This window comes from Aplidium turbinatum, chromosome 17, assembly GCF_918807975.1.
Source record: "Aplidium turbinatum chromosome 17, kaAplTurb1.1, whole genome shotgun sequence".
NCBI classification, from domain to species: Eukaryota; Metazoa; Chordata; class Ascidiacea; order Aplousobranchia; family Polyclinidae; genus Aplidium; species Aplidium turbinatum.
Window position 1 is genome coordinate 8714402 of NC_137488.1, and position 70772 is coordinate 8785173.

The 70772-nt window shown below is 37.1% G+C and overlaps 5 protein-coding genes across 6 annotated transcripts; 3 read left to right on the top strand and 2 right to left on the bottom strand.

Moving 5' to 3' along the window:
* Window positions 1-2815: 2815 nt before the first annotated feature.
* LOC145786932 (uncharacterized) lies at window positions 2816-33335 on the top strand. Of its 2 annotated transcripts, none has more exons than XM_082598675.1 (23): window positions 2816-2932; window positions 3708-3838; window positions 4629-4935; window positions 5321-5550; window positions 5950-6081; window positions 6434-6587; window positions 7780-7817; window positions 8439-8493; window positions 8777-8832; window positions 8987-9115; window positions 9448-9540; window positions 9787-9882; window positions 10552-10653; window positions 16826-16966; window positions 18097-18268; window positions 18687-18882; window positions 19299-19479; window positions 27750-27842; window positions 28411-28525; window positions 29095-29255; window positions 30041-30154; window positions 30587-30675; window positions 31402-33335. In XM_082598675.1, exons 1-23 carry the CDS (start codon window positions 2887-2889, stop codon window positions 31520-31522), a joined length of 2952 nt encoding a protein of 983 aa, XP_082454801.1. In that variant the 5' UTR covers window positions 2816-2886; the 3' UTR covers window positions 31523-33335. The 2 variants fall into 2 exon arrangements, with proteins under 2 accessions (XP_082454801.1, XP_082454802.1); XM_082598676.1 differs by having other exon boundaries at window positions 8777-8826.
* On the top strand, window positions 20631-25150 carry LOC145786490 (uncharacterized). The gene is made up of 5 exons (XM_082598156.1): window positions 20631-20667; window positions 21094-21273; window positions 21963-22304; window positions 22717-23580; window positions 23874-25150. The coding sequence occupies exons 2-5, from the start codon at window positions 21108-21110 to the stop codon at window positions 24023-24025; spliced, it is 1524 nt and encodes a 507-aa protein (XP_082454282.1). The 5' UTR covers window positions 20631-20667; window positions 21094-21107; the 3' UTR covers window positions 24026-25150.
* On the bottom strand, window positions 32936-39608 carry LOC145786933 (uncharacterized). Its single transcript, XM_082598677.1, has 8 exons — window positions 39428-39608; window positions 39118-39243; window positions 36698-36831; window positions 35575-35763; window positions 35118-35193; window positions 34616-34678; window positions 34413-34482; window positions 32936-33080 (listed from the first exon to the last, which is right to left on the bottom strand). Exons 1-8 carry the CDS (start codon window positions 39539-39541, stop codon window positions 32998-33000), a joined length of 855 nt encoding a protein of 284 aa, XP_082454803.1. The 5' UTR covers window positions 39542-39608; the 3' UTR covers window positions 32936-32997.
* Window positions 39609-47198: 7590 nt separating this feature from the next.
* LOC145786642 (uncharacterized) lies at window positions 47199-53597 on the top strand. Its single transcript, XM_082598336.1, has 4 exons — window positions 47199-47794; window positions 48297-48435; window positions 49858-49967; window positions 52859-53597. The coding sequence occupies exons 1-4, from the start codon at window positions 47543-47545 to the stop codon at window positions 53165-53167; spliced, it is 810 nt and encodes a 269-aa protein (XP_082454462.1). The 5' UTR covers window positions 47199-47542; the 3' UTR covers window positions 53168-53597.
* Window positions 53598-54063: 466 nt separating this feature from the next.
* On the bottom strand, window positions 54064-62899 carry LOC145786641 (uncharacterized protein C4orf17 homolog). Its single transcript, XM_082598335.1, has 11 exons — window positions 62778-62899; window positions 61060-61253; window positions 60509-60616; window positions 60162-60246; window positions 59699-59835; window positions 59398-59535; window positions 58690-58787; window positions 58023-58137; window positions 57322-57492; window positions 56961-57056; window positions 54064-56334 (listed from the first exon to the last, which is right to left on the bottom strand). Exons 1-11 carry the CDS (start codon window positions 62807-62809, stop codon window positions 56186-56188), a joined length of 1323 nt encoding a protein of 440 aa, XP_082454461.1. The 5' UTR covers window positions 62810-62899; the 3' UTR covers window positions 54064-56185.
* Window positions 62900-70772: the final 7873 nt, after the last annotated feature.

The following is a 70772-nucleotide window of genomic DNA, read 5'->3' on the forward strand; positions in this document are numbered from 1 at the left end:
TGCTATCCATCAAACATCAAGCCACTACTTACAAAATTTCTGAGACTATTTCAAGCTTTTCTTCAAGTGTAGAATAAGGTTTTGTATGTTTCCAGCTGTTTTGTATCCACTTAAGTGGCTGAACTACCCATTAAGTGTTCAGTAGCCTACTACACAATAGGTTCATATGAAGCAATGAAGAAAATTTCAGTAGTGTCACAGTGCATACATTGCAACAGCATGAGTTAATTCTTGTCACATTAAACAACCTAATTTTGTACCAGCTTATTTCTGGTTTAAGTAAGCTGGTTTTAGTCTTTTATAATTGCCTACGATGAATGAAATTGTATTCTTAAGTAATTAGTGGTTGAAAACTGGGAGTGTGTTTAGGCATTTGAGGACTTGTAGTTTAGTTTTAACCAGAAGCACAACTTTAGAATTTGAAAGTTATTATGCCTGTGGCATCATACAAATAGCATTCCATGAAAAACTTTTTATGTTTACATTGTTATTGTCATGCTTGTACAATGTACATAGTCATATACAGAATGGTAGTGACAAACAATTGGACAATTGTACATTGTTTTACATTGACGTGTGTGTTACGGACAATTTTCACCAAATCAAACATCATATAAAACCGTTATGGTCTACTTAACCTAGCTGGCATCTTACGTCATGGAAATTGCTAGAAAATGTCCAAATATTGCACCATCGTTCGTAAGACCTGATGAAACATTGCATCATCGCCTTTGAACACCTGTTTGAATTGCGTGACAATGTCTTTCATTATTGTGTCACAGCTACTGTTTACGTGAGTTTGAGATATCGCAAATTATTCTAGTCATTCGTAAAATGGTTGCTTGAAAGTTGGAGGCATATTTAACTGTTTGCTTAGTGCTTGCCAGCTGGATAAAATTTCCGTCTTTTATCTAAGTAGTTTGTTGTAGTGACAAGTTTTAGTGGTGTACGGTATTGCATCCCAATTTCGACAGCCAGGTGGCTAATTTTACAGAAATACAATTTTGAATAGACGGTTTCAAAAGAGTGTTTCTTCGGTCATTACATACAGACGAACGGATCCGGGAATCTTATGTTACAATTTTCCCACGAAGAGATTATGGTTTACCACTGTGACCAGTGTGCATCAGAAAAAGAAAATTAAATGTGTTTGTTTTGTGCATGTTTGCGAGTATTGGTAAAGCTAGAGTAGCTTAATATATTAAATCTATTTTACACTAATTGATAGATGACTGTTGACTAGTGGTTTACACTATATAGTGTAACAATAGCCTCAATAGTGTTGCCAGATAAGGAATTCTACTCTAATAAAAATTAGTCCTGGGCAAAGATCAAAACCCTAATCTTATTCCTAACTTTAACCCTTACCTTAACCCTTTCTAACTTTAATCCTAACTCTGGCAACCCCTGATTGTAACCATGGCATAAGTGTGGAAAAATAGCCACTTCCTTGTGCGGATGCCAGTATTTGATGAATGCAAAATAGCAGTACCATAGTGGTATTTGAAATGAATTTTCTGTATAATAGATATCATACGTTTTTTTTAGTTTTTCCATTCCCTTGTCACCTATTTCTGCCGCATTGAATGCTTAACCTTTTGCGTATGCTAGTTTTGCATGATGATGTAATAGAAGCGTTTGTTCTAGCTTTCACCGACAAAGCATTTCTGTTATCCTCCTGATTAGTAAATTTTATTTGAATTTTCAACTGTTTGCCTTTACTTAATCAAGCTAGGTCAAATTATAGTATTTGAAAGTTGCGTTTTTGCTAAAAAAATGAAGAAAAGGAAAAGAAAAAAAGAAAAGAACATGGAAGACATGAACATTTTATCTAATTAATACCGTATGTAAATTTTCGTTCGTTTTGGTACAGTTATGCTGACAGTGACATCTATTAATTTTGTAGGCTAATTTTTGTTTCAAGTAATTTTGTTTCGATCCAGTTGTGCTGATGAGTTCTAATGAACGAAAACCGGTTCCACGACATAAATTAAATTTTAAATTTTATTGAAATACTATTGTGAGTGTTTGCCTGGACAAATGAATTAAGGTTCAGACTTTAGGGAAAAAAAGCTATTGATTTGTTTTCTTCTGTATAAACTTTAATAATTTTGAAAAAAAATTGTGATAAACAGCTTCAAGCCTTTGATTTTCACTTTTAGGCTTTAAAACTGTGTGGATGAACTATATGGCTGTGTTACAATAGGTAACATACAGGTTACAGAAGATTAAAAATGGGGAAAAGGTTGTTTTGAATTATGGTCTTCTGAACTTCAGTGTTGTGTTCTTGCTTCATACAATTAGAGTCATACAACTTCGGACAATTTTAGTATCCTGAGTAGAGTTCAGCGGCGTTTTCAACAACAACCAGTTTAAGTTGTATGTTGATTTAAGTTTGCATTATTTGAAAGTGAGCGCATTGATTGTCAGCTGTATACATGCTGTATATTATATATGACACTGAAAAAAGTGACATAAAGCATATCCAAGCGTCAGAAAAGGTCTTCACAATCTAAGAATAAGTATTCTCACCATCAACTGACTACAAATAATAGGAAAAATGACAATAGTATGCAAAATTCTCTCACTCGGACAAACAAGTTTGGGTTAATATGCAGAGAGCTACAGAAACCAAAACACAAAATAAAACCATCAAATTTAAATTCGTTTTGTGCAAAAACTTTCTGTAATGTGTGAAAGTTATGGCAGTATTAGCTCCTGTAAATTAGTATATGGTTGATATGGTGTGCATTACCAAGTTGTTTTCTTCGATGACATTGGAGAAAATTCTGATTAACTTCATTTAGATTTACTAGTATATCTGAGTTTGTAGAAAAATATTGGCTTTCAAACATGATTTAGTGGTGCTATATTTTGCAAAACGAAATGGAATTGGTGCAATTACCAAAGCAACTTATCTCTGTGGATAGAGGTAACTAGTGCACGAATTTAATTTTTTAATTCTTTAATTTTTGTAGTATTGTTCTTATTAACTTATCTGTCAACAATTTATAATGAACAATTTTTTATGTTTTCTATGTAACATTTTTACAGTGAACTCATAAAATTGCTGCATTATTAAAAGTTCTGAAATGTTCTTTCATCCAAAATTTATTGCATATCATATAATATATGCTGGTGTAAAAATTTCAAAAAACTTTTTAGTCACTGAGTATTTTGTCTTTTTTTTGTTATATAATTCTATGTTTAATATACACAGTGTTTTGTTTCACTTCCATTTTTAACAGTCAACCATTATCACTTTGATAAGAAAGTATTTTCAAAATGTTATTTTCACAAAGTAGCAATGTTAAAATATGATTATTATGCGATAGATTGAGTTTCTCTTTTAGCAGCAGGATTGTGGTTTGCTTCACTAATGTAGATACAAATGATCTGTTTTAGCTTGATGCTGCCAGTTTGCAATGGTAGTGGCGGTTTGCACTAGCTTGCAGAACACACTTCCCTGGTCATGTGTTATGATCATTATCTCTCAAACCAAAGATACTGAAAGATTCATTGTCTTTATAATACCGAATCTGGAAAGTAGTGTAAATTGTAAACATGTGTTTGTGTATTCTAAACAAGAAACTATTTTATCAAGTTTTTCTACTTTGATATGGACACTGGAGTTACTGTGACTGGTCTTGAGGGTATCTTGAGAGTACACAAGATGAACCTATTTTTGAAACAATGGTTTGATGCAGGTAGTGAAGATGGAAATGATGAGTCCGTCCTCATTGCAAACTCACGAACTGTTAGTGAAGTGGCTTCAGTGTTCGGCAGCCAATCTTTGGAACAGATAGATGCTGTACCTGGAAATACTGTATCAATGCAAGTAAGTTTCTTGCAACCTGTAGATCTTACTTTTTTAGTTTTAGTTATTACATTTTGTCTTCTAAAGCATTGCTCAGTGCTACAATGTCGGAATGGCCCGTTTCGGTGAGTCCGATTCGGTGAGTCCGATTCGGTGAGTCCGATTCGGTGAGTCCGATCCCTTAACGGGGGATTTTTTTAATTTTTTTTTTTTAATTATTGGGTACCGTAGCCTAATTATCATTGCCGTTTTAGGGTTAGGGGTTAGGATTAGGGGTTAGAGGTTAAGAACTCACCGAATCAGACTCACCGAATCGGACTCACCGAATAGTAGCAGACCCCTACAATGTATATGTACGAATGGGGTTAGTTTATTCTTAGAGTTTATCACTGACTACTGAGTTTTATAGAACATTTCTGTATGAGTATGTCTTTAGCAATTAGCATGCCTTCAAGTATGTTGTTTTTTTTTTACGTTTTTTGTCTTGCAGTATGTCTTCAAGTACGCTGTAATTGTAAGTTTGTATTATGGGGTCTGCTACTATTCGGTGAGTCCGATTCGGTGAGTCCGATTCGGTGAGTCTGATTCGGTGAGTTCCTAACCTCTAACCCCTAACCCTAACCTCTAACCCCTAACCCTAAAACGGCAATGATAATTAGGCTATGGTACCCAATAATTTAAAAAAAAAAATTGAAAAAATCCCCCGTTAAGGGATCAGACTCACCGAATCGGACTCACCGAAACGGGCCATTCCGTGTATTATGGATACTTGTTGTATGTTCTTTTACAACGTTTTGTTTCCTAACTTCAGAGTGGGCTCGACTCTTCATTTGTGAAGAAAACTACCATCGTGGATGATGGAGATGACCGCTCGATGACGTCACTTGTTCAAAGTTTGAAGAATTTCAATAAAAGCAATGAAGATCTGCGCAAACGCAAGCAGCGCTTCAACAAAAACAAAGTGGCTCCGTCAAATGACCCTGATAGTGAGATGGAAAGACCTACATCTGCTCCTCTTCACCGTGATCGTAAATGGCTGGAGGAGATGAACATGAATCGGCCAATGACTGCAGCTGCTAAGTTCACTCTTTCCATCACTCCTCCTCTTCAGAAAAAAGGTAATTTTGTTATTCCATAACATAGCCCTTTCTCTCTAAAGCACCCATAAAGAAAGCAGTATGTCAAGCCTGTTGTGTTTAATCTATACCTGAATTCACAGATTGAATAACTTTTGTTTCTTTTTGTAAGTGCTGTATCTTTTGTTACATTAAATTTATGAAATCTTTCACTTTAACATTGGATACTTCAAAGACAGAATACATTCAAATTTTATGTGGGCATGATATAACTTCAAGGTCACCAATAAAATACAGGTTTCAAAAATTTCAGTTTTGAAAAGCTGCAGTAATGATATAATGGTGATATAAACATAATTTATTCTGAAGCCTTCACAATATCCTTATCCATATCTGAGCACCTTTGTCACTATTTTTTTTATTTAAGTTGCTGCTGAAACAACAAGTTTAGAAGAAGAAATCGTCGAAGCAAAGGAAGTCCCTAAAGAGTTAGACCCAATACAGCCAATTGTCAAAGAAACCGCCTATATTCCATACGAGTATGCCCAAGCTATGATATCAAGAATAGTTGAGGACATGAACAAAATGAAGATGCACCATCTGAACATCATTACCAGAATGGAGCAACAATACCAACAGATGGAAGTGCAAACTCAGGCATGTATAAAGAATCGTAAAACATAAGTCAGTTGGTTTTACAGTGTAGCGTTTTTCCGCTTTTTTAACTTTCTTAAGTCTTGTTATATTTCAATTACATATTATAATCTCCTAATACTCTATTACTTGTTTTCGGACAAAGTGTTATGTATGACTAATGCAATACATTCGTACACTTGTGTAGGTAATTTGTACCTTTTCTATGTATTTTTCAACGTTTCAAAGCATTAACTTCGCTTGCCATTAAATTCAACCCATTAAACGACAGAACCAAGGTTTTGTTTGACAAAGACTGTCATTGTGGTTACCAGGGTGGTTCTCTCAAGTTCCTATTGCAAAGTAAAACGATTAGTATAAAGTGTCCATACTGTCCAATCTCTAACAAGGAACTCTCTGCAGGAGCAATTTGATGAATGCATATCACAAATACAAGAGAAGCACAGCAAACGTTTGGACCACTTTCGTCAAGTCATCGACGTCTTGACGGCCGAGCTACAGTCTAAGGGTTCGATTCGCGCTGAAGCAATTCAGGTAAACGGTTGAATATATGCGTTTCTTCAATTTTTCTATGATGATTGCTGGTCTTGAGTTCAACTACGCTCTGTAGCAGTAACTACGATCTAGTTTGTTAGCAGTTCATGTTTTGCATGCCGGTCATTCAATGTTGGTTTGAAGCAAAACTCAATCCCATCTTTAACATGATCCATTCTAGGTCATTTTCTTTAGTCATCAACACTCAGTGCTGACCAGGCTTCAATCGTGACTTCAGCGCATCAGGATTATTTTTGTTTCGCAGCGATTTTCTTATGTTTTGTGAAATTTTAGCTGCACGTCATGTTTCAATATTCGAATGCAAAGCTACTCACGTTGTACTTCATTGCAGACTTTGAGGGAGAAAAACAAAGAATTGGCTTTGGAAAGAAAGAAAATGCAGCAGCAATTGAGCAGTTCAAAAATCCTGATTGTACCTCAAGAAATCGAAAACAGAGACCAAAAGCAGGCTCGTGCTGCGCCTGAGGCCATGGCCGAAGCTGAGGGTAAGCGAGGCGCTAAATTATAAAGTCTATTCGCTAACTTAAAGTCCAAAATGCGAGTATTTAGCCTCCCGCACAACAAAATCTGCCATTTGTACATGCTGTCTGGGCTACTTATTTGCAAGTACAGTACCGTGATAATTTCTTTAGTATTCTTCCACTGTTACGGTTGTAAAGTTCCCGAAATTTTACCAGCAGTAACGTTGCCAACCCAGACGATCAGCCATGCCATTCTTAACATAACTTTAATCAAAGTGATTCATTTTGCTTCACTAATTTTTTTTTGTGGCGTCGTGTTGGTATGGCGGTCATTATAAACGTAATGCAGTAGGTGTTCTTTCAAAGCTCTACCCAGACAGCAAATCAATTGTTTTTTTGATATTGAATCAACGTCTGCGGACGTTTGATTCTGCAGACGTTAATTCAATGTAAAAAAAAACAACTGCTTTGCTGTCTGGGTATGTACAATGCACTGACGTTGAACACAGCTACGTACATGCAGAATATGCTGTAAAGATGTAATTCGCTGTCAGGTGGTTATTGCGGTTAGCCACACTAGCCTAATAATTGTCGTATTGCAAAATTTGTAGTTTAGAAATCCCACACTGTTTCTCCTTTGTTTAACCAGTCTCAGTTATGACGTTCGTCTTCTTCAAACAATGAACCCGATTTTATTATTTGTTTAATATAAATGTTTGATCGTCAAGGTTACTAAGAAGCCATCGTGACGCACTGGCTGTTAGCAGCGCCTGGTAATTCACGGATGTTATGAGAACAATAAATTGTATTGCCATTGCGTTAAGTTAACGTGGTGGAATTTCACAGCAAAGAGGCTTTACGTCTTTTATCTAGTTTTGTGTCACGTTATGCTGTATACAATACAATATCCATCTGCGAAAAATTACCAACAACTTACAAATCATGTCGGATTAACCATTACAAACCAAAGAGACCAGTCCTAACCCATATTGGGTGTATATTGGCCTTACTTTTCTAGTGAAATCATAGACTGAGTGAAATATATAATCTGTCTTGGTCTGGTTACTTTTGTAAAGACTAAAAAGAATGTGAGGTCATGTTTTTGAAAAGAATATTATTAGACTCTAGTTCTTCTTGAAGTAATTTTAACAGTTATGGTAACACATTATGTGAATGAAGTATAGTATTGAGTTTTCATTATTTGTCATTTATTTAGATGAAGAAGTTGATGACCGGCACTCTGTTGAAGGAAAGGTACGAAAATCTAACTAAGCCTCGTCACGTTATTTCTACTGTATCAACGTTCTGTTTGTTGCTTTTGTACATATCTAGTATATCACTATGATCTTTTGATGGCTAGCCTAAGTGACAAAACCTTTGTCTGATACCAGCTTCTCATAGCAGTTTTGATGGCTGAATGATGCTGGATCGGTTATCGCTTGACATTAGAGTGGTTTAAAACCCGAGGTTATTATTTTCTCCACATCCAGGTATTTTCAGTGGTTAGAATGAGATATTAAATCGGTACAAACTTGTAGAACAGTCAATTTTTTTTAAATATAACCGAGCAGATGTATTCCCACTTTAAGTTATTCCTGAAAATGTCATATAACATCTACGTTTTATTTAACTTTCTCTTTAGATTGTTGCGGCATTATAACGTTGGTAAGATATAACATTGATTTACAACATCACTTATTTCCTGTTTGAGCAACACGTTTACAATCAACTTAGTTTGATAACTGTGCAGTGTGCACGCTACATGATTCCTTCTGGGGGCCGGTGGATTTGGTTTTTAGCCTAGGTATATTGATGTTCAATGCAGGACTCCATTAAAGTTTTAGAAATTTAAAACTCTTTTTTCGTTGTTCATAGATTTTAGAAGATTCTCAAGAAACGGAAAAGGAAATTGTTCCCGCACCTGTTGCAGGTGGGTTAATAAAAATGTGATTAAACAATTTTTTTACTTGTATTTTTTTACTCATTTTGTCTGGCTGTATTTACCCAGTTACCACACGTTGTTCAAACGATGTAATAAAGAGCAAGCTTTGCTAGTTTGATATAAACATTTTTGTCGGAGTAGTATTAAGTGCTCTTTGTAAGAAACCATGTACAGAAAGTTTCTTTAATCTGACAGAACCCATGTGAATTTGATTTAAGTGTTAAGATTTCATCCTTATCCTATTCAAATACAGCTTTCGTTTGAGTTGCAGACGCCAGCGCTGATGAGGAAGATGAAGAGGGAAGAAAAGAGATTGATGAGGTCAAGGTTTGTTTGTTTATGTAATATTTAAAAAACTGCTGCAGTGTGGTGATAATAAAGTACAAGTAGTATTTCTATAGGTGGTAATAATAAAAATAAATTGCACATTTCGTGCCTCAAATCTGTTTGGTGTAATCTTTCCTCTCTTGTTCTTAAGCAGCAGGAAGAAGAGACTGAAGATGTTGAAAAAGAAGTTGAACCTTTCACTGAATTGGATGGAAAAGAGATAGAGATCCGTTCTGAAATAGATGAGGAGGAAATCCAAGAAGATGTGTTTTCAGAAGATGAAGTAATTGGACATTTAAGAATTAATTTTAAGCACAAAACTTGAATTTATGCACAACTATGGTGCTGTTATTGTGTCTGTATTTTGTACTCCAATCATAATATAAAAAAACGATTGTACAAAAAGATGTATGCAGACTAGTTATAGGTGCCATATACTATAGGTCTTAGGTATCACCTGCAATTTTTTACACAACTCATATCAATTGCGCAATGTTTTCAATTTATTCACCATTTCTTTTTCAAACAAATTATTTTATTGATTCAATAATCTTCTTCTCATAACATTATACAGCATCAGGTCACTTTTTATTTTCCATCACAATGTGTAAACAGATGGAAGAGCAACTGGAGAAAGATGAGGAAGAAACAGAAGGCGTGACTGTTGTTCCTCTTCTTGTATTAGAAGAAGGAAGCGAATTGAAAGGAGTGAGCTCTTTATTTTGCCAACATTGCGTTCAATCTGTAATGTGGTTTTACGTGATTTTCTACCCAGATTCTAAAATGTAATTCCATGGTAAATTGTTTCCTTACTTTTTCGGAGAATACACAATAATCTATCTCTGCACAATGACACAGGCTTCTGCTCTGCCGCATCAGGTTCAATTCCATTGAAATGTGCGATATTTACAAGTTTCAACGTTATCACAACATCTAAGAAAACTCCTTTTGCAGAAACAAACCAAAGAACCTGCCAAGTTGGAAAAGAATAAAAAAACGACTAAAACCCCGACGTCACCAGCGAAGAAGGAAAGCTCACCAAGAAGAAAGGTATGTACTGGCTTGAAGAAGCACCGCTCAGCGCCCATCCTAAGCATTGCTCTTGTAGAGGTTCATTGATGAGGGAAACGTATATGTTAGCTTCGTTGCTTCTTGATGGTAATTCACATTTTTCTCACAAGTGCTTGTAGGTGGAGTTGATCAACTAACAGTTTTTTTTTTCGTGTAACAATCGCAGAAAAAGATTTTTCTTTCTAGAATATTTTCACTGATAAAAAATTGATTGTTAAGTTTATTTGTTTATGCTAAACTGTGATGTTTTAGTTAATCCAGTAATATCTCTCTGGGGACCGAGAAAACATATTTTGTGACCTAATGATTTCAATACTTCAAAGTTAAATTTGCCTCTAAAGCTATCAAAACCTGCAAGCTTTGCCGCAAACCATGTAGACATGTTTTTTTAATATCCGTTAATGATTATTTACTGTGTATCTACAACATAAAGCTTGTTACTGCCTTCCTATTTCCATTCGGCAACAACAGAGCTTTCAGTTAGGAGTCAACATCACCACTGACTTAAGTAGTAACTCTTTCATTGAATTAGTAGTATTCAATGTGGAATGGTGCATTACCCAACAGCTACGCCCTTAAACAGGAAGTACCACTTTGCTACGAAAATTTAACTCATTGCAATTCTCGAACGTTTTACGTCTTTTGCAGGTTTCAATCCAAAAACAAGCTGAGCCCGTGTCGTCAGCCGATCAAGCCATGCAGAATAAACAGCAGATAATTCAGGCTAAGAAACACGAGAAACGTATCAAGGTAGGCCGGAACGTGTTTGTTTGTTACTTTATCTCACATGGTTAACCTAAACATTAAATGGGCTTTACCCTCTTGCAGACGGGATGAGTAGATGGGGATATGAGACCCTGAATTTGCTTTATAGGTTAACAGTATTTGCATTTAAACAGTATTAAATTATCTAAATGTTCTTGCATTTGTGCAAGTCCGTAGTTTGTGTAACCAGTGTAAATTTTCCCACTTTTCTGTGGTTGTCGATACTGGATAGACGCGTGGTTTTCAAGATGCAGCCATTTCTGAAACTCAAACTTTCTCATCTCTCCCTGCTTGGTGACTCTAGAATAGTTCATGTCTCCTGGGGAAGCAATAAAAGGTGGGAAAACGTAGCTTGAAGAAAATTCAATCAAAAATGTTCTAAAAATCAAATTTTGTCGATTTTTCAACGCCTGGAGGTGTTGCAACTCGTTGTGTCACTTGGGAGAGGCAATAAAACATGAAAAAATATGATTTTTAACATTTCAGTCAGATTGTCAGCAATAGTCAAGAAAATTTGTAAAAGTTTATAAAATGTGACAATCAAGCCTTATGTTCAGGTTGCCATGGGCAACACAAATAAATCCCAAACTGTGAATGACTAATTGGTTTCTTCGAAAATTTGGTTCAAACTTTTGGCAGTAAACCAGTTAGTAAATCTGTAGTTTTCTACATTGCTCTAATGTTTGCAGAATAAATGTAAAAAAGGATTAATCAGTTGGTTAGGAGTAAGCAACGATAAAAGTAGTGTGGTATGTTAGACTTCCCAGCCAGAAAATCGTCTTTTTTACATTGATTCAACCTCTGGAGATGTTGACTCAATGTAGAAAAGGACTAATTCACTGACTTGAGTTACTGTATTAACAAACTGTGAACCACTCTTGAAATTTAGAAAAGTGGCCGCTGTGAGCGCCAAAGTGTTGTTTCTCAGTGTGTTGGTTGTCATTCTTTCATGACGTTGTAACGATGTTCGTTACCGCGTGGTGGCACACGATAGGGCGTGTGGGTTGTCACAGGCATTCACTCCACTCAGAGAGTCTTTTTAGTTTGTTTGCACAAACAAGGCTGATTTAAAATCGACTTGCCCGCTTAGTTTTTCTTTTTTTGCGTTCTTGAGTTTGATGATCTCCATCAGCTTTAACATCGTGTTTAATAAATTGTTGAGAATTCTGGTTTAAAAAATTAAAGATGAAAAAGTTCGACTCAAATTTGCAACACTTTTTAAACTGGAGTCGAAGTCCCACCGCTACACATAACATCAAAATAACATGACACATGTGGCTTTTAGGCGGCTAAAGTATGATGTAAACTGTAGCGAATGCGATGTTTCTTTATCGCATTCTATACTTTTTATGAGAACATCAGTTGGTTAACGTTTTCTTTGTTCGTCGTTGCAAGCACAGCATTACTGTATTATGGGCTTGTTTTTGGCTGCCGTGGTTAGCCTAAAACTGGCCTCTTGAGCAGAAGATATTGGGCTTAAGTCACTGAACAATCGACTTTTTATCTCGCATCTGGTTTCGTATTGATACTATTGAACTGCAGTCTGGTCACAAAACAAGAAAAACTTTTATAGCGGAGAGAACGCGCAGAAGTTTTTCTGAATGAGGTTTAGAAATTCTTTTGCACATGTCCTTATCCGATGAGTGGTCCTCAACTTACCCAAGCTGTGATGTAGCCAACTTCACTGAATCTGACCACACTGTGACCACTCCAAATTGATCCGATTAGGCGGTTGGTCCTCTGAAACTAGGAAATTGTACAAAAACGTGATTTTGCGACCAAAAAAAACACTGGGCTCAAGTGTGTGGTCGGTTAACATGTGTGCCGATGAAGCAAAGGCACCTGCATCGAGACTAGAAGATATACTTGGTCACGACGTTGACCTTGTTTTGCGTCACGCATGGCTGACGTGACGTAGTCAAGGTCACGTTGGCGAGTATTTCTCAACCAGGTTCAAAGCTTAAAGTACATAAAGTTTGTAGATTAATTCGGGCGCACTCTACGTGCGCTATCAGTGTAATTCTTATGCGGGCCCAACTTTTTGCTCATGTCTTGACTAGATCATGGCATCTCATCCCAGTCAAAGTCAGACTTTTGTGTATTGTTTCTACGTCTGCAAATGTTAAATCAACGTAAAAATGTCTGATTTGCTGGCTGAGAGTTACAGCATCAAGTTGATTGTTCCCAGCTAGCAAAACCCGTCATTTTCACATTGATTCAACATTTTTAAAAATAACGAGTTTTGTACGATGCGATCATATTGATCACTACGTGTCGCGATGAGATAAAATAAAAATTTCACTTATTCTGCTGGAGCTATTCGTGAGGTTGTTGTTGCGGAGCAACTTTGTGCCATCTACCTTCTTGACATAACTTTTGCACAAAATAAAATAACTTGCGTAGAAGTCAAGCAACGTAGAACCGTAAAAAATGTCTTGTCTGCTGCAATGCAGTAATTGCATTCAACTTATTACCTACTAAATTGTTGCGTCTTCGTAGTTTGGCTTTTTAGATAATTTTGTGCTAACATTAACTGGGAACTGGAAACCTATTTCCACTCTTTGATTGACTCCGCAGCCGTGGTCTGATGTTCCTTTGCCACAGATCAACACGTTTTGCCATGGGGTTTGTGATTATTTCCATTTTATAAAAATCGTCATTTTTATATCGTTACAACGTCGCCTGATGTTGAGACGGTGTAAAAACGGCAATATTTTTACACCTGGTTTATACTAACTTCTTTATTGAATTCGATCAGTTAGTTTGAAATATATTTATAATACTGTTGCATAAAAAACTCTATACGAACAGATGCTAAAACACAAAACCATTTGCAAGAAATTGCAAACTTGTGTTTATCGTTGATGCAACTGATGTGTGTAATCCTTCATCGCGTCAAAACGGTTTGAAGACAAATAAAATGGATATTTTCTGCTACTGAATGTACTGATATAAACGCATTGTTTTTTATTCAAAAACAATTATGTATGTCACCTTTGTAATCACGTTTGTCTTCTGTCGTATTAAACATGGTGAGACATTCGCAGTGGCGTCAAATATCACAAAGTGCGAACAAAATCAACGATATGTTAACGATATTATAATCTTTGCGCTGTAGCGAAACTAACTTTGCACCAAAAGCACGTTTCATGCAAAGGTACAATTCCGAAACTGTGACAACAGTTAAATAAATAAAAGCGTTCACCGAAAACTTTGCTAAAATCGATTTTCTTCCGCATAACAGCCATAACATTCTGTCGAACCCGATCCATATACGAGGTGTAAACTTTATGCCGACTGATGTTCTTGTCCCGTCTGCTTTTTTGAGGTACTGTTGCGTGTGATGTTTATCGCTTGGTCAAGTGTTTTGTATGGCTGTAAAGCCGAGTGTCTACACTCGTTTCTTTGCTCTTGTGGTTGGATGCACTTTTCGCACAGTTATGTTTGTCAGTACATTAATAAACCAACTTTAAAAAAACATTGTTCCTAATTTGTTACAAGTGATGTTGGACACGGAGATTTTCAAAGAATGTACCGCAGTTGGGTGGGCCAGAGATGAAGGGGTTTTTCGCAATTGGTCACTTAATATATTTGCCATTTTGTAGGCAAAGCAACATGTAGCAGGCGTGAAAATTGTGGTCGAAACCGATAGTGTTTCTGACTCACAGATCATTATCGGACCAAATTCGAATTTATGTATATGCGATGGTAATACATATATGTAAAGGACATGCCTTGTCAACTTTCGACGTTACTAAAAGTTATCAAAATCTTATTTATCAAAAAATTGTGAAAATCTCTTCAAAGAAGAAACTTTGAAACTGAAAATTTTTAAGAGAGTTAATAAAACTGCTGTTTCGTTTTTTTTTTTTTTTTTTTATTTATGTAAAATCGATATTAAGAAAAGCCAAATTAACAATAGACTTCCGCTCGTTCAGTTTACTATACTTTCAATCATCAACTTGGTTGCTGCTTACTCAGCTGTGCGTGACGTTTGTATTATAAAAGATTCCGATAAAGTGTCGAACAATAACTAAAAGATATTGATGCGCAATTTTTTGATGTTACAAATTGTAGAGGGTCTTATTTCTTAAAGGACATCACATCTTTCTTCATCTCGACTTTTGTTGTGGTTCTTGTTTTATGAGATGCTAAATTGTCGTTTTTTAACATTACATTATCGCGTCATTTGCTTCAAATTCCAATGTCTGCCTCAGTGCCTCATCTTGTATAATTTTGAAAATCTTACAAGAAAAAGATTTCATGAAATCTTGTTATTTGACAATGAATTTTCTTCGATCAACTCTAAACACTGAACTAGCAGCTTAAAATTTTTCCATGCACTTTAACTGGAAATCTTAACGTTTTTCTTCGGTATGGGTTTGGATGTTTCGTCGCACCAATAATTTTCGAACGATAACACACCAGGTTAGGAAGCTGGTACCGATTTCTCTTGTTTATACCTGGCCAACCTCTTGTCACGCGTTAGCATTTTAGCTTTAGGCAATCAATACCTTCACATCCGGAGCTGGCATTGCCAGGTTATACCCATGTTTTTTTGCAAAAGAAATTATTGTTTTATATAGCCTAGCCCAAAGGAATAAAAAATTGTTAATGATATTACATGTTTTGCAAGCATTAGTGCGTGATATTCTCGAACCTTACGTCATTCGTAGGTCCCGAGGAGAAATATTTTTTAACTTATTGTTATTGCTACCTCTGCACAGATCAGCCATTGTCAGTTTTTTAGCTGCCCTTTTACATTTCAAAACTTTGTGTTTACAAATCAAACATCTGTGGACATTAAAACAATGTAAAAATGGATCCATTGTAGATCGAGTTTGATTGTCTGTTTTTTTTAATATGCCGACGTGTAAATGTAACATATCTAATGTTGTATGGACTTTTATGTGGTTTGAACAATGTTAAAAAAGTCTGGTCAAGTTTTTTCCGCAATGTCGAAATTCTAGGAAAGTACATTCCCAGACACCAAATCAACGTCTGCAGACGTTGAATCAATGTAAAAAAACGGTTACTTTGCTGTCTGGGATTGTCACTGGCGTATATGCAAATTGTTGATACTCGACCGTGTAGCAGAAAATCTTCATTTTCCACATCAGATCGGGCTCAGTTTGAATGTCTGATCTATAAAGAATGTTTTTTAATCAAGTGTGTCGCCTTTTCGATTTGTATTCTGCCGTCTGTCATACAATGTTAAGAATCGCTCTTTGTGAGGTTCGCAAGCTTATCTTGTTGATTTGTGACGTGCTAATGTAGCTTTGTTAAATTTAACTTGCCATTTCGCTGCAACTAGATTGTCAACAAATGCTATAAATACCCGGTTTGTAACATTATTAACTCTTTAAAGTTAGACTTTTTCAAACCGACTACAACGCTATTGTAAAATTGCACTGCAATGAATCTTTAATGAAACGCCACTACGGGTACGGGTTGTTTTTGTGCAGTATAATTACTAGAAGCGACTTGATGTGATATTACGATAATTAATGAGCAAAATGAAATTTTGTGTAAAACTATAACTGATTTTACTTGTTTCATCCTTTTTGTTACTTTTTTTTGTATTTGTTCGACAGTTAATTATTTTTTTTTTGAAAGTTTATATTAACCTCAGTTTTACATTTACTTGATCATACCAACATACGACAACTTAATCGACACGCACCACTGCCCCAGGGTTGCCATTCTGGTTCTGTGACATCACAAATTAATTTCTGCTCTTTCGAAGCCAGATATCTGCAGCAGTCTACCACAGGAAGCAGGCATTTGCTGATTTCTTCCCAGCTTGCACCATGCACAAGTCAACAAATCCATTCGCTAGAAAAGAATCGAAATAAATCGATTCAATTGCGTTACAACATCATAAAAGGCTATAGAACAAAAAGTGGTGACTTTCTCAACTTCAATTAACGTTTTAATAACCGAAAATGGTGAGAATGGCTCTTACTCTCAACTTACCACTTAACAACTTGCAGTCGCAAAGTCGTAACTCCGTGTGACAGTAGTTACAACTTTAATAACTCTTGAACTGCAATTTGTGACGCCCATGCCTTAAATACCGTGCCAGCTAAGTTGAACCTAGTGCGTAGTGAGTGGTGGCATTTCATTTTTTATTTATTCATTTTGTTTTACCTTTAAGGAGCTGGAAAAGGCGGTTGAACTTGAACGCAAAAAGCTCGAACAAAGTCGTAAATCAGCAAAATCCACAGAAGCAGATTTGACAGAAGCCAAGAACGAGATTTCGACTCTGCAGAAGAATATTGCTCAGCAGAAAGCAGAAGTGAGTATATTTCCCCATTTTAACGTAGTTCAGAGTTGCCTTGCGTTAAACGTACAATCAGTTTATGCATTGGCTTCATTGTTGTATTTTAGGTTATTTTCTTCAATGGTAGTTGAATTGTATTGATCTGTATTTTCACATCTTCATTTTAAAGATAGAAATTAGGTTGCTTTTCTACTGCAGCTTTACTGTAGCCAACACTATTTACACCAAACTACAGTAGCCTAAAACATACATAACAAGCTTCATTTCTTCTTGTAATCTACTTTTCATGCGAAAACAATTACAAAAGTGTTAGTATCTATCGCGACAGTTTACACATAAAGTATAAATTAGACGATGTAGCGCATTTGTATCAATGTTAAAAATCAATTCTTCGATGTCATGCTGCATTGGGAGGTTGACGTTTTGAATTAAAAATCAATCTAATTTTCTGTTGAGATTCCGTAGCTGCATGGTGTGGTTGCGAAACCACATACCCCGTAACTCAGCAGCTCTTCCTACGTATGGTTTGTCGTTAAAAAATCCAAATACAGAAAGCTGTTTAGAAAATGGCGTTATAAATAGGACAATACACGTAAGTTTCGTTCGAAAATCCTTGCAACGACATAGTAATTGGTTTATTTGCGGGGATTTGTTTACAATTAGCACGCGGACGTCACATGTATTTACAAAACCGGTACCTCCTTGTCGACGTCATCAAACGGGACGCGAATTTGATTCTCAAAGCAAAATACATGGGTTTTTATCACAAATAAAATGCCCGTCTTTGCCCACTTGGAGTTGTTAGCAGTGCAGGATCTGCATAAGTAAAACCATCAGTTTTCTTCATAATATTTCCATATAGTTTCAAGTGTATCCACAGGGTTTACTCAATTTGATTTGGTTTTGTAGATCGCTTGGTGTTTCGCCTAAGTAACTAGCAAATTTCACAGCTTATGCATGACAAGCACACAGCCTTTAACAACCCACTATGAAATAGACAACTGTTATTTCCAACTCAAAGTGAAATTCACTACAAATCCCACAGAACCTTGACACTCTTATTGTAACAGAATAAAAATGCGTATTAATATTATTGCTATTTACGTAAAGTAACTTTAGTTTATCGTTATTTTATCGAATTTCAGTTGGCAAAGCTTGAAGATGCCGCCGGGGCAGGAGCCATTGCCCTGCAGGAGCTTCCAGAGCTGAAGAGCGAAATCAAAACGCTGACGACCGAAAACCAGAACTTGGTCAACAACTACAACACAGAGCGAGTCCTGCGAAAGAAATACTACAACATGGTAGAAGATATGAAAGGTGAGATTGAGTGAACGTGCCACGGTGGAGGGTTTATGCACAAGGGTAAATTCTTTTTTGTGTTGATTGTTTTCGTACTAAACGTATTATTCTGTATTCCCGAACGAGACGTTCTATCTTTTTAATTTTTAACTATCTCAGTTGGAAAAACCTATCTTTTTCGTACCAATTAAACCTGTGTAGATGTTGAATCAATGATAAACAGAGGGGTTTACCTTAATCTAAATATATCTATGTATTCTTTTCAATTATAATAAGTAGGTCCTAGGAATAATTTGCCACCAAAGCTATTTAAAAGTATGGGTCTAATGTCGATTTCCTTTAATTTTTCAAAAAAGTTGCACTATGTGGAAATGAATCATTTGAAAAAACAACCCTCTCATCGATATTAACACATCATGTTAACATCTCTAAACAGGAAAAATACGTGTGTATTGTCGCGTTCGGCCCCTCAGCAAAACGGAGAAAGCGAACAAGAACCAATTCGCGGTGCAAACCCCTGATGAATACACCATTAAGGTGGAGATGAACAGGGGGGGTGTTAAGGAATTCCAGTTTGATGAGATTTTCTCCGAGACATCATCACAAGACAATGTCTTTGAAGATACCAACAGGTGACTGTGATGAGTATTGTCGTTGTCTTCACGGGAGAGTAAACCGCGTTAGCTAAAATTATGCAGCTCTATCCTGCGTCCCAAAGCTGTGTGTACTGTGTTGATGAAGAATCAGAGTAAGTTTTACTCAAAATTTGATTATTTCTTCTTGCGGAACAGACTTGATAAAACAGTCATCACGAAACATCATTCACAAACAGGATCATGAAACATAATCATGATAATGATGATGGCGTATGAAACATAATCATGAAACCATGACAACGAAATATGATCATGAAGCCATGTTCACAAGACGTACTGAATCAAACTTACAAAATGTAATGAAGTCATTTCATATATGATCCCTAAAATTGGTCGTTAAATGATGATCACGAATTTTTTACTTTACCTGCATGTTTCAAATTACCTTCCAGCCTCATCCAGTCCGCCGTGGACGGCTACAACGTTTGCATCTTTGCCTATGGACAGACCGGTTCAGGGAAGACTTACACGATGATAGGAGATAAGGAACAGACCCAACCTGGCATAGCGCCCAGAGCATTCGATAGAATATTTAACATCGTCAAGCAGAATAAGAAGAAATTTTCATTCAAGGTTTGAAATTTGATGCGTTGTTGAACCTGTATAGATTAAACAAAACTAGCACAGGCTAAGCATCTTCTGTACAATTTGTTGAATAATTGTGTTTTTAAAAAAGTAAAATAAAAAATCAATAAACCCTTACAAATCTTAGCATCTCTGCTTGCAAGCATATAAAAAAACTAGTCTCACATATCTCTGATAAGGCAGCTAGTAAGATATTTCATTACCTGGGTTTGCCGTGCCTTGCTTGGTTGTAGGTATTTATAGTTGTAGGCTTACTTAGCCTTGCTTATTTGTAGGTAGGTATCGGATTATTTTTGTACGAGTGGGCTCTTGTTGCAGCTGGTACAGATAGTTCGCATCCACATGGTCATCTTTTTGCGAAATAGATTTTCGCCGACGATTGTACTTTGCTAGGGAGAAAATAAAGTGGTCGCGCGACATTTTTTTCTAGTCACATTTCATTGTTGAACAAATTGACATTGATTAATAGAGAAAAGGAGGAGTTCTTTGTTTTAGCATGATTTTATTAACGTAAAAATTGACAGAATTGGCTGGGTAATGGGTATGCGTCACGGCAAGCCTGCGACCAGCTGGATTTCACCAGGTGGAGTTTTCAACGATTACTCCACTCGTTTTCAACGATTAATAATAGTTTTTTATTGCAACATTGCAACGTATTTATCTTTTTGTGTTGCACTGGTTTCGTGCTTTTAAAAGCTGCATTGTATGTTTTGAAAGGGAATTTTGCAGCTTTATTGACTAGCCTTTGGCTATTTCCTCCATTCACTACGCCAATAACCTGCATTTGTATTCTGGATATCCAAACATTATGTTTTGGTTGTTTATTGGAAGTGCACTCCCAAAGAATACTTAATCAGCACAGCATTCAGTTTGTACATTGATTCAAAGACTACAGACGTTGAATCAACGTAGAAAACGACTGATACGCTGGCTAGGTAGAAACCAGAATGTGGTTTTTGAAGCAGCTTCACAACAGAAAGATCGTGTGTGCCGCCACTGAGGTATTGAGGTTTGGGTTGTTCCCGGCCGAGCGCTTTGTACAAACCCAATATCGCGTACCGCCTAGGGTCAGGTCGTTGCTCACTTAAAAGCCGCTTCGAAGATAGAACCGATCATTCTTTTCACTTTGCATACTTTGGAAGAAGAGTTACTGCAGCAAAAGAGAAAACAAAAGAGGTAGGTTTTTGTTCAAGTTATCGTTGTGTTAGACATGCATCACCATTGTAGCAATACGAGATTTGATTTTTAATTAATTTCGCTATCCACAAAGCGTGGGTCTATTGTAATCCCAATAACAATTATAATTTTCTTTCATCAATATCCTTTTTTCAAGTACATTATAAACATAAACAAATAATTTATTAAGAAATAAAATGTTGTTAAAAAACACACTTCCTCATCTTCAAAAATATACATTTAAAAAATACTATCGAAAGAAAAACAAATTCGTTTTTTTTTGTCTACGAGACAAGTTAACTTTAATCACGTATTAAAAAGACAAGTTCTGAAGCTACATAGAGAGTTACAAGCTTTTGTGATGTCAAATTTCGATCTTGTCACTTTTTGTTATTTTGAAAGCTTTGAACCTTTTTTTTATTGCAGCAAAGTCCAGAATAATGAAGTTGCTTGTTGTAACGTTGCTGTGCCTGAGCGTTGCCGCTGCCACCCAGCAGCCTAATTATTCGAATGAAGATATTGAGCAACTTGTAGAATATTCTCGAGTTGTAAAGCAACAGTACGAAGAGAGCTTGATCGTTCCCACTGACCTGCGTGTTGGAAGAAGTAAGTTGTTTTTTCTTTGCCGTTTTAAATCAAAATATCAGTGTTTCACTTTTTTTTTCACTTTGTTTGGTTGTGGTTTCCGATCAGTTAAACCTTGTTAAGATTAACCAAAGTATGAATATGCTTTCATAACCTTCATTACCAACAGCGTATTTTCTTAAATCTAAATTACGTTGCACATTATTTGACCTGAGGATGCGCATTGCCATGGTGCACGAAACGTCAGTGCAGCACTTTATATTTTCCCCGCACGCTTTCAACATCATGGAATTAACACTAGAAAGCTGAATCTATACTTTTCTGTACGATCTGTAAAAATCTCTTTTAGCTAAAATGCAACCGAACATGTCAATTATAAGTTGTTTATGATAGAGGCTTTAGGTTTATTCATTCCTGTTTGTTCATCAAAGATCCAGATAGAGAAATACATTCTAATTCAAACTGACAACCGAATATGTTAGTAGGTTCCATGACAGCAAACCAATCGTTCTTTACATTGAATGTAAAAAAACGGTTGGTTTGCTATCTTGGGTTACTGTACTTCTGTACTGCATCCCTGACAGGGATTAGGTTACTTGTTGTTGTTGCTTTGTTAAAATTACAATTGGAATGTCACGTGGTACACTTCAGTGTCTACGTTTAGACGTTCGGAGACCAGTGCTTATTTTAATTCAAATCGATTTTTCTAGAATGTGTTCGCAACAGTGACTGCGCTGGTGAGGATTGGTCTTGCATCCATGTTGAAGACGCCCTCGTTGATCTCGTCAATAATACCGGTCATGGATACGAGATTCCTCGACTCAAGCAAATGGCGCGAATCGATGGCAAAGAATGCGTCTTGGCATTGGACGCAAAGCTTCGTCAATTTTCAAGCGAAGACGTTGTCAAAAGGATGCAGGAGTTGTTTGATGAAATGAAACTTATTCTTGGTGAAGAGAACAGTCTGATTAGTCAGTATGGCGCGACCATAGAAGTTCAGTTTGATGATTTGGACTTTGATTCTCTCAACGCTCCAGTTCAGAGAGTTTCTGGTGAGTTTAAAGTTTGTTTTAAACAGTCCGAAGCTGAGCCGAAGATTCACATTAATATTTATGTACAATTTCATTGCGTTGTGAAGAAGGGAGCGTTCTTCCTGGCTATAAGCACAAGGCTGAGCAGTGAGCACTCACCATTACAGACAGCGAGCATTTATATATACCGAAAAACATAGCATCACTTTGTTTATTTATTACTGTGACTTCTGCAATGTTAATTAAGAAAAGCAGTTGTAAACTACATCTTCTTATTTCACATTTAATAAAACTATTACAGAGCGTGACTACATTGATAGCTATTTTATGCAGCCTAGGTTTTTTTCTTTTGTTACATAACTTTCTTGTGTTGAATTGGGGTAAAATGTGGTTGATAAAATACGTTGTTCCAATGTTGCTATTTTTGTTTCAGCTTTGGGTGGTCAAGATCCAAATTTCCTTTTGTATTTCATTCTTCTTCGTGATGACTCGATCAATCTGGACAACAATCTTCTACTCATTCTTTCACTTCTCAGCTCTCAAGGAGGAGGCATAGATAACAACATCTTCAGCAATCCTTTCCTCCTTTATGTGCTCTTGGGTGATAACACCAGCAACAACAACAACAACGACCTGCTTTTGTACCTTTTCTTATTCAGCAGTAATAGCCCGTTTGGTGCTGCGCCTCCACTTAACGGACGAAAACGCCGACAAATTACTAACGAACAATATTTTGGTTTGGGCAGTTTATACTCTAATCCTCTTCTACTTTACATCGCACTCCGTGATGGTGGAGGTGTAAATGAGCTTCTTCCATTGTTGATCCTTGGTGGTGGTGGTGGTGGTGGTGGTGGAGGTTGTGGAATTAGCAGCTTGCTTCCTCTTCTTCTTATCAGCAACACCTCCAGTACAAATTTCGATAATGATCTACTTATTTTTGCTCTTCTTTCTGGAGGAGGTGGAGGATATGGGTGTTCTCCACATGGAGGAATAGGAGGAGGTGCTGGAGGTAGCTACGGAGGCGGCTATGGAGGCGGTTATGGAGGCGGTGGTCTTGGTAGTATTCTTCCTTTTCTCCTTTTGAACCTTACCGGATCAGGATCTTCATCCGACAGTCTTCTTCCCTTGCTTCTGCTCCTTGGTCAGGGAGGACTTGGTGGTGGATACGGTGATGGAGGTCTAGGTGGCCTTCTTCCTCTTCTTCTATTAACTGATACAAGCATAGGAACTGGTACCGATGCCACTACACTCCTGCTTCTCTCTGGTGCTCTTAGCGGTGGTGGAGGAGGAGGAGGATGTAAGTCGATGTCGTTTTGTCCCTGTGTGTCATAAATATTTAGTTAATTATTTTTGATTTATTATTGTCTTCCACGTAACTTGTTTTATAATAAAAGTTTAAACATTCTTGTCCACGTTTCCAAGTCTTCATCAATTTTTCATAAAATTCACCACTATTTTTATATTTTCTTGCTTTAGTAGCCTAAGTACTTCAGTAAGCAGTAAGTACTTTTCTTTAGGGTGGTAACATACTTTTTGTGTTCAGCAACTTACACCAGTCATTGTTTAACTTTAATGAATTTATTTCCCCAGTTGATTCCATTCTTCCTCTTCTGCTCCTCAATGATTCAAGTTCTTCGAACAGAAACCTCCTTCTGTTTCTGTTTGCTTCCTTGCAAACCAATCCATTCGGAGGAAGCCCATACGGAGGAAACCCATACGGAGGCGCGAATGTACTTGGATAAGCCGCTGGGTGTCATCTCATTCACTTGTTGTTGATTATTCAAAATTACCAATTTGATTTGCCATAATATTTCGATGGATATTTTTGAAAAACGTAACTTAAGATTTTGGTGCGTCAGTAATGAGCGTAATTTTAAAATCAATTATTATTTATAAGACCATCCCCTTGCAAAGTGACAAAGTTTATTTCACCACAGTTGTAACTTGTGTATTTTCAACCGATTTTCATCTCACATAAGGAAATCCTGCGTCGACTGAACATAGAGGAACGCGATGGTGGAGTTAACACCATGCCATTAACGGTGCATCTTGGTTTAATCAGAAACTGTAGTACTTAGTGTGTTTGCACCATGCATGTGCTTTCAGATACGTTGCATTAGCATTAAGCTATCAGTGGCGTAACTAGTGGAATGAGCCAGGGGCGGACCCAGCAATTAGCCTTAGGGGAACGATTGCAACAAAACGCAATGATGTGCAGGTCTACATTAATTCGACCTTGAAAATACACCATGAACAAAGTTACTTGTCTGTGGTTTAGGAGGAGGGCGATCGCCCCATTACCCCCCATGGATCTGCTACTGGTATGAGCCTGACGGAGGGTTAATAAAGCTGAAATGGTCTTCTGACATCTTTTTGATACAAATTTATCGAAAAAGGGCTTTTAAAGAGTTTTAACGTTTAGCTTACGCGGAGGCATTTGGCTTTCCCTCTGCCAGTTCCACCATTGAGCAGTTAGATGAAGTTTGCAACGCTTTCTGTAAGTCGCCTTGTGATAAAATTTAAAGCTAGATCTTCAAAGCGATATGTACAATGCGAATGGTTTTATGTCATAAATCGAGGTCAATAAAAGTAAAAGTTTTTTGCATTGATTGAAGGTCTGATGACGTAAGATGAATGTGCAAAAATAGTTCATTTTATTTACTGGATTTCTTCTAGCTTGACGTGCGCTTTCTTGGCAAAAAATTTTGCAATTTTTTCTCATCAGTTTACGTGTGCCGTGCATTGATTTGTTTAAAAAGTTGAAAAATATTTTTGTTGCTTTTTGCTTCCATGTAGAATTGCTAATACTGTCTCGCATCGTGTTTCAGCGTTTTATTATTTCTTTATTAAAAGTTTACGAACCTTAACCTCTACATGTTGTCTTCCGGTCTTGTTTTCTCAAAAAACTCACAAACAGTTATGAAGATGTTAAAATAATAAATACGTTAAGTTGGGACCACAGTCAAGAAAAGAGTTGTTGCAGATTTAGTTGAAGACCAGTTCAAGACAGTAAAAAAGTGAATGTGTTTTCCTGTAGGGCTGTAGGCTAATCGCCAGGGCTGTGATTTGAGATTACGTGTGACTTGTTCGTTTTCAATAATTGCAAGCTCAGCTCAAGCGAACCACAAGGATTTGAAGTCATACTAGCAGCCCTTGGTGACTATTCCATGATGTGAATGTCCTGTTCATCCTGTTTGTCACGATAACAATATGAAATCTTAAGTTTTTTACAACGAAAACATATCCACAAACTAGAAATTGCCAATATCATTTTGACAGTTTTCAACAACAATCTACCTCTCGTATTACAGGATTGGTTCGTAAATGTAATGAAGTGGACGCTAATGTCTATCAGCCTTTGTTCCTATTCCTCGGTGTTATTGAGGATGAAAGGTTATACAGGATTTCTTCATTTAGGATGCAACCGAACGATTAAACATAATAAATATATAAAACCGGTCAGGTTCGGAAACTTGTATAATTTATTGATAAACCTTTCACAACCGTAAAGGCGGCTTCTTCATTTTTTTATTCAAATAGAATCATGTAAGGTAAGGCTTGAAAAGATCTATTTGCGCAACACACGGCAATCACATAAAGTGGTATATTTCCTTCCCCAACTAAACAAATCTGTGGCACACACCCGATTAGGATGACCAGAATCCCAATTGCGGAGCGAAGTGAAAGAATGTTTAAAAATCAGACGCTTTGTTTACAGAATAGCCTACTGGATTCTAAACATTTTTTTCGGTTAAAAATAACTTTATCGAAGTTGCATGCAACATTGTAGCCTACTTGTACATTATTCGAAATTGTATGCGTTTCTTTTAAATACTAAATTATTATAAAAATAATATATAAAAATAAATCTAAAATTTTTAAATATGTTTTATATTGTTCTTCACCTGTATTGAATAGTCATCCCTCCAGTTTTTAATGTTTTACGTAGCATAGCCTTTGAACTTTGTAGTTAAATCAGGTTAAATTATGTTAAACTAAATCAGGTTAAAATATGGTTAAATTATGCGAAACCTATTCTTAATCTGCGTTTGAGGTCTGCAACATATCAAACTGCAATGCATCCATAGATTACTTTCCAAATCTAAGATAGTGAAAATGGGCTCTCATAAATACCAACAGGATGACCCAAAGTTATTTTCGTTCAGCAACAAGAAGTCATTTTTGGCACTTCGCTTTCGAAGCTATCTCTTTCCAGGCTGCAAAATCAGTCACTTTTTACATTGATGCAACGTCTGTAGACGCGACTGATTTGCTGTATGGGAACATTCACGTCCCTGAACTTTTTCCTTTTTCGGTGACCGATTTTCATGCTTCCCCACTGTTGTGATGTGGATATGACACGACACAGGAGACAATAATAATAATGGTTGTGTGGAACTGCAATGCGCTACAGACTAACTTACGTAATTAGACTTTTCCTCATGCGGTGGCTTTTAGATTACTTTGTCATTCTATTTGAAGCACATCTTTTCTTATTTGCTGCGTGTACTTTTTACATATCTGCTTATCCGGTTGTCCGTAGTCGGAAATACGAAACTTCCTTTTGAATAACTTTCTCAAAGACGCATCGACAACTCTGTCGGTCGCACATGACAACTAGCTTTGGCTTTCTTTTTAGTAACTCTAAAAAGGAAATGCAACCTGGAATTTTTAGAAAGGCAATTTTTAAAACGGATATGTACAGATCTCCGTCACAATGCCTCTCAAACCGCAATTGAACCGAATTTTCTCATCCACGACTTAAAATATCAAACTTTTTATGCAAGATAGCACAGCCCCTCCCGTTTTCCCTTCTTTTTCGGATGCTGTAAAAACCTAGTTGAAAACCACGCGGCAACTCTTGTAGTCTCAGTGTAAAATTGTTGTCGGATTTAAATTGTCGCCTGTTGTCACGCCTCTTATTTTTGTAAGTTTGGTCTTAACCATCAATGCGACGTCTTTTGTACATCAATAGATGATACTAAGCAGTCTACAAAACCGCTGTATTGTCTTCGCATACGTGCAGCGCTGGTGACTGGTGAGAACATCAGAGCAAGAAAGCAAATACTGAACGAACTGGAAATACAACTTGTCATTGCAGTCGTACTACAGAGTACCTATTGACGTGTTGTAAAGAGCATACTCAGCCAGCAGAATTGGTCACTTTTGCATATTGATGACCAAGTTTGCTGCCTGAGATTGTCACCACTTTTAAGAACGCGAATATTTTTACGTTAGCAACACATCAGCGCAACAGAAGTGAATTAAAAAAAGAAGTAAACCAGCATTGACAAAATGCTTGTTATGTTTCAAAATATAGCCTTTCATCAATGCCTTGTCCATGGAAAAAAACTAAGTTTCAATTGAAAAGTCAATTAAAATTGCCTTATTTTACAGTGTTTTACGACTGTTTTTACCGTTTTATACTAAAATGCGTTTTTTATATCATTATTATTTGTTGGACAGATCTCGTGCTACATGCTGGAGTTGTACAATGAGAAGCTTGTGGACTTGCTTTCGACGGGCAAAGATGATTCCATGAAACTGGACATCAAAAAGGTACAAAATTTAGCTTGTACATTTGTACAATGACAATTTGTTGCCGCATACAGCCTCATGGTAGAAGATTAAGCTTGAGTAGACGAGAAGGCAATGAAGCCATTTTTGTGCGCACCTACTGTACAAATATGTCTTTGTGTCTTGTCATAACACAGCTGTTTGCTCTCGGCGAGTGTCAAACCCAGTGTATGTCAGATTCTTACACGTTTCAGTTACGCTGTCGACATTAGCAATGTTATAATATGGAGCGGTTGGGACATCGTCTAGTATTATTTTCGAACTTCCAAAGTATCTCTTCAAGCACCAGTGGCCTTTAGAATGACGACTAGATTGGTTACATTTTGTAGTTAATTTCTGTATGGCCTACTTTCATCATAGTGTACTGTAGTGTATAACCAGTGTAACTTGGTTAGTGGCAAAATGTGACAAATTTATCCTTCACTGTAAAGACCAGGAAGAAACGAGTAAAGCCGAAGAAATTCTAACCTAGCTCATTACAAAGTAATAGCTCAATGCTTATCAAAATCCCGTTTCATTCTGCTGCTTATATTCGCCTCTGCTGAACTAGGACAACAAAGGCATGGTCGTCATACAAGGCACTGAAATCATTGGAGCCGAAAGTTCGGAGGAATTGTTCGATACCTTTCAGAAAGGATCTGCTAATAGGCACACTGCTTCCACAAGTAAGTTCTTCTATCACTTTTAGGCTTCAATCTGATGCTTATCGTTTCAAAATTGTATCCACTCTTAACCGATTGGTATCGTGCGTATGTGTTAATTGTGTTACGGAACACGTACAATACGTTGTTTGTAGTGTAAACTTGTCTTCAGAGTAAACATTATTCAACATCCAACGACATTGTAATTGGTTTTCTTGTTTTTTTTACAACTATTGTCTCATATGCTTTTTGCTAACCTGGTTGGTTATAGACCTATATTTTGTGGAGCAGCACTGCTGCAGAGGATGCATTGTTGAAGCTGTGTGCTACTATGTCTCAGCTACTTGTGTGGTGGTGAATGGTGATTTCAAACCGAGTCCAACATACCTAGGCACCTGGCGCCGACTACAGAATATTTAAAAACCAGTTTTGAAAAGGCAAAAATTCTTCATGACGTCAGACTCATACCCGATCGACTCTTCTTCTTTCTGGCTTATGACACATCATAATCTTTTTGACCCCACAGCCGTAGTAAAATTTAACTTAATTGTGATCCTCCTTTTGAGTATTATCTTAACCTTTTGTTCCTCCAGAAATGAACGATGAGAGCTCAAGATCTCATCTGGTGATTGGAATCATCATCGAGAGCACGAATCTCGTGTCGGGAGCAATCACTAAAGGGAAGTTGAGCCTGGTGGACTTGGCCGGGAGCGAGCGGGTCGCTAAGACTGGTGCCACCGCCCAGCAACTAAAGGTATAGAATATACCACAGACAGTGAATCATGCTTTTTTACATTGATTCAACGTCGGCAGACTGCAATGTAAGAAAATGCATAGTTTACTGGCTGGGATGAGCTTTCTAGCTGAGTTTATTTTGGATCAATCGTATGATATTTCATTGAAACACCACTTCACTTATAACTAGCAAACCAGATCTTTTTTACATTGATTCAACGTCCACGGATGTGCAAAAAAACGTAAAAACGACGTCAAGCATTGAGAAAATAAAATAATTTGCTAGATGAGTTGCTGAATCGTTTTATCTGTCGCCTCACTGTTGCTGATACACGATATGCTTTGTAAAGGTCCCATGTTTTAATTGAAATTGCAAACTACCCAGCAAGCAAAATCAGTCATTTTTACATTGATTTAACGTCTGCAGACGTTATACTGATTTTGCTTGCTGGGTACAGTTCTCTCAGCTGAAGTATGACGAATGAATAGGTGAAGAAAACTGAACCAATACTTAACCATCCGAGCCTGATAATTAATTAATTTTATTGTGTCTAATACGTTCCAAGCACCAGCAACCCAGCAAAAGCTGGCGTCGTTTACCTTCATTCTAGAACTTGTTGTAAAGCAAAAGAATGTGCAAGGATGTATCGCCATAGAAAATATATTTGACATGTTTTGAAGGTGGCACTAGTCACGTCTACCAAAGTTATAAACCGGGTTTCATTTTGGAATGCGTTATCGTCTGTTTTTTAAAAAGCGAAGAATGTCGAACATACGTTTCAATGAAGTCAAAACTCTTTCCAGGAAGCAAACTCCATCAACAAATCACTTTCGGCCCTTGGTGACGTCATATCCGCTTTGTCGAGCGAGCAGTCTTTCATACCGTACAGGAACAACAAGCTGACAATGCTCATGCAGGTATGTGGCACGGTGGTGAAATTTGCATCTTTTTAAACTTGTTATTGCGGGCTATGGAGCCAAAGGTATAGTTTACCACCCCTGAGCAATGAGGATAGGCATGGCTACAGATGTTGTACAAAGGTTGATTGTTCAGACTGCGAAAAAACATTCTGGCTTAAGTTAAATAAAAAAAGCTGTGATAACTTTATTTTAGGGCTTAGATTGTTGATCCTCCATAAGCAAACACAATCAGCATCAATACAATACAATACAGCGTCTATCGTGCAGAAAAGGTATTCGAGCATTTTCGGCTATGCATAATTTAGCCATTATCAACCTATCATTAGAAAATGCCAAATTTCAAAATAAGGATTGTGAAACTTTTGTTGAACGAATCCGCAATGCTTTAATTGTTTTATTGTCTGACTACGTTGATTCGATGTAACCCAGGACTCTCTCGGAGGAAACGCCAAGACACTAATGTTCGTCAATGTGTCACCTGCTGATTACAATTCTGACGAGACTGCTATATCTCTGACGTAAGTCAAAATCCTTCATGTGTTGTTTCTTGTATACAGACTTACGCCTAGTTGATGAAGATTTGAATTAAGTTAATGGTAAAAAAGAAGCTAATCTCCTTGTCTTGTGTAATGTTAGCAGACGAAAGGCTCAGATTGACTAAAAAAATGCCTGTATGCTTCATGGGTTAAACTGCAGATCCCACTGCTGAATGCACTTGTTGTAAGAATTGGATGAGTTCGCTTTGTTTTTGGGTCTTATCTTCTTGTTTGTCTAAAGACTCATTTTCTCAAACTTGCTTAGTTTCATCATTGACGAGAAGGTTTGTCGTCAGAATGATTATGACGACAAGCTTTTGAAGAAAGTCAGACGAAAAGTCCTGCGGCCCCAAACGGTGTACGGTCGTTTGGTCGACAGACATTTGGTCGACAGGGCGTTTGGTCGACAAGACATCTGGTCGACAGGACGTTAGGTCGACAGAACGATTCATTTCAGGGTTAGGGTTAGGTTAGGGTTAAGGTTAGTTAACTAACCCTAACCCTAAAATAAATCGTTCTGTCGACCTAACGTCCTGTCGACCAAGCGTCCTGTCGACCAAATGACCGGGTACCGCCCCAAACAGTGGCAAACCTTTTCTTCGCCATATTCAAGTTCTGTAGCCTACCACAAATCAACTCTTTAAGTGTTTCGTCATTGCAAATTGATCACTTGCAATAACATTTTAATGTCGCTTCATTCATTTCAAGATATGCCGCCAGAGTGAAACTGATCAAAAATGACGCTACCAAGATGGCGGATTCCAAGGAAGTGAACCGGCTCAAGCAGATCATAGCGAAATTGAAGGCTGGCGAAGCTGTGGATGAGTGAACCTTGCTTTCATGAAAAGGTGCAATTGGAAGCTGATTAGCCATGACTGCAATTGCGAAGAACTTTTCAATTCTTTTCTTTGTTTCAACAAATTTTAGTTGACATTTTTTCATGCCACAAACACGTGTTTTCTCGTGGTCAAACCCTGTAGCAGTATTTTTATTTTTTGCTTTAGACTTTTTAGATACAATTCTAGTTTATACTTTCATCAACCTCTTCCATGTTAACACTAACATAATATTATGACTCAGCATTTTAAGTTGCATATCATGGGAATTTTGTTACGCGTTTAATCAATGTAAGATGCGTAAGCTTCACGCACGTAAGCGTAAGCTTCACGTCATTCAGCACGCTTAGCAGGGACACAATTTTGTCACACTGGCTTGCGACATTAAAGTTTCAAAGCGCAATGTAGGAATGTTTGATAATAATACAAGCTAGCAAAATTGTCTGGTGACATCGTTTCAACGATGTAAAGCAGCATTTGCTAACTGGATGGCTTTGCACCGCCTTGTTCGTCCCAGATACAGAGATTGTCGTCCCAGACAGCAAGATCTGTCATGTTTCATTCAAAAAATGACTGATTTTTCTGTCTCGGGCGTGTCTGACTTTGATTGTAACAAGCCAACTTTAACTGTCACCCCAATCAGCAAAACCTGTCTGGCGACATTGGTCAATCTAAAACGAAGGGATTTTGCTAGATGGAACTGCTCGTACTACTTTGGTTAAATAATCTATCCGCAGGTCAGCTACTTTAGCTTAAGTTTCAGTGGAACTACGAAGAGTTGACCGCCAGCAGCTGCCTTCTCTAGAAAATCAGTCACGATCTACCCGTTTCTTATTATAAACTGGTAAACAAATGTTCAATCGTTGGATTGTTAACCCAGTTTGCCTCGGAGGCTATTGTTAGTCTCCTTGGAATTCTCGTGGTGCTTTACATTTAAATAAATAAAACCCTCTGGCTTAGCATTAAAAATGTAATAAAATTAATTACCTGTTTATTCGATTTCACAATGCCCCTGCAGAAGTCTTCAATTCGAATGAGCTAAGAAAGATTTCCGTAATGATTCTGTTTCCGATTTATTTTCTTAATAGTTGCAGTAGGCTTTTTTCCTGTGTTTCAGCCGCCATCTCATGCTTTATCATACACTGTGTCATATACGCACTTTGGAATGAATCACTGTTTTATGTCGGATCATGAATTTGTACTTTTTAATTTTTTATTCAGCAAAGTCAAGCCTTCTTTTTGTGATTTGCGATAGAAAAGATGTCAAATGATTTGTGTTGCGTTTAATTTTGTAGCTAAAACGTCTTTACTCGCTAACCTACAATACACCTGCATAATTACATTAATTAGCCTACTTGAACTGAAAAAATTTGCGGTTTTGACTTGAGTTTGAAATCAATTTTGCAACAACTTTCCAAGCGTTTTTATTTGCATCAAAAGTGACGATTTCGTGCAAAACAATCAAAATTTACAGATCTCCGATGCCTTGGAGAGTCACATCCATGTCTTCCGAGATGGACTTGATTTTGCACTTTTCAGAGTAGAGAGTATCTGCACACCACGTGGCCTTGTTGTTATTTCAGTGAAATCAACGCACAACTTCAAATAAATTCTCTCTACGATTAATCCAACCTCTCGTGTTCAACTCTAGTACTTGAGGTTAAAGTTATGCTCAATGCATCGAAAAAAAAAGCAGTGGCAAAGTAAAGTTGGTTATTCCAGCGCCTATTCATTTAGAGGCTTTGAAAACAGCTTAGCCTAAATTAAGCCGTCTTTCTACACATCCAATTCTCTGTTTTGCTAATTTTACAGCGTACAACACAGCATGTGCTACTTGCAAGATAAACATAGAAGCAAGTAGAAGTCTGTGTCATGGTCTTCTACCTGCTTCTCTGTTTATCTTGGAACTGTCGTGGTCTAGACACAACGTTGGAAATTGAAATTGTCGGAGGTCATTGAACAAAAGCGTAGTTGTAGATTGTTTTAAATTTTGTTGTGATAAAGGTTTACTCGAGCACTAGCTATTTTCCAACAATAATAATAATAATCATTGTACGTGCGATTACTAACGTAAATTTTAAAGTACAGTGACCCAGACAGCAAAATCTGTTATTTTTACATTGATTCAACGTCTGAAGACGTTAAATCAATGTAAAAATAACAGATTTTTTAGTCCGGGGGATGGACCACAGTGAAAAGCGTTCCGTATAACAAAACTGTCACTTAATAGCCACAGCGTGGTGCTAGTAAGCCGATATATCTTCGTTGAAATTCCGCATACGCATTTTTTGTCGATAGAGCTCGTCTGTGAAGTGAAAAGCAAGCAAGTTATTGCAGTGAAGGTGCATGCATTATCTTTCAACTTGGAAACAAAAGCTTCTGTGATATTTAACAAAATGAATAACTAAACAACTTAGAAGCAGGAACAAGCATTGAGGGCAAACACTCTATGACGTCCCTGAAGTTTTCTTAAAGGAATTGTTAGCATTACGGTACGCTATGATTTCAATGAAAATGTCATGGTCCAATTTTTTTTATATAGTGGTAGAACCGAAAAACGCCACATGATATTCGAACAAATCCTAAGACTATTAAAAAAATGGGATTTTTTCTTGTTTTAATAATAAATTCATAATAAACTTAATCGAAAGGTTCATGACGTTATAAAGAGAAAGGATTTTTTGAATTGATATGACCTGCTTTGTGGTGCCACGCTTACAAAGTACAAGACTGCAAAATCAGATCCTAACATAAAAGAAAGATGCGCATGCTACAAGTTTTTGTGAAGTTACAAATAAAAATACGTGTAGGCCTAAGCACATTCAGGTGAATCATTGATGTGCGAATCGCTTAAAACCTGAATGCCATGCTCAAAGAACTCACCTTCCAGCTCATCAATGTTCTTCTCCAGTTTTACCACAGTTTTTTCAGCGAACTCAGCTCTAGTTTCCGCCTGCACGAAAAGGCTGGAGGGTAAAAAGCGATTCTAATTTTGACAACACTAAATGACTCAAATCAAACACTTTTTATTCGTTGCAATAAACAGAAGCGTCTCAGTTTTTCAGCAGAAAAATCGATCAACTTACATCTTTTAATTTTTCACTGAGAGTTTTGATTTCCTCTTCATAGGTACGCTCTTTTGCAGAATACTGAAATTCAAATAAGTTACGTTTAGTTGCTGATAAGATCGTTTCTAGATTCTGGTGAGTTTTGCTTTGTTTCGGGCTTAGATTGTCCGTCCAGTTCGCTCAGTGGTTAAGCGCCCCACTCAAGATCAAGCGGCACTGGTTCGGCTCTCGGGCTGTGCGCTTTAGCAACGCATTCATGGACAGCTCTCCATTCAGCGGTACCTAGTGGATGGAATAGCTCACAGACAACAACGCTTCAACAATTATGGAAACTTCACTCTGTCAATCCCGATAACCGGCCCTAAGTCAGTGATTGAAAACCTCTACAAGTATGCAAAACTGCCGGGAAGACTCAAAACCAAACTTTATTTCAACCAAAACTAACTTCTTCACCAAAGAACCTCAATTTAAAACCAAATCAGACATGAAATTTTGAGTTGGCTTGTTAGTTACCACTTGCCTTATCAGCTGCTGCTTCAAGTGATTTGAGGTTGTTGGCTACGACCTTTAACTCTTCCTCCAATTCAGTTGCTTTACTGTTAAAAGATATACCCAGATAACCAAATCGTTGTAAAATAGTATCGGGAGCACAACTACATAAATGTTGTCATGGTTTGAGTAGGCTAACTTTTACTGATATGAGCAGGAAATGCTGCTTTGCGTTGTAACACAATGTCAATAGCTCATTGCCAATACTTTTTCTGAATTTTATCAGTTTACCATTTAAATCCACAGCCTGATAACATCTCAGGAAAGTGAAAATAGTCTAACGCTAAATGACTTAGCCTACTGTAGGCCTACCAAAGACTATCAACACCTACGATAGGCTATTATTAAAAACTTCATTAGATTTAAATATAAACACAATTTGCCTCTACTAAAAATCTAGTCCTACACATGTCAGTTAGGCCTACTACCTTTCGGCCAGTTCCGCTCTTTCTTCTGCTCGTTCCAAATCACCTTCAACCATCACCAATTTTCTTGCAACTTCTTCGTATTTGCGGTCTGCGCTTTCAGCTATGCTCTTCGCTTCATTTAACTGAATTTCTTGCATTTCAAGTTTCTCTTCATCTTTTAACGATCTGTTTTCAATTACTTTTCGTCCTCTGTTGTAAACAGCAAATTTCCAGATTAAAATTAATTTGGTGGCTTTAAGTTCAAAACAAAAGTAGGCCTAAGTAAAAAAAGTAAATTTATTCAGACAAAAATAATCTGCAGGTTCCGGGAATTGAATAAGCCTCTGTAGCCAAAGCTATAACAGTAAGCTATGTTTTTATTATTAAAACAAAGCTTATGTTGCAAAAAGTTGCGCAGATGCAATTTCCCAACGGGGGGCAAGACTATTGGCAAATAAAAATTAAAATCACACGTAGGCATAGGCTAATAAGTTATAAATTCTTTTTTTTTGTGAAAATTTACATTTTAGGCTTACTGCAGTAGAACTCGGTTAATCCGGATTCGATTTGACCGGCGATTCCATCCGGATTAGGCGAAGGTCCGGATTAACCGATGACGGTTCTATCAAGCCTGACGTTACCTAGATAGAAGGGTATCGGTAAAAATCACCGAAGTTGAACGCATTAGTGTGGTCATCTGCCAATTCCGAGACGCGCGATCACCACATTAGCGACCCAGTGACAGAGTTCTTTTGAAATGCAGTATGCATGTAAAATGAATGTATTTGTAGACTCTGCGTCTAACGCAAGAACACACTGGCAAAAGTTACATCTTCAGACATGCGTGTCGGAATAATCTGTAGTCACTCAAAACTTTTGAAAACAGTTACCGAAGACGAGTTTCTATGGAAAACTTACAAAAAATCGGGCAAATCCGGATAAAGCGATAGAGAAAGCGCAACTTTTGTCCGGAATAGGCGAAGATCCGGATTAAATAATGCGGATAATCCAAAGCTGTTTCTCAAGAAAAAGATTACAAATCATTTGTACTTCCAGTTTTATCCGGATTAGGCAAAGATCCGGATTAACCGAATCCGGATTAACCGAGTTCTACTGTAGTATCTAGGCGACAAAAGAAATTTACCTTTCACTCTCATCGGCAGCTTTTTCAGCTTCCTCTAACTTAGAAAGAGATATTGTTAATCTTTCTTGTGCTCTGTCGAGCTCTTCTTCAACGAGGGTAATCTTTCTATTTAAAGATGCAACATCTTGCTCAGCCTGCAAGAAACGAAACAAGTGTTATTGTTTCAAAAATCTGCAGATCTTTATTTTTCGAATATTAAGATTAGGTGACAGTAACCATGAGACATCATCGTAGCCAGGGCCGTGTGAGTACTATCTCGCCCCCCCCCCCCCCCCGGAAGTCCATTAGTGGGCCCCTATGTTTCGTGATTGCTTTTAAAAATAGCATCAAAACGCGTTTAGGACCGCAAACTCTTTTAATCAGGGAAAAAATTTACATTCATCAGTTTAGCAAAGATTACACAACTCTTAAGTTTTTCCAGAAAAAAAAGTTAATGACAATGCTATAGCGGATCAAGAAAAAAGTTGGGGAAGGACCAAAATTTTAACAAAGCAAAGTTTATAACATAAATAAACAATGTAAAATTCAATGTAGGAAAAATTAAAATTGTAAGAGGTGTTGGGGGCTTGCCACCCAAACATGTTGACAAATATAATGTTGTTTTGGTCATTTTTTAGTCATTTTTAAGAACGATGATATACTTTTTTTTGTCAAGATGCACACTTTGTATGTAACCAAATTCACCAAATTAAAAATGAATTGGGTAGAATTTTTAGTTTAAAATTTAAGATAACCTACCAGCATTTCAAAAAAAAAATCATTCACGATTGTAGAAGGATTTCAATGATTTATTTCTTGATCGTTTGTACTGTATAGCCTATAGTGTGGTGTAGCCTTTCAGCAAGTTAGAATTTCGACAATTTACTTGAGATATCCTCACCTTCACCGATAGCATTTTCTCTTCACAACCTATCTCAATTAACATAGAAATTTATCTATTTAATTGTTAATTAACTAGGTTGTTATTGTTAACTGAGTGAGCAGTGTTTACTTCGGAATATTGCATCGTTTCGTTAGTTTTTTGGGACACAAAAAAAACTTTTCATCCCATTAACCCCCAACTATACATGTCTAATGTAGCCAAGGTGAATAAAATGCGTTTAAGCGAAGTGAGCAAAAAAAATTTACAAAAAATGAAAAAAAATAAATATTAAGTGTTACCGGTAGGCCTACATGTGAAATTATAAGCTGAAAAACGCTGCGTGTGGGCCCCTAGGCAGAGGTAGGCCCCCAGTTGTGGTTGGAAAGCAGTAAATACGGTCTTGCATGATTCATTGATTCAAGCTATTGAATAGCGAGCGTCTGAAGCAGACTTTTTAGTTTTAAACAGTCAAAAAGCATTAAACAGACTAAAATGGGTGAGCCCCTATAATCAGCTGTGGGCCGCTCTCCGGCCGGGAGGTACGGGGACGGTTAACACGGCATGGATCGTAGCCACCGAAGCATTTTAAATAGCGTATTTTTAAGCATGTGCAAAGTACCCATAGCTGGTTTAGCAGTCTGTGGGTAGAACGGTAGCCTACCGTAAGTCAATTTAAATAAAAACTGGTTTATTAAGACTAAAGTGTCGGGCTATGAGAGCAGTTTCGTTTATAACAAAGTGACTAATTTGATTTCCACTTTATATGCTTTGTACTTTTCATTTATAGTTGGTCTGAGATGATAACATTTGCTTTGCTGTAAATTATAAACTTATCATCATAGTAGCTAATGTTATCCAATCCTTGACAGGCAAAGTAAGATTAATATTCTTCTTCTTCAACAGATTAATCAGATTTGATTATCTGTGGCTTCCCATATGAACTCCCTCCATTTTTCTCTGTTTTTAGTTTTTGCTAGTAGTTTTGGCATAGGTCTACCTTTTGTTCCGGCAATTTGCTTGATGTTGTCAAAATATTAATGTTTGTCAATTAATACTAATATCAATCAATATTGATGTTTGTCAAAATAGTAATAAAATATAATATTAATATTAGCCACGTCAATAATAAGTTAAAATTCACATTAATTCAATCCTAATAGCTAGCAATGTTTGATAGAAACCAGACTTCGAAACCTTGTCGCAAAGATAATGACAAGCTGGACAAAATTACAAGTGACAACTGTTAGAGGTACCACGCCAGTGATAGGCTATCACGAAGTAGTGGCTTCATCGAGCAGCGTTCATCATCCCAGTAAATATAATGCTGCACTCAAAAACGAACATGTCAGCCTTGTAATAAAATTTGTGGCAAAAGTCCTCTGATATTTTCATAATTAAGGATCATCATGCAAAAATTCTATCTTGCATTAATATCGGCTAAAACAGACTTTGTTGACATTGTAGACTAATAATAATACACCAAAAGTAAAAAAAAAAAGATTAATTCCGTTAGATGACGAGACATTCTTTTTATTTTATTTCATCAAAATTGACTTACATCTGCTGCCTTCTTTTCAGCTGTTTCGAGATTTTCATTAGCAGCGCGAAGTTTTTCCTGTGACGTATCTAGTTCATCTTCTGTCGATTTTAAGCGTTTCTGCAGAGCTTGAAGTTCTTCTTCAAACTGCAAAAAAGAATTTTACAACTCAAAACTTTACTTAGCACAGCATTTGAGTTATCAAAAAGCTTTTTACAGGCATGAAAAAAAGTTCGATTGGCTTGTTATATTTGAGTATCAAACAACAGACATCCAGTGTGGCCTGTAGTCAAGTTAATGTTCTTAAAATTTCCTGCCATAAACAACCCACTGAAGCGACTTTATCTTCGGCGCTCTTTTTATCCGCTTCTGCTTGCTCAGCTCGGTCGATTGCATTTTCCTTGTCCAATTTCAGCATAGTCATCTTCTTTTTTATAGCTTCCATCCTGTTTGTTTGTGTGTATCCCCTTCCAATAAAAGCTCTAGTGATGTTGGTTTAAAAAGAGACAACCTTTCTGGAGCAGGTACGAAAGTCACTATCTAACATTTGAGTCGTCTCCTTCGTCTTGTGCTCAAGGGTCTTTTTTCTCTCGACTCAGAATGCATTGCTGATAACTTGTCATAGAAGTTGATAAGCGATTATCCATTGATACTCAACAGAACTTGCAGCTGCTTGGGTTTATTAATAACCTACAAAAGGGTTGGCTACGGCAATTTGTCAAGACGAAACGTAAAGCCTAGAGAAGGTAACAAGAATACTTTTTTGCAATTAGTTAAGTTAAAACTTAAATCATTGTTCAACAAAATTTAGATTTGAAGTTGACAAGTTAACCGATTAACTAAATTTATCTTCTTTTGTAGCAGCTATTCCGTTTCTTCAAATAGTTCTGTAATCTTCCCATTTTATAAAGTGGTCAAAAACAGTAACTAAACTCGCCCACATTGTAATTAATGAATTAAAATGTGACCCAGATAGCCTATCCTGCAAGACTATCCATAGCAAGTACAAGTAAAGACATACTGACATCATTGACTGACCAGCTGAGTTGGTTTATCAACTCTTTGTGTAGGATGGTCCTTGTCACACTTAGCCAGTGATGTACGCGCATACAAAAAATATTGACGGCGTCAACGTAAACGCAAACGTTCGAAAAACCATACGCCGTATGTGTCAACGTAACTTGTAAAAAAAGTTGGCGGCGTCAGCGCATACACTAGCGTAAACTAATTTTGTTTGCAAGGTGCCAAACATTCACACGGCAGTGTCGGTCTTTGGGGTGTGCAAACCGTGCGATCGCACAGGGCCCGCAAATTAGGGGGTCCGCAATTTACTCAGAAAAAGCAGTAGTTTTGTCATTTCCAATAGAAAAATTCAACAAGTGAATTCAACAAAGGAATTAGCAACAAGAAAGACTCAACGGGTGCAACCTATTTCGTCCCCTGAAAAGATCGAGAAAAAAAAACAACATAGCCGAAGTTGCTAATCGGAGTTGCCGCAAACATTTCAAAAATCTCTCGATCTTTTAAGGGGACGAAATTTGATTTTGTTATTCCGATTTCAGCGTACGAAATCGGGATACGAATTTTTCAGGGAACGAAATAGGTTGCATCTAGACATAACATAGCTTTATTTCCGAAAAATGCCCAAGAATGTATGATCTTATCCTTTTGCCATGCCACCTGACAGCACCATTTTACAGTAATATTCATACCCAAATTTTGAACATGCTCTCAGAATGCCCCAAATTCAAAGTAATTTTTCAAAATTTTTTGTGGGAGGCTCCCCAGACCCCCCGCCGCTGGGTGTCGCCTTCGGTGATCACACCGTCAAGCTTCGCCGCCGACCGTGAAACCCCCCTTCCCCTTTCAAATCATTGTCATTGGGGCCCGCAAATCATATTCCGCACAGGGCCCGAAATGCCCTAAGACCGGCACTGCACACGGTATAAACCACTCGAAACAAACAAGTTTTATTTTGAATTTCCACGAAGAAACACAAGCATCTGAAAGTGTTCATCTGACATTTTGCTGTGTTTTGGTTCCAATATGTCTTTGTCCATTGAAAACATTCTTTCAACTGCAGCGCTGGAAGGTATTGGCGTGTTGTAGAGAAAAAAATACATTAAAAAGTATGCGTTGACGCTATGCGCTAAAAAACGCGAAATCTTTACGGCGTAGCCTCAAGCGCAAACTATCCAAAAAAATGTGGTCGCAAGCGTTAGCGTATACGTACCAGTGGCGTACCGTGACCACTTTGACAGGGTGTTCAGTGACGGCAAAGCAACAACGGGGGGTCTGGGGGGCCTCCCCCAGAAAAATTTTAAAATTAACATTCCAAATTAACATTGAATTTGGTGCGTTCTGAGAGCATTTTCAGCACAAGCTTTGTTGCAGATTCAGACAAGCTAGTCCTAATTTACTGGCACTTGGTGCATAAAAAACATTTTATCTTATCTTGTTTCCAACTCTGATCACCTCAAACTCTAATCCAACAAGCTAAAACTTGCTATTGCCTGGGATTCCCCCAATGACGCGCCAAGGTGTTCAGATCAGCGAGTGCACAGCCTGGCTGAACTAAAACCATTGCTGTTTTCGCTGCTTCGTGACGTCATTTTTCTTAATTGTTTATTTTAAATAGCACTCGCCAAGCTGTCAGTGCACTGCACGGTAGGCACTTTAACATGCAGATATCCAATCCAGCACGAACCAATCAGAAGCTACGCTTTTCATGACGTCATCAAGATTGCGTTTAGGAAGAATAAAGGAAAAACGCAAATTCTAGCCAAATTAAATCATCGCTTTGCCATCGGTTGGCTTGGCGCATTGGGTTAGGGCGGTAGTAGTCATTACAATGACGTGGGTTTGATTCCCACCTCTGCTATAGCTCTTTTTTCTTCTGTAATTACCAAACAAAGTTCAAAGTAATTATTAATTCTCTGGCTGAATGCTGGAATGAATGCTGGTCACAATAGCAGATAACGTAGCATCTCATTGGTTCGTGGTTGGATTGGATACGCGCGTGGATTATTAGAAATCTGCTTGTTAAAGTGCCTACCGCACTGCACACCCAGCTTAAAGGTAATGACCGAAAAAAATTAAAGGCAATGACTTCAAACGTTGGAGTATTAAAATTAGAAGGGGACGAGTTTTGCAATTGAAAAGAAAGCAATCAGCATGCAGCAAGATGTTAGAATATCATGAAAGTAAAGAACATCGACAACCGATGGAAATTTTCTTTTTTTCTGGATTTCTTGGGGTGTTCAGTGAACACCTTGAACACCCTGAATATACGCCACTGAATTACGTACATCTCTGCACTTTGCTGACTTTTCGAAAGATACGCTGGTTCTCCTGAGTGTTTAGCCTCATGCCAGCCAGCAAAATCTATTCTTTTTCACATTGATTCAACGTCTGCAGATGTAGAATCGCTGTAAAAAGAAAAGATTTTGATAGTTGAAATTAAGTCGTAAATGGTCTACCATCCAAAGAAGAAATGCCATAATTACATTGTTTTAACATCTCATGACGCTGAAAAAGATGTAAAACTTTTGTTATCTCGACATCAATTTGTAGTAGATGTTGTTTTTGCTGCTCAGGATGTGTCGTAACTTGTAAAATTTCGAACAAGTTTTAAAGTTTTATGATTTGATTTTTTTTTATGCTAATTTAAATAGAATGGAAATGAACGGAATGGATATGTGAAACTTTGAAAATTGGCAATTGAAGCCTCTTTGGGGCCATTCTCCTGGTAGACTAGCTAAATTTGCTATTTTCAGCAGCTACGTTTCGTGATCTTTTTCGACATAACCGCCTGCAACGACATGGCAAGAGGTGACACAGAGATTTTTTGAGTTATTTCAAACACTTAGAAAATTAATGAATTAACTGATAAAGCGCTGAAAAACCTGGTTGTTAGTTTAAACAAAGTTTATCTAATTACAAAGCTTTTTATCAAAATAAGTTTAACTGGTTGCGTTTCTACCGAGAAGAGTATATCTGTATATAAAAGTTGTTCGTAGTATCAGTTGACGTTAAACGCTAATCGCCTACTTCATGTTTCATTCATGTTTTAGTAATATTTGGAGTAGACTAGAAAATTTCCCAATGTCCCATCAGTTACCTACAATGTAGCCAATACTCGGTTATCCTCTGTCAAATGTTTCCCATCATCAATTGCCTTTTGCAGACAAAAAAAACAATGAATATGCCAAATGTTGAAGACAAACACAGAGTGGTCAATCAGTTAAATTATGTTGGCAATACTCTTTTGCTTCACCGTGTAATTCATAGTAGCCTGATCGTAGAGGGAAGGTTAACTTAAATCTCAACTTTTGCCCTGATTTTAGCACACAAACAGAGCCGTGTTAACCGCCCTCATACCCCTGGCCGCAAATTTTTTTTTCCCACGAGATTTCTGACTCATTTACATATTTTGGCAAAAGTGTGTATTAAAACCGTGTAAATGCAACATTTTCTCGTTGGCACGGTTGGTGCAGTGGTTTCATCCTCTGCCTAGTGATCGTGAGAACGAGGGTTCGTCGAAGTCAAACTTTTTTTTCTTTAAATTTTAAAAGAGCTTTTCAAAAAAAGTAGGGTTAGGGAAAGCTTATATTTTATTGTCATTGCAGAATTTAATTGGCAAATAGTTGTTTTGCAATCTGAATCAACCAATCTTTCAAAACACTTTCGGAAAATCTTACTTTTAGAGTGACTAGAATCAATGAGACAGAAATCTCGTGGGAAAAAAAATTTCGCATCCCGGCCGGAGGTGAAATTTATTTTCCCCACGAAACTTTTGTCTCATTTGCATATTTCTGTAAGTGTAGCCATTACTGGTTTCTGCACGTCATGCGTTACTGTTTTTACCGATTTTCGCCCTCCAGGTCCAAATCTAAACATTGAACTTGAAAAAAACGTAGCCTGGAGACATACCTAGTCTAGTCAAGTTTAAAAAAGTTGAAAAAAGAAATTGATTCTGGTCACTGGTCTAAAAGTAAGATTTTCCGAATTGATTAAGAATTAACCCTAACCTGTGTGAGCGGTTACTTTCCACGTTAAGTTACGTAAAAACTTCCAACAATAAACACACATCATTGGCCAATCTTTAAAGTATTGTGTGTTTTATTTTTTTCTTGCTTTCAATCACACTGCAGTACGGTATATAACTTTGTGAAATTTTGTTTTGTATGTTATTCGCTCTGAGGATGCGCATTGTCATGGTGCCCGAAACGTCAGTGAAGTAATAAATCATCCTGTTTATTGTTGCTTTACTTTCAATTACATCAGATGAACGTTGCAACTAGTGCTAGAAACGAAAGCAACATCAATAATTTGACATCGACAAGGAACAACAGAAGGTATTCGGCTGCTTGAGTAAAGTTAGTAGAATGCATAAAGATTTTTGCTGAGTGGCAACTGGCAAGTTACTGTTTTTGAGCAGCTTTGCATTAGCACGCATTGCACGCTGCTGTCGGACGTGAAAACGTGAATGTGGCTACTGGCGAGATGTACAGCAACTAGGGTAGGCTATCGTGCCATGACTGTTTAATTAGCAAATGCGTAGCAGTTTTTACAAACACACGAAGTTTGCAAAAATCATATTTTAGATGAAGATTCATAGCAGTTGGCATAACGAGTGCCAGAAAAAAAAAACGATAATATAATTGATGGTTTTGTGGGTGAAATAAACAGAATTTTAATGGTTGTGTTTTTCTTGCGGTAAGCTAAGGCGGTGTAAGAATCCAAGGCTTGCAACTAAGTTCACAAAGTAGTTACAAAGTAATCCTATGTTTGCTTTAAAGCACATCGCTGTAGTCTACTAGCCTGGCAGGTTTTATGGCCGATCGTAGGTCAACTGCTGAACTGCAGCGCATCGCATTTACAAAATCACTTGCACCGCACTTTTAGTAAGAAGCGTCAGACTTTTCATTTTCAATTTGTTTTTGAAGAGGTAGCTTTGAGATTTAACAAGACTGAAATTTAAGACAGAAGATATTTATTTGAATCGACGCTTACTTGCATAGCAGGCAAATCATGTTTGATATCGTTACTTCCCGTTTCTAAAAAATTACTGACCAAAATTATGTTAGTGATTACAGTTCAACTCTTCGGTAAATGGTTCAATTCTTTGTATCCGGTTATTGGCTGTGTAGTGTTACACCACTGTGTGCGTACACTAAGCTGTAGCTAGCCCAATTCAGAAGTTTCTTTCAGCAAAAAATAGGGAATTTTTGTAGCGTGCATTGTTTCTATGTATCAGGTACAGACATTTGATGCTCTAATAAGAAAAAATTGCTATGCATTTGTAGAACGTTGCAAAAGATCAATTAATCCACTTTTGCGCAATGTTATGTCTTCTGATTATTACTTTAATTCTACATTTTATATTCACTACAACAGTATTTTGTACGTTGTTTGATGTAGCCTGCTTGATGTTGTGTTAGTCTGATATTTTGTGTGATGACTGTTAAAAATTTAAATTCTATGGACTTTGAGTCTGATTGCAAATAAAAAAAAAAATAGCGTCATTTGTTGCCAAACTAAGGAGTTTTGAGAATTGGAAGTAGCCTACTTCAAGCATTTTGAGGAATGGGTACAATTAGTTAGACCTATCGACCTTTGCTTTTGTCAGTCAATACAATTTTAGCGTGAAGGCTACCACGGCATGCTAATTCAAGATAGTATCGTAGTTCAAGCATGAACAGTTTAGTGACGTCGTTGAGAACATGCTGAAAGCATTGTTTTGTTTGTTAACATTCTTGTTGACCACACGGGTAAGCGTATTTGTAATCTTGATTGATTGAATATTTATCCTCGGACTGAGAAAGCTTCTTCGAGAGCTTAATCCTGGCAGTTTCATGTAGCCTACTTGTAGAGGCTTTAAATCACTGACGCAGGCACGGTCAACGAGCAGGGTTGTCAGATTGGAATAATTGATTCCAGATCTGGAATCAAAACGAACTGTCTAGTAGGGAAAAAAAATGTCTGGAATCTGGAATAATTTTTAGAAGCAAATTGGGATTGTTTAGACAAGTCTAGATTGTTTCGGTAATTGTCTTTTTTTCATTGCATTTAGTAGCTGCAACGCGTGCGCGTAACTTTCTGCCCTAGTTCCGTCTCTTTGATTGAAACTGTGTTGCTGAATTGGACGCTCTCTGGCACGAAAGCCTGTCTGTGAGAAGTGTGACGCAACCTAGTTAGCTGACAGGACTTTCCGCTCACCTAACACTGGGTTGTATTTCCATGTATGTTAAGTTTACTTTTAATCTGTTATGTTTTTAGGTTGTTACAGAATGCAGTACCGTAGTTATTGTTAAGTACCGGTACGATATTTATTGATTTTCATATTTTGTTGCATCGAAGCAGTTAGATAAGAAGTTCAAAAATCCAAGCGTATGTGAAGTTTATTGTAGGAAGAATATGGCTCTACGCAGTGGCGTATCCTGGTGGGTTGAGCAAGGGATTGAAGGGAAGCAATGAAACTCGTGGGGGTAAGAACGTTCCGAAGGCACGCGTATTCTAGGGGGTCCGAGGGCATGCCCCCTGGAAAAGTTTTGCAAAATTACACTCAAATAATAGATTATATGTAGTGCTTTCTGGATACACTTTTAGGGTAGGCTAATATTTGTATGTACGTATGGTATGAAATTTTTTAGCAGATATACAGCGATTAACTTATTAAAGGTAGCTCTTACACAAACGGGCAAAAACTGGGCAAGGCTTCTCAGCAGGAAGCAACCCTACACACATTTTTCAAGAATTCTAATGATATAAAGAAAAAACAGTTGCTCTTTCGCTTGCTGTGTTCATTTGTCAGCATACATCGTTTACACTGCCAATCATTTGACAAACTTTTTCAACAAGCACGCAGGCACAGACATAAAATTGGGGTGAACAAAGGCTACAAAACTTGATAAAAAATGTGCTGGCATCATCTTATCTTAGGGATATTTCCATTTCAACATGAAGATTCTCACCACTACTTATTGTAAGTTATATCATATTTACAATATACACTGCGTATTTAATGGTATTTTGTTTTAGACTTGAAATGAAATGTCTAGAATAAATTTAGAATAATTTAGAATCAAACTGGCATGCAATCTGGAAGGGAAGGCTACAACTAATCTGACAACCCTGTCAACGAGATTGACAGAGTAAAGTTTTCGATTGTTGAAGTGTTGTTGCCAGGGAATTATTCCATCCATAGTAGACTATGTGCGATGAATCATTGAGGTAACGAGTTAGCCATAAAATCTTAGAAGTTGCAAATTATCTACCGGAATTTTAAATTGCATTCTGGGTTGTAAGTGATCATTACATTTCAGTCATTCTAAGGGACTCAAAAACTGGCTGCTGATTTCAAAGTAGTGCCAACTAATAAAAAAGCCACTGATCTAGCGGAAAAGACAAAGAGTCGCTGAAGCAGGCTGTAGGCACTGTAGTCATGAAGGTTATTGTCGCTGGACTTTCAAAGACTGGAACTAAATCTATGCAAGTAGCGTTACGACAGTTGGGCTACAATGTATACGACTATTTGGAAAACTACAAATATTTGGGAAAGCAATGGGAAAAAATTTGCTTGAAAGGTGGCACCACTGAAGACTTTCGCCAAATGTTTGAAGACGTCGACGCGGTCACTGACATTCCCGGATGTTATTTTTGGGATGAAATTCATAAAGCATTTCCAGATGCCAAGGTTGTAAACATTTTATTCTTAACATATATTTTTACAATGTTAAAAATAGTTTATACAATCTCATTGAAATAATCAAGCACAAAAGCTTTGGCTGAGTGAAATGTGGTTAAGTTTGGTCGCCTCGCCAAAACTGTGATGTTGCATAGATTTGCGTATTTTTTGTGTTATTAAACGAACTGCCAGCTTTAATTCCACTTTTGAGTATGTTTTGCTGTTTTTAACGTTTCTGTTATATGAATAAATAACAGTGGTATTTATTAGCTACTACACCGTAAATATTTAACATCTATCTGATTTATATTTCAAAGTAGCCTATTGCCTATAGGCCTACTGTAGCTCTTAAATGGTGTTGCAAAATAAATGGATAACTTTTTTCCTGAATAAAAATGCAATGAACTAAGCTGATTTTTTTTAAATTAAAATTTACATTACTGTCGCACTAGGAAAACTCGCTGTTTATTGGTTGTCAAAGTGATGGAAGTATTTTGGTTTTCCATAACAGATTATTCTTACCAAGAGGGATAACGAAGACGAATGGTGCGAGAGTGCTCGAAAGCAAATTGCATCACACTCACGACTTTACCTCCTCACATTCTTCTCGTCGACTATGAACAGCCTCTACAAATTTACTCTAATGCTAAGTAAGTAAAACTTATATATTTACTGTGAGCTACACCAGCAGGCTATAGGTTAAGTTCTTGACTTGTTGTATTTCTGTATTTTTACCACAGTTGACCTATAGGCTACTGTATGTACGCAGTTTCTGGAAATGTGCTTTTATAGTTTTCCTAAGCATGTTGAATGTTTCTTTATCCTTTTACATAATATATGTATCTACATTCTACAGTAACTAGAGACGGGCATGATCTTGAAAATCACTTTTGTTTTGGTGATCTTGATCTAAGATCATTTTTTGTGTGGTCTTGATTTTGAAGAACAGTAAGATCAAGATAACTTTAAAATTGAAATATTGATGAATCTAAAATAGCAGTCCCACGTTAGGCTACTCGATAGAGACATTTTTTAGAACTCGTACTATATAACGTAATTGGTGGCAATTACTAACATTAAGCCACTGTTAATATGATGTGTGTGCAAGAAAAGTCGATTTGAAGTTTTAATCTGATTTGGTCAGTGTTGCAATTTCAAAATTTAAAAAGTTTTCTGTGTTGGTCATAATAAATAAGTCAACTTCCGTCTATACTTTATGTTGAAGTATGATAGCAAAAATGATTCAAGTTTGTTTACAATTCTGTTTTGTGAATCCTATAAAAATGTTTGCTTTCTTTGACCCAATTTTAGATGTTCAAAAAGTTCTGAATGACGATGCTAAAAAAACTGAAATGTATGCAAAGCGGTTTATTGCAGCAAATCAACCAGACCAATAATTTGTTAGGGTCTGAGTATAAACAAATATATCAAATTTGAAATTGTATGCTGCATATTTTTTTGCATAGTTTTTGTATTTTTGTTTGGACCGGTTTATCTGATCGCAGACCTCTGAGCGTTTTGATTGCAGACAACAGTATCATTCAAGGTTGCCAGATGGGTAAATGGTGCAATTAGCATTGATATAATCCAGTGACAGTTGAAATGCGGCCACCAATTTAAGACGTATTGCATAATTATAAAGAAGTGCCTAACTGAATCGTCAATAACAAAAGAGAATTCACTACAGTACTGTAGTTACCCTCGACCTTGGGTGCGACGTTGTGATTTTACGCAAATTACGAAAACGATTGAAAGGCCTAACAGCAACAGTCACTAACTTTACAATTCTTAGGCAGCAATTGAGTAGTTAAAAGCAACAGTTAGCAATACTAAGTAGCCTATCTTCAACCAGGTTGCTTGTAGTAAATTTTTTTTTTTTCTTGCAACATCATTGATTAAAAACTTCATTGTTTCAAGTAGACAAACAGTGATCTTGATCTTCAAGATCATGTTGTTTTGGTGATCTGACCTTGCTCTTCAAGATCATATATTCTTGGTGATTTTGATCTTCAAGTCCATCAAAACGAGTGATCTTGCCCATCTCTGACGGTAAATTAGGTTGTGGTTTTCAGCAAACACTATTTATGGAGATAGTGGAACGTACAGTCTGTTCAGACCTGCACGCTTGAACATGCTTCTGCTTCGAATGACTTATCGAAGACATAACTCCCATGTTATGCAGGTAATAACGTTTCTGATACAGCAGGCTAGTCATAGTTAGTTCAAGGTTTCGATCAATAATTTTTAAAAACCACGTAAGCTACCACCTTTGTCACAATCAATGTGCGAGGTCTTACGACGGGCCGCTTGTATCTCGATCGAGCGTGCTGTTTTGATTGTAAAATTCTTATGCTATAGGTTATCATCGGTCATTATCCTGAAGTAACCTCTGATTACGTAATCTGTATTATGTAACGTGTACTCTAGGTCATTCGATTGCTACGTGCAGTTCTATAGTCTTCTTTAAACTTGCTTGTTTATGCCGCTCAATGCAACGTGACCGAACGATGAGTTCGTGTGATGCAACATTACGTAACCTTCTCGAAGTTACTAGACCGAACAAACCTTTTATAAATAGTGGTGTAATTTGCGTAATGATTATTGATGATGATTTTTATGAGTTGATTACGAGAGTTGTGTTATGGGTTGTGGATTGGTAGTTGGTGCAGAAATTATTGTTGATTGAGAGTTGAAGAAATCGAATACAAGTAGATGAGAATTGGTGCTGATATAAATTGTGTTCAAAATTAGAGTTATTTGAGAATCCGTTCGTTAAATTCCTTCAAGAAGTTAGATTATCATTTCACTAGTGGAACCATTCGACATTTAATTGACTGCTTTTCGGTTTAACCCATTAAACTACGTCATTGAACCTTTCCAAGTCTTTTTCCTGGTAAGAGATAGAAAGAAAACGTGACAACCTTAAAAGAAGACAATTCTCTCAAATTGAACAGTTGTAAAAAACCTTTTTATTTTATAGGCAAAGAACTGCCTATTTTAAGACAAGGATGTTGTACTTTTTCATAACAATCTCCACATAGGTGTAGGAACTGGGGATGAAGGGGCTGCGGTCGCACCTAAAACTTTTGATTTGGGTGCACGATTGAAACTGTAAAAAAGAAGTCACAAGTTTGTTGTTTTTGTGTGTGAGTTTGATCCTAGGTTTCAATGATAAACTGAGATATGAAATAAGTGCGTTTTATCTCTTTTATTCTGGCTTGTTGCTTATATAGTCCTGCAACGACATTGTGGCTTTCTTAGGTCACATCCTGGTGTTTTGGCTAATCTCATTTTAATGTTTATTGGAATCAGCAGTCAAGACCAATTGTACGTGCAAAAAAATGGTGACATGCCTTAGGGTGGAGCATATTTTATTGCAAAAATTTTTCGGCACAATTTATTATATTTATGCTGCATTTATTTATCACCCTCAAAAATAATCTTCTCCTACACTTATGAATCTTCAGTCAAAAATCGCTCTGTATTTACATTAAGGTTGATACTGTATGAGGTCGTAGGCATAGTACAGGCTACAACAATACAAAGCTGTAAAGAAGAAGAGCAAAACATCAATAATGCTATGATCTTCCATTTTTAGTTAATAGACACCAACATTGTACCAAAAATCAATTAAAAAAACGGGGATTGTTTCACCCACAACAATACTGAAATGGGTACTTTTGAGAGAAGCTTTTTACACAAATCTATATTTGACGACTGTTTTTCAATAACGACGTTATCACTGAACTGTTCGTTTCTAGCACTAGTTGCTACGTTCATCTGATGAAATTGAAAGTAACATTAACAACAAACAAGATGGTTTATTGCTTCACTGACGTTTCGCGTTTCGTCATGGTGCGCGAAACGTCAGTGAAGCAATAAACCATCTTGTTTGTTGTTAATGTTACTTTCAATTTCATCAGATGAACGTAGCAACTAGTGCTAGAAACGATAATTGTCCTGATGAACACCCAAACTTTTCAGAGTGAAGTTTCCGATTGTTGAAGTCTTGTTGCTGGTGAATTATTCCATCCAATAGATGCCGCTGAATGGAGAGCAGTCCTTAACGTGCGTTGCTCAAGCGCACACCCCGAGAGTCGAACCAGCGCCGCTGTTGATCTTGAAGTTTCTTCGTTCTAGAAGTGACGCGCTAACCAACTGAGCTATCGGGGCGGTTGAAATGAAACTAAGACAAATACTTTATCTTTTCAAAACTTATTATTGCGAAATATTTCTGTTTTGAACAATCGCACTACGAGCCCCTGGTTTAAACCTCTATGAGCGCATGTGGCAGCATGTTAGCAAGACATAGGCTATGTTGACTTTTTTGGAGAAGATGGTTGCGTAGTTCAGTTTCCCCGTATTTTTACCCAAATAATTCAAATTCTCATTTTCAGGCATGAACATGTCTAGACTCGATTTAAAAAAATACATACATTATTTTCCTTTTCAATGATAGGCTATGCGTTGTTTTTACCAAGGACGTAGCCACGGAAGAGCTTGGGGAGCAACCGCACTCTCAAAATTCGATTTTGCCCTCCCAAAAATAATTTATGTCTTAACACTATTAAAATATTTTAATACGATTGTAATTCATGTTGAATGACGTTTCTCACCAACAGTTGCTTTTGCTCGCTCCGATAGCTCAGTTGGTTAGCGCGTGACTTCATGAACAAAGAAGCTTCAAGATCAAGCGGCGTTGGTTCGAGTCTCGGGATGTGCGCTTGAGCAACGCATTCTAAGGACTGCTCTCCATTCAGCGGCATCTAATGAATGGAATAATTCCCCGGCAACAACACATCAACGATCGAAAACTTCGCTCTGTCAATCTCGGTAACCGGCCCTGCGTCAAAAGCTTCCACAAGTATGCAAAACTACCAGGAATAACCTATCGAGGCTTTGTCAGTCCGAGGATAAAGATTCAAAACCAACCAAACAAGCCCCCCTAAAACTTTCTTTCTTGCTTTGTCACTGCTTTTAACTACAAGTCAGTGTGGTTTAAGGGGAAGTTAAGATTAGATCACGATGTTTTGAAGCAAGCTCTTTTGCTTTCAACAGTCCTCTTTTTCATAGACTGCTCCGAAAGACATGCTCTTGGTTTATGACGTCAAAGAAGGCTGGGAACCCTTGTGCGCGTTTCTAGAGGTTCCAGTTCCTGACTTACCATTTCCTCATAAAAACGTTGGTGGAGATATCGTGGAACAATCTTTGTTTACCGAACCGTTGCTTATTCGCAGTTTAATTGAAGTTTTATGTTCTCTTGTGTTCATTCTTTTTTTGCTAGTTTGTCTTTTTAATGTTTTGTCCGGAAATTTCAAAAATTTAGGTATGTTAGAAAATGTTTATAATAGTTCAGCACTACATCATAGCAACGAGTTGTAACGTTGTGAGAAGGGGGGAAATTAAAAGCCAGAGCTTCAGTTCCTTTTGCCATTTTAAAAAAAATCAACGTTTTGAACCTATACCCCTAGTTTTTGTATAAAAGATATTAGCACCATGCTTATTGGATCCATTAGGATTAAAAAATTACATGCAAGAAAATTGGGGCAATCATGTAGGCCTACTACAGTAATTTTCCAAACTGTACTCAGCGTTTATCCTAGTTGTGGAAGCCTATCCGGAACCATGCCGCAACTGATGATTAGATCTACTGTTAAGTTGGGATTTAGAACTTCTATGCAATAAAACGGACTGTGAGCCTACAATTAATCGTTTGCAAACTTCCAGAATAATCTATAGCCTATGTCGTCATACTGTAAATTAATTAATTAAATGCTGTACTTCATTTCATTTATTTCCATGTAATACAAAGTTTGAAGTATTCCTTTTAAGTGTTATCTTAGGAACGAAAACGAGCCTATGCAATGTTTAGGTGGCAGATTTTCAACTCTTAATAACAATGTCATGGTTTTATTTACTATTGTCGCTCTGCAACAGCAGTGCAACAGCTAAGGTCTTGTAGCGACAAGACTGATTTTTAATTTTATATCAGGTTTAAGATATCATCACATTCTTACTCGACTTATGTTCACTGCGTTAAGCAGGTAAGAACACAATCGGTACTGTTTTTAAAGTAGTCTTCGGTTTGACCCGACCTGGAATCGATCTCAGATCTACCAGCACCAGAGCCGAAGGCGAAACCACTCGGCCACTGAGCTGGTTTTTCAACTCTTCTGCACAGCTTCAAACTGATGGAAGCACAAAAACTCGCTTGCTCAAACAAACGCTTTACAATACGGTAGGCACTTTAACAAGCATATAAAGCGGAATCAATGTTACGCATTTATTTAATTTTATTTGAAATAAAATGCATCATAAAAGATTAATGTTGGCACAATTTTAAAAAAGTATGTACAAGACAATTGCATTTGGTGCAAACATTTTATTAGTAAAAGGTGTCTTCAAAGAAAAGTTGCTTGTAAATCCATCAAGTTGGGCTTTCTGGTTGGAAGTAGCCTACCCGGTAAGCTAAGTAGGCCTATCCATCACCATTAACGACCGTCACTTGCCCTGAATTCCAGACTATCTGTCACATATGAAAAAAACTATACAAATCATTACACTAAAAAGCGTTGAAGACATCACAAACGGTACAACTACTGTAGGCGGGTAGCTAACAAAAGGTCTAGCAATGACTCTGCTGGTTCGCTCGTGACGTCAGAAAACACAAAATAAAACTGATAGAGCGAAGAATAAAATACAAGAAAAGTCCACGACTTGTAATTTCTATGCTCTTGCTGAAGAAAGGTTTAAAAACAACAAGATCATATGACGAGGCTACAACTTTTGCAACAAATGCAAGTGAAGCTGTCATCGGCCGAAGCAAAGACGTTCACCACAAAAAACTTAATGAAAACAGCTTTGTACAAACTCAGTGCGTCGAGAATGAGTTCAGCTCAGGTGTTTTTATTCGGTTCAGTTGTAGGCTATTCATTTCTGACCATCACAGCGAAAACAATACACGTTAACATAACATAGGTCTAGATTAGAAAAATGTAGAAGTGTACTGTATAGAAGAATATACATTTTTGGATAAACAAGTTATGCAGTAGGCCTTCACATCTGTCGTTAAATTTTCACTTTCAAAATATTTAGCTTTCACGTGAAAGTTTTATAAACAGGCGACACAAGTTCTAATGCAATAACAAACATCAACATGGATAAAAATGTAGGCGTGGTTCAGTAGACTGGGCCAGAAGTTACCACATCCAAAATAGAGAGTTGAGATGATCTGATATATCACTTTGCTACTGGATATTTATAATGTACATTCACCTTTACACCAAAATGCGGAAAACATGTAGGCTACAATTTTACTGTATTAACGCCAACTTTTGAGCATATTTTTTTTATCCAAGTCCTACATTAATAAGCTGCGTCAAAATTGCGGCACCATTTACTTCAACGTTTACAGATGTTTAATCAAAGATAAAAGGACGGAGCTTGTCAGCTGGATGTTAGTTTATAAAAACTTTTGAGCCAGCGGTTGAAGGAAATGGAAAAAGTGTGCAGCAACCAATCATACAACCACTTACGAATTTATCATTTAAATAGGCTAAGCAAAGCAATGGCTACTACACAACAATATGCACACGATTACTTGCAAACAAATATTTCAAAAAGACAGCGAAAAACTGATTACAAAGTCTTTTTTAACACTTAAATATGAATGAAAAGTCTTAAATGATCCAATTTTCATCTAGAAACATGTTTGTCTTTCTCAGAAACGTTTCTCACATACGGCAGGCCTACATCAGGTGTTTTTATGTATAGAGATTCATTCATAAGTTTACCCAGTTTTGTTTGTCAGAAATAGTAAAATTAAAAAAGCTAATTTAACCCACCTACAATGCTAAAACGCAAAAGAATGCCAGTCCCCCAGCATAATGCAACACTAGGCCATGACTAGGCTTACTACTGTTTATGCAGCTGGAACTGCGTTTTCAGGACAGCCAAGAAAATGAAGTGGCCTTCAACGATATAAAAGCTTTTCACTTAACCACTGGGTTTACTAAACCTTTCTAGATATTAACTTATATGAAAGCTAGAAGTCCAAATATGACAAAGTTAACAATTAAGTTTCGTATTAGCCTACAATGCATGGTTTTGTCTGAACTATGCCACTGTAGGCTACAAACAATATTTTGTTAAAGAAATGATTAATTTAATTATATCGATCTAGTCTATAATTAGATTTCCAATTAACTCCACATTTACTGTAAGTGGAACTAAAGCCAAGAAAGTTTAAACTTTGTGTCATTTCTGCATTTATGATGAGCGCAATTCGCAAAAAGCGCGCAGAACGTGGATCTATTTCAAATTTGTATTAAACATTTTCATTACATCCAACGTCTTCATTTTGTATGTAATATAAGTTGTTGGAACCTTTTAAGGCTATCTTCAAGATCTTTCTTCAGTTTCGACGTTTTCTGGTAGATTTTGTTCTGTAGCTTTTGGTTGTGAAGCTTCTTCTATTTTAGGGAGTGGATCAAACTTTTTCAAAGATGCGGATCCTTTATTGAACCTCATTGTAGCTGGTTTGTCTGGCACTGTTGAAATTAAGGCTTTTTTATTATAAAAACAGTAGCCTACAAGTTTTAGCGATATTTTATCTTATCAAACTTTTATAAATTTTAAGTTTCAGAGTGTTTATTTCCACCGGGCTTAATTGGCCTTTAGCTTAATAACGAGTTTTAACTATCGGAGACACGTAACCAATTGAAAAAAATCCATTAAAAGTGTAGTTTAATAGGAATGCATTACAGTGTAAACTACAGTGCTGGCGCGAACATGTAGAGAACGGTAAAGAAAGCACACGAATTTGGCATCAACAAAAGAGGAAGAATTATAAATACTATAAGAAAAGGGCCAGGCCCGGATTTAGGGGGGGGAGGGCAGAGGGTGCAGGTGCACCGACCCCCGACTTTTGAGGGGCCCCCTACGTGGAAAAAATGTGATTTTGCGTTATTTTTTTCTTTCAGCCTTTGAAGTTTCTGCAAAACACTGTGCAGTGCTGTATTAATGCTACTGTAGACGTAGAGGAGGTTTTTCGCGCCGTAGGCGCGAAACATTTTTTTGCACGGAAGCCCCCCGATCTAAAAGTGCCCCGGGCCCCCCATCAGCTAAATCCGGCCCTGAAAAGGGCACTAAGAAATCTAAAGTCGTGAATACATACAAGGAGAGGTAAATGGAGAGCGCTTTTCTTGCCGTCTTGACGCAGATGACCGTGATGACATCGCCGACGTGCTTCTTCTTAACGGTTCGTATGTTTCTGAAAATATGGAAAACCTTTGTAGCCTACTTCAATAAATAAACAGATTCAAAGCACATCGACCAGACTCTTGCTTGATTAAGCTCATGTTTTAATACGATAATAGCCTATGTAGCCTACACATCGAATGCTCAAAGCTGTAGGATAGATCACCTAAAATTAAATAAAGAATTTCAGATGAAATTAAATTAAATAATGTAATTTCAACTCAAATAAATTAAATGTACTTTAGTGTAGGCTTTTCCCATTTTCGTAATAGATTTACCTCTCCTGTCGAGGTTACTTCTAACTCCATCATCCGATCTTGCAGTGAGAGCTCTTGATGGAGGAGGAAGTGGAGTTTCTGGGATCATCTGAGCTTGTTGTTCTTGTTGCTGGAGAAGCATCTCTTCGTTGTTCATAGCCGTCTTAATCATATCCAGAACAAGCCCTTTTTCTAAAGTAGAAAGAGATACAAAATCTTAAAAAAAAACACATTTAGGTAGGTTACGGTTATCATCTGCACAAAAAAATCTGAAATTAGTAGGATAAGCTACCGGTAAACAGCGGCGTAGGCTTACGCAGGATTTTGTAACGGAAGAGGGGCATTAGATTCAATTTAATGTTCTTTAACAAAGAATAACACTTTTATATCTATAGATTGCGAAAAACAATTTAGAAGGATGGGTATGGCCTCCCCTGCGTAAAGCATTGCTGCCAGCAAACTAGTTTTTGCGTTTGGTCAGTGGAAAGCATAATATATTTATCTACAAAATCTGAAACGAAAAAAAACATAATTTTAAGCAAATCAGTGTGCTGTGCTGTGTAACAAGCCTAAATCTTTCAGTCAAGACATGAACCCCATTCCATCAAACTAATTTTTGTTAGCTGTAAGTGCGAAACTGAAAAGCTTTCTATACGATAACTTTTTTTTCGGGTTTGTGACATCGCTTAAGAGAAGCTATAAATCACATTAAGTTTTTCTACCTCTGGTTCCAGCAGATACCAGCCATTGTTGTACAGATGGTACCGAATCGGTTTGCAAAATCTGGCACAGCATTTCAAGCATGAGAGTCTCTGTGTCTGGATATGAAGTGATGTGCTGCAAAAAAGAGATTGAGCCATGTGAGCAATATTGTGATTTACAGGGAAATAAGTAATATCATCGTTATCATCATCGTTACTATCATCGTCATCATCATCGTCACCATCGTTACGCTCCATCCCCGTATTGAGGATTGGATTCAAAACGCCATTGTTTCGAGTCTTAAGCTTTACTTAACAGCATTTTCATAATTTTATTGTTTAATGGCAAATGTTTATATCATTCTTGGTCTATTTTTGCTTTGTTTTCCGTTTATTTTCCCTTCTATTAGTGATCTTCTAATAAACTTTGCGGTTGTGGGACCGAAATACTTAATTTTCTTCTTGTAGCTGTTTGCGTTGAATATGGATAGCAGGCTGCTTAATGCATATATAAATAAATGGAAGCCGCATGTATTCGGTACGGTATCTATATCGAATTCGTTTCCAAATTCTTTTATTCAATGTTGCGATCGTAATCGTCTATCAATTAAAACCATAAAAAAGTTAAAAACCGCAAAAATCATTACAGAAAATCTTATTTTACTTGAGTCTTTTGTTTTATTATTACCGCATATTGATCGTATTGACTTGGAAGGTTTGGCTGGCTCCTTATGCTTGCTCTGGAGACCGCACGGGATGGGGGCGGTATGAGGCGACCGGTTTCCGCTGTAGATACAAACACAGTAAAACCACTTGCACATTGTCGGCCTACAAATTTTTTTTTCCATTAATATTTAGATCTATAGTTGTGAAAACGAGCATTGCAGTTGTTAAATGTAGAAGATCAAAAATTAACTTTTTTAATGTAGACCAACATTGATTGTATCAAAGAAGTTGTCTTTCTTTATTTTTGAAATCACTGTGTTTTCATCTACATTGGCTACAATTTATTTTTCCTGTTTAATGTGTACTTTTTGATTGAGGGAATCTTTATCTTCCAGCAAAAATGTTTAATCTTGGCAGTTTTTAACATTAGTGATGACTTTGAACCACTGGCACAGGCCTGGCTAACGATGCCAATAGAGAAAAATTTTCATTTGTTGCTAAAGTGTTGTCTTTTGAATTATTGCGTCTACTACATTAAATGTAATTATTCCGAGAATTGTCCTTAAACTACGTTGCCAAACTAAACACGGTTATAAGATGATTATTGTAGATGGCAGCAGTAGACTACAAAGATATTGCAAAATCAGCCAACACCTTGCATTATTTACATTGCAAAAAACTAGCTTGGACACTCTAGAAACAAGGTCAAAACAACCGATTAAAACCTCACATGAATATGATGTCTTTCGAGCAGGAGCAGGGGGAGGAGATTTTGGCAGTTTCACGGGTTGAGGTACGTCATCAGCAATCAATCCGGCTTTTGTGCATAATTCTCTTAGTTCACCTCTCCATGTATCGGTAATTGGAACTGTTTGGTTACAAAAAAACAATAAAATTTAAAAAAAAAAACGTCATAAATAATTACAGGTAGCCTAATGCAAGTCTATTTTGCGCTAAAAACAACAACACACCAATAAGTCACCCTATTGATGGAAATGCTCAACCGAACTTTAAAGAGCTTATACACTCACTTAAGCCAATTCTTGGGACGGCCTTTTCCTTAAACGGATAATGTTGCAAACCAGTGATTGTGTTGATAGGAAAAGCTGTGCTGTTTAAACCCAAAGCGTTTGAGGAAATGTAATTTTTTATGAAGTTTTCTCTTTCTCTGAAAATGCAAATTACAGGAACAAATTATTTTATTTCTAGAAATTCATAAATAGGCTGATGTACAGAATGTAGAAACTTTCTCATTAATTTGTAACAGCCTAAGTGTCAATTTAACTTTAGCAAGTTTGTTTTGCAATTTTAAGGTTAGGTCCATAATAAAGCCATCACTGTTTTCAGCATATGTGCTTTAACAAGATCTAATAAAATCTTGCTACAAACTGGAAATCTCGCTTGTATGAGAATAAAAAAGATCGAGATTGCAGCTGTGGTTTGAATTAGTTTCATTAGTTGGATTTATAAATGGAGCAAGATAGATTTTCATACCGCGTTGAAGGCTGGGCGATGCTGATTCGGGGAAGTGGAAAATGTCCTTGATCGTGAACTGCGCATATTGGCATTCCGTTCAATCCTGCAAGAATATCACAGACGCCTTAAAACCAACGCACTCAGCTCAAAGTAAAAAGAATTTTAATAAAGTAAAATCATTTCAATAAGAAGTTCGTGACACGAGTTAGAAAACTTTAGTCATTGTTAGCCTACACCCTATATCTTGTTTTATCTACTTTGATACGTGAATGCTTTAATAATGTTTTGTGTCGTAGTTTAACGTATTATTATGGGCAAAAGAAGTTATGAACTTATGAACTGCAAATATTTGCGTAACACTTTACCTTTGATATGTCTGACTCTTGCTGGATGGGGATTGTGTCTTGAGAAGAAAGATGCTTGGCTGTAAGCTCCAAAACGTGATCCCATCCGGGAATCTGATGAGCGTGAACCTATGAAATAAGTGACTTTAATAAAGCATAACTGCAATTAGCAAGAACATGGTGATCATTTCAAAATTTTAAGAAGCAAAAGTATTTTGGCAATAACCGGCCTATTTGTAACTGTTACTAACGTAACTTGGCTGTTTTAATATAGGCTAGGTCTCGATTTGGTGTAATAGTCTGCATCCTTGTAGTGTAAGACTTCTTCATGCTTGTAATGCACCGAGCCAATACAGTTATTTACAAAAACAAGTTTTAACAATACAGTAGTAATTTTTTTCTGTATCATTGTCAATGGCACTTGTATAGTCTATGGAGCAACATCCTGTGTTGGTTTAGTTTGGAACTTCAGAAAGAAGCTACAGTTATAGTGATGCTGAAATACATGTTCTAACTTTTTGCAACAGAAACGTTTCATAGAAACAATGTAAATAAATATTTATCCTCGTTACTTGAGATGACGCCCAAGTTGGTAGGAAAGTTGAGATTGGAGTCCAAAGGAGGAACGGCGGGTGGAGGTACATCACTCAACAATTTTTTTGGCCGTTTTGCTTTGACTCCTCCTTGCTTTGATGAGGTTTCGAACACGTCTCCTAGTGTTCCACGGACGAGAAGAGGTTTATTGTCTGGTTTAAAAACGTTGAAACTAAAACAAAATATTAAGTCTAATTAGTAACAATAAGAAATTGATAAAAAGCAAAACGCAACAGTTAAAGAATACTTTGGTAGCTGATAACAGAGTTGCTATGTTATATTTTATACAGTGCAGCACAATTTATACGAATATAACAACCACAAAAAATTGAGAAAGGGATTGCGTGGAAGAAGTTCTTGGCAGCATGCTAAACTACTGTAATTATAAATATGTAGCCAACACGTGAAGCATAGTTTCTCGGCAGCCGATTTGTAGCAAGAATTGACAGCGATAGACACATATTGTTGATCTGCCGAGAAACATATTGTTGATTGGATGGTCTGAATGGCTAGCGTGGAAGCTACACCGTTATGGTTAGCGAATCGCAACTGCTCGCTGTACTAGTGAGTCCTCAGCCTTGTGCTGATAGCCGGGAAGAACGCCCCTTTCTTCACAACGTGAAGCATATAAGGCTACATAAAACACTTTCAGTGGTGTGAGTGTTTCAGTATTTGCTACTTGCTTGTTTATCGTTGTGTTTGCTTCTGAACGCGAGTTTATTCTAATAACAAGAATGTGGTTTATTTGTTGCTTTATGACAAATACAATTTTGGGAGACTTGAGTTTTTCAAATTTTGTTTCATCTCTCGAAGGTGACCTATTTACTCACTGGGTTACGCACAAACCGGGCGCAATCGGAATCGAGAATGCTCTCCATTTAAACTAATCCTTTTTAAAAAAAATGCTAGGTATGGCTAGACCAGGAATACAACCAAGATGTAACAGAAGCAGTTAAATGAATGCGTTGGCTAGTCGCCCACCAAGTAGGCTAGGCATTGGTTTGCCTTGGAAAGCGTTTTAACGCGATATTGATTTCTTTGACATCAGTATCATTTCAACGATTCTTTTGTTAAAATGACCTTTCCAAAAGCTTTTGTCGACAACCTATTGACATCCCATCTTCTTAAATCGCGTCAAAAGGAAGTCTGGTAATTTGGGCTGGCGAAAGTACGGTGACATTCTTGTAAAACTATTAACCATAATGTCCAGGGCACGTTTCTTCAGTAATTTGTGTTTTGGGGATGCAGTTCACAAACGAAACTTTGTGCACAAGGCTTTATTAGGTTATTTGTGTTTTTGAGAGAAGTCCAAAGTCATCGATCTCAATTCGTTATTATGCAAATCAGCCAACGTAATTACGTAATGTATTACGAAGTGGGCTACACATGTTGAAAACGACTTTTAGTTTGGATGAATTTTTTTTTTTCACAAAGAGATCTAATACTATGTGAAAGTGAGTAAGGTAAATTAAGAGCAGACATCCCTGATTAAGAGTCTGTTAACAATAAGTTATTTAACAAAAAGTCTTAACAATCTGTTAACAATAAGTTATTCGTGGTTGAGGTCTTGCTTTCACTCTTTATCATCCTAAAATAAACTTAATAACATAATAAAAACCATCGCAGCCTTTTAAAACAAAACGACACATAAAATATTATAAGAAAGGCTACAACGATATAGGCTATGTTTACTCACCTAGAACCAGGTCTTTGTGCACTTGCAATCATATTTTTTTAGTACAGTTTATCTTTACGAACAATGTCAGAAATTTTTTATGTCTTTGCTTGTCAAAAAAACACAAATGCAAAATGCACGCTGTCATATAAAAATACAACAATCAACAAATACTCAAAACTAGACTAAATTAGCAATTGCAGTATTGTTCTGTCACATTTTATTAAAAACAAAATTATCCCAAAGTGTATAAATCGTTGTGCTTAAATTGCGGTACTTTTTCCTAAAATCAATGCATTCATAGACCCATTAAATGTTTACTGAAGTCCACTATGGAGTTAGTCGGCCCCAAGTTGAGACAGGGCAGAGACGTAGCTACGGGGAGCAATAGCCCTCGCCCCCCAAAAAAGGGTTTTTAATGCCATTACAACGTTTTAATGTCATTGTATTACATGTTGAATAACCTTTCGTAAACGTTTGGCTGTACTCAGTAGCTTTATTTTTTAAACAAACTCTCAAGCTCTTTATTTGAAATATTAAAATGTTTGCCCCTCTCAATAGTTGCTTTTGCCCCATAAAAATTTTTTTCTAGCTACGCGCATATTACTCTAATAGTTCTTATCTAGTAAAGCAAACTCTTGACATCTTTCTCTATTTTCATGACCTATTTAAAATTCTGTAGTTTATCTATTTTAGACTTGATCGAGCCTGTTTTCACACCCTAAACCAGAAGAAGCCAAACTGGCTAGACACTGAACCTGCAAATTTCGAAAGTGGGCTACTACTACTACTAGTTTATCCACTTCAACGTTTACCAGAGTAACGATAACGAAAATTTCTAAATTGACAGATAAGATGCGAGCTTAAACAAAGTTAATTGAGGTGCTTGATTTCAGTAAGGTGGGCCTATACGTACGGTAGTTTTAAGATTGCACAATCTTTAATATACATAAGTAAGCTGTAAGCCAGTGTCTGAGCTGAGATAGTTTTATTCTGCAGTGGAGTTTGCTAAACGCATTTGTTTTTCTAAGTTTCTGTTAAAGTATTTTTCATAGTTAGTTTGCAAGTTAACGATTTTATAACCATTTTTTTCGTTTTACTCTTGAAATATTCTTTTCTACAACTGAAAACGCTGGTTGCATTATTGTTTTTGTGATTGAAACAGCAACTATGTCACATCGGGGCTTATAAAAGATGTAAAACAACATTAAACGAGTTTTGCCAAATTCTCTCATTTAATCGTTTGACAGATATTCTGACAAGAAGATACCTAGGCCAACGAATACTTTCTAAGCTTAATTATTTTTGCAAACAATTAATACCAATCACAAGGCATTAGCATGTACTTTATCAATAGCACTTTAACTGCGAGAGACGCAATATTACCATTTTATTTGTAATTTTTCTGCGCTTAAGACGTCTTTATACGTCTACCAGACTAGTTTGAATGCAAGCATCTCGGCGCCCCAGATGAAAGCGGCGCGCGATCGTTTAGTACGCATGCCAGCAAAGGTAGCTTACAGTTTTCAGGATGAGTTGAGTTCGGCATTGCATTGCACTTCTCGTTACAAATGTAATCGATTTGTGCGTAACACAGATCGCTATCCTTCATGCTTGAGATACCATAAACAAAGAATAATTTGTCTGCTAAGTTTAATTCATTTAAAATTAACCAACTAAGCTGCTTTTAGTTATAAGCTTCTGTAACGTTTTACTCGGTAAGCTACTGTTTAATTTTTGAATTAAATGCCAAGTGTTGCAGATTTTATTTATTTACATAAATATATTAGGCCCTACATAGTATTATAGGAGAGTAGAAAGCTATAGATACGCTGATCTTTTTTAAGTTACTTTTTTTTGAGTTATTTCATGATGAACTATTTTTTTAATTCTGGATTTGTAGAACTGCTCTAATGCCCTGCCTGTCGATTACACCCTGGCCCACTTCGGTCAAGCAGTGACACTTTTAGTAGCTTGTCATGACAAGTTTTTCAAATGCTTCAAAAACTGTTGTATCAATAGTAAACACAAAGCAGTCTAAAATTATTGTGTGAATTGGTGAAAAATTTCGACGTCGGCATTCGTAGCCTAGCTTGTTGTAGCTGATTTGTACTTCTGATAGCAACTAATCCAGTTTACTAAACTGTGCTTATTTCGAATTGATTTTAGCTATCACAACCTAATGGAACTTTTAATCGCAATTTTAGTTGTCAAATATATTTAACGCTGACGAAAACAAAACTGCAGTTTTTAAAACGTTAGTTGAGGCATGAGTTACTGAACTTAGAACTTGAATCTTTATATTTTAATTTCTTCTTGTCATCACTATTCTTTTAATATCTAAAAGCTTAGGCCAAATGACTTGGGCATTCTTATTTGAGTTAAACTTTGAAAAAAAAAGATGCTTAAAAATCAAAAAAACATTTGCACACATTAAAGCAGGTGTTGCCTTCAGCTTTATCTTCAGCTTTCGCGTTTTATTTTATTTTTTTACATAAAATAACTCTCAAAATAAACGCTCTCATCTCAAAACACAAAATAGTTCCATAGCTTGTAACTGTTTCGTATTGCGTTAATTAAATGTTGTAACATCATACCTAACTTCAAAAAAAAACTGCGAAAATATATCGATATTTTACAGGAATATAGTTTAGTTGCTCATACTTTCACAAAGATTTTCTTTGTTGAAAAAATACACACTGTTCTATTGAAGCGATTTGTACAATAAACACAGATCCATTTAAATCCGATAAAAGGCAACTATGCGGTGAAGCGACTGAGCCTATTGTTTCCAAGAATACGATATCGATGTTGTCATGTCTACGCGGGTTTCTGAAAACTTTTTTCAAAAGTTACTCTGTGCTTACGTATAAATGTTAAAACAATTTATCAAGAAAAAAAAACTTCAATTAGATATGAAAACATAGTTTTTATAGTTTTTCTCTGATTATTTTTCAGTTCATAAAATAAAGCGCAAGTTTAAAAATAAAATAGAAACACTCTACCCTCTGTTGGAAAGAACAATTGAGAAAGTACATCAACGAGCGAAGTGGAAAGTACACGTTGTACAGCACATAATTAAACCGATAAAACCGACTCTTTAAATTTCCAAACATCTTTGTGTACACTAACCTGAGCTTCCCTATTTCAAGGGTTAGTCTAAATCGACTTCTTGAAATTCTTATTCAATGCTCAAGCACCATTAATCGTCTCTTAGCGTGAAGTCAATGTAAAATTACACCATCACGTTACAACTGCTTTGTGTAATAAAAAAAAGTTGATTATCATCTTGTTGAAACAACGCTTTTGCAATGAAGACTGTGCTGCCGAACACTCTAACTTGCGGAAGCCTGTTCGCATCGACAATTTTTGGGCATTGTTTTAATGGCGTTTTTTAATCAAAAGTTTACAAGTAAAATAATCGCATGCTAAGTAGCATTGTAGCAAATTAGCTGATTATAGGCTGACCATTAAATGGTAACCTAGCCTGCCTAGGCTATAGCTTTATCGCCGTTAGATAGGCTATGTTTTCGTTGTATTGTATGAAACAATGACCAAAAGCATTTAATTCAAAGCTATAATAAACATAATCATACTGGGCCTGCATAGTTACGTATAAAAGATACCTTTTTGTGTCAAGGTTTTTCAAAAAATTTGAACAGTTATTTTCTTCACCAACATTAGGATAAATTTCAGAAGCTAGGGAACATGAGATACGCGGCTTGAGGCACAGACGAGTTTGCAAAACTGCTAGATTGCATAAAAGTTTTGGAAACTTGTCACTATTTTTTTTGTGTGTAGTACTGTAAAGTTTGAATCGCCCTTGTTGCAAGTGTTCATTGTACAGTAATATTTGGCCTATTTTTTTTTGTTAAAGAGAGTGTTTGGGTTTGTTATGTTTAACTTCAGCTCGTGTTTAAAATCGCCCTTGTTGCACTTGCAAGTGTTGATTGTAATTGTAGCCCTATTGTTGTACCGTTTTCACATAATTTTTTTTTATCTTTTCTATCTCATTTCCAGGTTTTGTGGCTGTGCAAATTAAAGATAGTGACATCCCAACACTGTTTTTGCATATTTTAAACCTTTTGGTTTTGCCTTCTTTCCCTTTTGTTGGTGCTAAATTTGTAAGTTTACTTTGCCGTTTTCTTCATGTTTGCGCCAGCAATGAAAAATAAATTGAATTGAATTGAAATGGTAACGCTTGTTGGCAACTAGCTATAGCCTAAGAACTGTTCGAAACACTGAGCTTTCTGAACAAAATGTGGAAAAAGTTTTTTCAAAGAGGCAGAAAAAGTCTTTTTCAAAGAGGCAGAAAAAGTCTTACATTCAAGATCACAGCTAAATGTATCCTACAGCGGTAGGCTACCCAGGCCGGTTAAGAGTATGATCTGGGTCGATAACAATGAGATTTTTGGACCACAAATCAAAATACTTCTTTAAAAAAGCACTGTTTCCAAAGAATACGCGGTGATTTTTTCAAGTTCCTGAGCCCTTTAAAAAAATTACCGTTTCCTAAAATCATTCCGGGAGTAAAAGCATTCCCTAAGCCCCCCGTGAACGATACTGCTAAAAGTCTACGGCTACTTGCCAAGTGCCTAGCATTCAGAGCAGACCAATAACATGAGATAACACCATTTATAGTTCATTGATTTTAAACCTTTTTTGGTCCATGGACCATATTTAAAAAAATATCCGATGGACCACTTTGCTATGTTGACGCCTCATGAATGCCACTAGTTGAAACTGTATTGCATATAGCCTACGTCAGAAAACTCAAGGGCCTGTTCAATCTTAGTCCTTAATAAAATAATACGTAATTAACTAATTAAGCAAACCCTCTTAATTTGCACATTCAACCTTAACTACTGCACTTGAATACACATAATTTTAATTTCAAATTTTTTTCTAACAAAACATCATGCACATATTGTTTCAATAGAATGGTAATATCTGGTAATGTCTCAGTTTTGCCTTCTTAGCAACAGGAGCGAGGGCTGACACTTTACGAATAGCAGCCTTAGCCCCTGTCTACTCTTCTGCAGAGTACTGTGCACCTGTCTGGTGCAGCAGACAGTGCTCACTGCCCAGTGACGTTCGGTGGCTTAAACCGTTGGGAAAGCAACTTGGAAATATGCTGCAGCAAGGTAGTAGGCACGAAGGGCGTAACCGTCTAGCGAAGCCCGATGGCGTGTTGCCGAAGGCAACACTTCCAGCGGGGGGTCTGGGGGGCCTCCCCCAGAAATTTTTGAAACCCACTTCCAACTTGGTGCGCTCTGAGAGCATTTCCAAAACAAATCAAAAATAAAAATCTGTCAAATTGTGCTTCGCCTATGTCGTGATCATACATCCATTTAATGTTTAGAAGTCATGAACAATCTTAATTTTAACGTTGCAGGACCAAAATCCTGTGTTAGACATGGAATAATAGTTGTCTAAATGTTTAATTTGTCATGAATGTTCATTCTCAGATATTCAGTTAAGCCTACACTACAAAAACTAACACTTAGGCCTAAACATTACAACCGCAAGCAATTTGTACAAAAAGCTGGATAAGTTTGCCTCCTGCGTATAGAAGCTTAACAAACTAAATATTGCATCCGCACCTGAACGTTCATTGGCGAAGTAACGTTATATCAACGCTGTAAAAAATGCAAAGGCATGACTATGAAAGCTAGTACAGTAGGCTAAAGTACATGGCGAGGAGACATCAAAAAACAGCAACAAGCTTTTTGGCATTATGATGCTGTGCGTTTACCGTGACGAGATACCATTCTGACGAGTTAGTCTAGTCGCTCTAGCGAATGTACGCATTGACGTCACTGGGAAAGCACAACTAACCTACCATAACCATAACACATCTGATTGGCTAAGCAGCTGGTGACGTTTTGCAAAACGGGTGAGGATTGGTTAAAACGAAGGCGTTTTTTGACATTTTTGAATCTGGGAAAGCAAGTTTGATAATCCCTTTGACCACCACCAAAATTTTACCCTACCGTCACGCATGAGTGATCACGAGTTTGTTGGCCTCAAATACCTCATGTATGAATCCCCCCTCAATAACCTTCACATGAATGTCGAAGAGCAATTCTTTATCTTTTCAAAAATGTAAAAAGATTATTTTATACAGTTATTTTAATTAATTTTTGACCTCGCAAAGTTATCTGCATTTTTTTTTCATACTTTTCTCACTTCAACCCCAAATAAGAGCTAAATTTTCAGCTTTTTTGGTGTTGAAATTTAATAAAATGTTTGAAATATTATCGGCAACACTGATAAAACAGTTTCTAGCACGACGGTGACGCTCTCTCGTTTGTAGCGAGCGCGGAAAATCTAAGCAAAAATTTTTGTCCAAGTTTGGCAGTAAAAATCTCAAAAAGTCTAAATACAAACCATACTTTTTTAATATATATTTTACTTCTCCATTGCTTTATCTTTGATATAAAAGGTCAACGAGCATCAACGATGCCACCGTTTGCAAGATGTTGTGGTTTTTAGACTTGCACTCAAATATGAGTGCTGGCGGTCAAAGGGTTACCTGGAGCCTCAGTGATTGTTTCTGACAAAAGCGTTTGCGTCAATTGGCATTTATAGGCAAGACATGCGGTTTGGTGAGGACTTAGACTACTCACAAGCGTTACGAGTAATTCTAGTCACGAATACAGTAATTTTCAAGTTAAAATAGACGTGATAAAAATAATAAGTTAAACCTAGAATTCAGTCATTATATTTTGCATAGTTTTTGCTAAGGTAAGCACTGCTTTTCTTGCTTTCCCTCACCGATCGTCACTGTCACTGCCACAACATCGACACTGCCATAAACAGCGCCCTGCGCACAGTGACCGGATGCCTGCGTCCCACACCATTGGACAATCTCCCCATTCTCGCCGGCATCCAACCTGCTGAGCTTCGTCGCGAAGAAGCCACTCTGTCCCTTGGTCGACGGGCACTGGAGCCTAACCATCTTCTCCACCACAAGATCTCTGCCTTCCCAAACGGGCACCCCCGCCGACTGAAATCAAGACACCCATTCGTGCCAAGCGCTCGGCTTCTGATCAACGAAGCTGATGAACAAGACATCTCTGCGGCTACTTGGGCGGACCATAAATGGAATTCTGAATGGAGGTCAAGCACCACCAGACTCCATTCATTCATCCCCGACGCCGACACACGCCCCATTGGCCTGACACTACAGAGACAGGCATGGGTGCTCCTCAACCGTCTCCGTACGGGCGTCGGGCTTTTCCGCTCAACCATGCACCAATGGGGAATGGCTTCTTCCTCCTCCTGTGAATGTGGTGCCGAGAAACAGACCGCAGACCACATCATCAATGACTGTACCATCTTCAAGCCACCTAACGGAGTGGAAGGTCTGCGCCTCATTGATGATGAAATTAAAGACTGGCTGCTCTCTAGCAGCCTTCCAGTGTAGTCCGGGAACATCGTGAATCTGGGGTGGTAAAAGGATAGACCCTCGGCCCCAGAAGCTCAGACGACGACGACGACGACGAGCAACAGGAGCTTCTGATATTTTGTTGATTTGAAAGCACTACAAAATACAGTAGCCTACTTAATTTAACGTTAGCGCTGCTGTGGAACGCATGTTTTCACTTGGAAAGGAGCAAAGGACATTATGCGTCGCAAAGGCAGCAGATTGTCAGACAAACATTTTGAAATGCTTGTGTTTCTACAAGGAAATAGGCTAACTAATAAGCTAAGCAGCTAATTACAATACAGACTCAAAACCTAGGCCTACCTACTCTTTATTTATAGATATTGTTAGCCTAAACTTGGTTAAGCAAAATACTTTTGTTTTGTGAGACCCTGACTAAAATAGCGCTACAAATTAGCGCTAACGCTGACGCCGTCATTTTCTTTAAGAGCTGACGCAGTACTTTACGCCGTACATTTTTTAGGCAATTCGCGCTAACGCCGTCAATTTATTTCATTGACACGTAGCCTACAACTCTGCCTGCAAGTTTCGTTACAAATTCCCCCGTGTCGAGGGCGGAAGCATCA

What these genes read in the sequence shown, in the direction of transcription:
- LOC145786932 (XM_082598675.1), top strand. Translation starts at nt 2,887, where the DNA reads ATGGAATTGGTGCAATTACCAAAGCAACTTATCTCTGTGGATAGAG. An exon ending in AGATGGAAGTGCAAACTCAG is followed by an intron (nt 5,551 to 5,949) that starts GCATGTATAAAG and finishes AACTCTCTGCAG; the next exon opens with GAGCAATTTGATGAATGCAT. An exon ending in TAGGCACACTGCTTCCACAA is followed by an intron (nt 28,526 to 29,094) that starts GTAAGTTCTTCT and finishes TTGTTCCTCCAG; the next exon opens with AAATGAACGATGAGAGCTCA.
- LOC145786490 (XM_082598156.1), top strand. Translation starts at nt 21,108, where the DNA reads ATGAAGTTGCTTGTTGTAACGTTGCTGTGCCTGAGCGTTGCCGCTGCC. An exon ending in TGACCTGCGTGTTGGAAGAA is followed by an intron (nt 21,274 to 21,962) that starts GTAAGTTGTTTT and finishes CGATTTTTCTAG; the next exon opens with AATGTGTTCGCAACAGTGAC. An exon ending in TCCAGTTCAGAGAGTTTCTG is followed by an intron (nt 22,305 to 22,716) that starts GTGAGTTTAAAG and finishes TTTTTGTTTCAG; the next exon opens with CTTTGGGTGGTCAAGATCCA.
- LOC145786933 (XM_082598677.1), bottom strand. Translation starts at nt 39,541, where the DNA reads ATGGAAGCTATAAAAAAGAAGATGACTATGCTGAAATTGGACAAGGAA. An exon ending in GCTGCCGATGAGAGTGAAAG is followed by an intron (nt 35,764 to 36,697) that starts GTAAATTTCTTT and finishes TGTTTACAACAG; the next exon opens with AGGACGAAAAGTAATTGAAA. An exon ending in AGAGCGGAACTGGCCGAAAG is followed by an intron (nt 35,194 to 35,574) that starts GTAGTAGGCCTA and finishes ATCTTTTAACAG; the next exon opens with TAAAGCAACTGAATTGGAGG.
- LOC145786642 (XM_082598336.1), top strand. Translation starts at nt 47,543, where the DNA reads ATGAAGGTTATTGTCGCTGGACTTTCAAAGACTGGAACTAAATCTATG. An exon ending in AAGCATTTCCAGATGCCAAG is followed by an intron (nt 47,795 to 48,296) that starts GTTGTAAACATT and finishes TTTCCATAACAG; the next exon opens with ATTATTCTTACCAAGAGGGA. An exon ending in CAAATTTACTCTAATGCTAA is followed by an intron (nt 48,436 to 49,857) that starts GTAAGTAAAACT and finishes TGTGGTTTTCAG; the next exon opens with CAAACACTATTTATGGAGAT.
- LOC145786641 (XM_082598335.1), bottom strand. Translation starts at nt 62,809, where the DNA reads ATGATTGCAAGTGCACAAAGACCTGGTTCTAG. An exon ending in ATCGCCCAGCCTTCAACGCG is followed by an intron (nt 59,836 to 60,161) that starts GTATGAAAATCT and finishes TTGCATTTTCAG; the next exon opens with AGAAAGAGAAAACTTCATAA. An exon ending in GGTATCTGCTGGAACCAGAG is followed by an intron (nt 57,493 to 58,022) that starts GTAGAAAAACTT and finishes TTTCTACTTTAG; the next exon opens with AAAAAGGGCTTGTTCTGGAT.